General features: G+C 47.7%; 4 protein-coding genes across 5 annotated transcripts in view; all 4 read left to right on the top strand.

Moving 5' to 3' along the window:
• Positions 1–31850: 31850 nt before the first annotated feature.
• On the top strand, positions 31851–41683 carry LOC307075864 (para-nitrobenzyl esterase-like). Its single transcript, XM_079736583.1, is given in 11 exon segments — positions 31851–31875; positions 32447–32726; positions 33133–33547; positions 34081–34115; positions 34119–34188; positions 37753–37949; positions 38407–38597; positions 38731–38789; positions 39148–39315; positions 39657–39887; positions 40351–41683. Coding segments are annotated over 11 exon segments (1809 nt in total). The 5' UTR covers positions 31851–31855; the 3' UTR covers positions 40494–41683.
• A 693-nt stretch (positions 41684–42376) lies between these two features.
• LOC307075560 (para-nitrobenzyl esterase) lies at positions 42377–51243 on the top strand. Of its 2 annotated transcripts, XM_079736190.1 has the most exons (11): positions 42377–42475; positions 43101–43365; positions 43713–44127; positions 45706–45813; positions 46474–46670; positions 47694–47884; positions 48022–48080; positions 48439–48606; positions 48946–49176; positions 49261–49326; positions 49651–51243. In XM_079736190.1, the coding sequence occupies exons 2-11, from the start codon at positions 43108–43110 to the stop codon at positions 49791–49793; spliced, it is 1836 nt and encodes a 611-aa protein (XP_079592316.1). In that variant the 5' UTR covers positions 42377–42475; positions 43101–43107; the 3' UTR covers positions 49794–51243. The 2 variants fall into 2 exon arrangements, with proteins under 2 accessions (XP_079592316.1, XP_079592317.1); XM_079736191.1 differs by lacking the exon at positions 49261–49326.
• Positions 51244–57560: 6317 nt separating this feature from the next.
• Positions 57561–65353, top strand: LOC307076149 (USP6 N-terminal-like protein; the record flags this gene model as incomplete). The annotated part of the gene is given in 12 exon segments (XM_079737033.1): positions 57561–57647; positions 58058–58138; positions 58578–58685; positions 59883–59992; positions 60959–61007; positions 61654–61774; positions 61879–61973; positions 62165–62230; positions 62880–62979; positions 63491–63643; positions 64558–65166; positions 65169–65353. Coding segments are annotated over 12 exon segments (1647 nt in total). The 3' UTR covers positions 65237–65353.
• A 1771-nt stretch (positions 65354–67124) lies between these two features.
• The window catches only part of LOC307075652 (ankyrin repeat and BTB/POZ domain-containing protein 2-like), a gene marked incomplete at its 3' end in the record, with an annotated part of 16977 nt that continues 12599 nt past the window's right edge, over positions 67125–71502 (top strand). Inside the window, exon 1 of the mRNA XM_079736311.1 lies at positions 67125–68165. Coding sequence (XP_079592437.1) covers positions 67289–68165 — 877 coding nt within the window. The 5' untranslated portion in view covers positions 67125–67288. The remainder of the gene's footprint in view (positions 68166–71502) is intronic.

Here is a 71502-nt window from a genome sequence, read left to right as displayed (position 1 = left end):
CTGTCAGGAATAACTGAGGGATCAGAGGTTTGCTTCTGCAAAAAGACTCAAGACTCGGCTGTTCCTCAGGAGAAACGGGCGGAATGAGGAACAACTTGAAGGGAATGGCAGACGGGCGTTCCTGGTGCTCATTCTCAGACTATTTTGTCAAGGTGAAATATTTCGGGAGTCATGTTAACATAGGTTTCATTATCCATTGTATCTCCATTTCTCTCGCCCCTTTCTCTCTTGTACTGACGTCCTGTTTCTTTACCTTTGGCTTTAAGATGGATATTTCTTCATGAGTCGTAAGCAGAGAGAGAGAGAAGAGTTTTCCCGTCAGGCTAAACTTATCCCTCAAGAAACACCAGTGTGGGTGGGTCGGGTTAGCTCAGGAGGTAGAGCAGGTTGACTTCTTAACAAGAAGGTTGCTAGTTCGAACCTCAGCTCGAGGTGTCCCTGAGCAAGACGCCTCAACCTTACTGCTCCTGACGAGCTGGCTGTCGCCTTGCATGGTTGACACCGCCGTCGGTGTGTGAATGTGTGCATGAATGGGTGAATGTTAGGCAATATTGTCAAGCGCTTTGAGTGGCCACTGGTTAGAAAAGCTTCTGTATGAATGCAGGCCATTACCATTTACCATCACCACAGGCCCCACACAATATCCTCGCTGCAGCGCTGGATCCAGCGGGAGTGGCACCTATCACAGCCAGGCCTCGGAGCCAGCGCCACCACAGACACGTCTGTCCCCCATCCAGACACCACCCGACCCCCTTGGCAGCAGAAGAAGCAGCATTTGGCGGGCGATCTATTGAGCTCCTCCATCGAGGATTAAAATGGCTTCGCTCTTTGCCTCCGCCGTCGACCCGGGGGTGGGGGCGGGTCATCGCCAACGTCGATATTTTGCCTGCATTTTATTGTACGGGATTTCGTTAAGGAATTAAGTCTTTTGTAAACGGATATTTCGATTTCTTCTCGAGTGATGAGAACAATGTGGAGGTGTGATGAACAGAGGGAGATAGTCAGTAAAGTTGGGCACAACTGTGGCTATTGGAGAAGACAGGGAATGAGGTCATGCCAAGGCCAGCTGTCAGATAGCAGTAATCCACGTGAATAAAACGAGAGAGAGAGATTGGGGGGAAAAAGAATGAACAGGAAAAAACGTGTGTTCTCATTGCAAGCACAGCATTTTAGATAACTGGCCCATTAATCTTGCGTCGAAAACATTAATAGTGAGTACGGGGACGCGCGTGTTGTGTTGAAATGATTTATGTGTCCTTTCCTGCGGCCCGCCTGGCAAGAAACCGCTGTGACCGGCGTTGTTTTGATGAAAGGTCTGAACGCCTTAAAATATCTTGTTGTTTCCTCCCCCGCCACAAGTAAATAAGTTCAGGGAAATAATGGTTCCCTCACTCTTTTACTCTTCCCTCCTCGGCTGACGGCAACGAAATTATCCAGCAAAGATAACATTATTTGGGGGCCAGTACTTAATTCACAGCTCAAGTCAAACACTGCAATCAGCGGCAGAACCCTAAATTATTCATTGTTCTTTTGTGAGGAGGGACTTAAATGACCGGAAATGAATAGGGGAGCATAATGAGACACACACACACACACGTCACGCACGCACGCACGCACGCACGCACAAACGCTTGCATGCACAGTCCCCAGACTCGCACATAAACACACGCGCAGAAACATAAAGTATCACACACACAAACAAACACACACACAGACACACACACTAACACACAAACATACACACACACGCACGTACACACGCATACACAAACGTACACACACACAGACAGAAACGCACCAACACAACCAGACACACATAGACACAAACCCCCCCCAAGGCTTATTCCTGTACATGCCCCCCCACCCTCCTGTCTGCGGGGCGATGAAGACATGTGGGGTCCAGACACATAGAGCCCCCCATAACGAGGAGAAACGGTCTGACCCTCAGGCCGGAGGGATCAGCGCTCTTCACAGGGGAGCGCCTCTGTCCGCCTCTCAGAGCAGGTGGAAAGCCTGGAGAATCCCCCCCCCCCCAACGGGAGCCTTCAGACCCACAGCCTTCTGGATCCTCTTCATGAATCTCCCAGTAGCACCACCGCGGCAGATTCACACTCCCACAGCCCCGGCACTGGTCGGGAGGATATAAAGAGCTTGGTGCACTGGCTGTACCCCACAAACCCCCCCCTCGTCTCCTCCATCCTGGGGATCAAACACACTGAATGGTAAAGGACTGCATTCACACAGCGCTTTTCTAACCAGTGGCCACTCAAAGCGATGTACAATTTTGCCTCACATTCACCCATTCATGCACACATTCACACACCGACGGCGGTGTCAGCCACGCAGGGCGACAGCCGACTCGTCGGGAGCAGTCAGGGTGAGGCGTCCTGCTCAGGGACGCCTTGACATTCGTAGGGGCCGAGGATTGATCTAGCAACCTTCTGGTTACCAGCCAGCCCATTCTACCTCCTGAGCCACATGCCAGCCTATACTATCCTCCATCAACCCTCAATGTCACCGAGGACTGAAGGCCAGATGAGTGATTTCCCCCAATCCCGCCTCCTTTCATAACATTTCTATTCTAATCAAAGGACAAGGACAGGCGGCACCGGCATTAGAGGCAAATATATCGACAGGGCGGGAAAACACAAGGCGTACTGCACTGTCCTTCTGTTCAGGCCTAGGAAACATCTGAGCAGCCTGCTGCTGCTGAGAATCTCTACTGTTGCAAAGCGACAGCGGAACATCTTTATCCAGCGCTACAATAACGTTGGCCGCTTTCTTCCAGAGTTCAAGATCGTTTCAACTCGGGGACCCAGTGTGCTCTGAGAAAAACACACGGCGCTGACAGAAGAAGAAAGTGAGGCTCTCAGCCGCACAGAGGAGGAGGCAGAACACTTGCTTCCCATGGATAACGACGACGAAACAGCCGCCCACAGCTGCTGAAATGCGACCGTAGCGGACATATTTGTTCATTTGGGCTGGAATGTTAGCCTTATGACCTGGGGATTTAGCATCAATCCGTTGGCTGTGTGCTAGGATAATGCTTATTATACACTGTTCCCAGTTGCACCTCTAATGTTTTAAGATGTCTTCAATAGTCTTGTACAAAAGTACAGTATGCCAAAGCGCACAGTTGAAATCCAAGGTAAATGGTTGAAAGAAAAGCAGTGTATGGTAGATAAATCTATATTATTTGTCATATCAACGTCATAAAATGGACCATAATTCCCAGGCTAATAGCCCCCAACAAGTTGACATCGTAATGAGCTGACTGTGTGATGTGGGCTAGTGATGTTTGTCTGGTGAATGAGGCTAGATTTGTCGACAGACAACTTGTTGGACTACAAATATTATATATTCACACACGTTATTTACACACACACGTACACATACGCACACACGGAGGCGCCGACGAATGCACAACCATGCGTGCAAATGCACATGTGCACACGCACGCACTCGCACACACGCTTCCATCAACGAGCCTATTTACCCTGTCCATCACTTTATTTTTCTCCAGCTTATAAGACCTTGTTTTCTGCCTTCAGCACCATTCACCACCAAATGTTCAGTCGCCATGGTTATCCAGGTGAAGAGCCCTGCCTATTGTGGACTTAAGAGCATTTCACTTTCGCAAGTCATTCCTCCTATGGCTGATAGTCATGTCAACATCCAATGAAACCCAGGTAATGCAAAACAGCCAGAAACAAAATGCTGTTTACGACCCTACCCAACCCTGCGCCTGTTTTAGTGTAATTTCGCCGGAACAAAATAATAGAACAGTGTGTGATAAGGTTCTAGCCTAGATTGGGTTGCCCCGTCCATTCTGCCGACGATTTGAGTTCGCCCTGCACAAGGGTCTGGAGAAGAGCAATACGTTTCTTTCTGCTTCCGATACGTTTTTGCGGGAGCCAATCACCAAGCTGGCTTTTCCCCTTTGCGTGCTACTGGCAGTTTTAACAAAATGACGACAGGGAAACGACGGCAAGCAGCTAATAGCGTACAGAGTCAATTGAACTAGGCCCGTTGATCACGCCTCTTGTGCTGAAGAAAATGACAGCAGCTTCCCCAGACTTACGTGCAATCTACGACTGAGCTTGGTCTGGCAATAGCCATACTCGTTCTAGCCTGGACCCGGTACACAGCTAAAGGTTAAGCACTGGGTAAGCAGTGGGTTTGCGCTGAAACGGCCAGTGTCGGCTTCTATAAGTGCATTGACATTTCTCAGAGCTGCTGCCCTACGTCGCAACAGGAACCAGGAGGGATGGGAGAGGAGGACATGAACCGAGTGGAGGAGAAGGAGGAAACTCCTGCCTGAGCGAGTGGAGAAGAGTGAGACTGCGGCAGTGCGGCGGGCATATGTGTGGGCGCATGTTTTTGCGTACGCGCCGTGTGTGTGTGTGTGTGTGTGTGTGTGTGTGTGTTGAAGTTCCAAAGACGAGGACACTTTCATAAAGCACTCGAAAGATTGACACACAGTCTAGTGTATTGCTGTTAATGAGAAAAAGCGAAAACGTCCTTTAAGAACTACAAATTCTTCACCGGGTGTCTGAGGAGGAGCTGAGAATAAAGACCAACGTGTTCCTTTGGAGAGGATAATACCAGAGATTCAGACACATGATGGTGTGTATGATGAGTCTACCCCCTGGATATTGTAACGACATCAGACACTCTGCAGGTGGATTAAAACATTTGTGCAGCTGCAACAATAAAGGAGACAAACAAACAAATTATACAAACGTACCTGAACACCTTTCCTTCGATAGTCGCGTTCTTTTTAGAACGTAGAGTAGCTCAGTAGCAGAGGAATTTGAAATGAGGCAGCCTCTTGATTCACCTTGAGGAACAGAAAGGAAACAGAAGGTATTACAGGACTGTAGAACCGCAGTATGCACACATCCGTATCGCCCGCCAACTTGCATCAAAGATCAAAACCCCAACCTTGCAACTGCTTTCAAACAAAGTACGTGACAGAAAAATGACAGAAGTCAAATCAAATATCCTAAAAAGAATTCAAAACAAGAATGGCAGAGGCCCTGAAATATTAAAACCTGCAACAATGCCATCAACCTCTAAAGATCTGAGAAGGTACAAACTGTGGTGATCGGTTCAGAACTCTGAAGAGGTCTTGCATAAGCGTTTCCATTCTCGTTTTGGGCGAAGGTGAACCGCGGCACTCTGATGATAGCCAACCTGAATGTAGAAATCAACACAGCAGCTCTGCTCAAGCAACACACCCTGGTTAGAACCAGACCTGGAGAACAGAGGACGGCATGAGGCTCCTGAGGTAGTGCGGGTTAGCTGGTAACCAGAAGGATGCTAGTTCGATCCCCGGCTCCTCCTAGCTGAGTGTCGAGGTGTCCCTGAGCGAGACGCCTCACCCTGACTGCCCCCGACGTACTGGCTGTCGCCTTGCATGGTTGACTCCGCCGTCGGTGTGTGAATGTGTGCATGAACGGGTGAATGTTAGTCGATATTGTAAAGCGCTTTGAGTGGCCACCGGTTAGAAAAGCGCTGAGTAAATGCAGTCCATTTACCATTATAAAGGGATCAGATCATTGCCTTTACCTATTTAGCACAGGGAATACTTTTAGAGAAACCTCTGAAGGAGGCTAGGAGGGTTTGAATAACACAAGGGGGGAATGGAAGGGAGAGACGCCAGAAGGGGATACGGGGAGCCGGAGACACTCGTCCGTGGTGAGGCTGCCTTAGTCTTAATGGTGCTGCAGTCATAGGGCTGAGCAGGCAGCAGACTATGTGACAGAATGACAGACGCGTGCATACATGCATTTATGATCGCGCTCACTTGCACCACGTGCGCACACACACACACCTACAGAAACTTTACCGCCGGGTGATTTCATGTGAACTGGCGGACCACTGAAGCCTTGCCAGCAGGAAAGTCCCACACGTAAACAAAATGAATGAAATAAAGAAAGCCCACTCACACGTACACACATGCACACCGTTTCAATAATACAATGAACATTCATAACCTCCGTCGAGCAGCGACCGTGACGATGAAGAATGGAGGAGGAGGAGGAGGAGGAGGCGGAGGGCAGAGGGTCGGTCCACTCCACGTCCATCGGAATCTTTTATCCTTTTGGGAAAAGCTTGTTTTAACTCTGAATGTGTGCGTCAATGTGTGGAGGACCAAATTGAGAACAGCTGAAAGCAAGAATGTAAAGAGGGTCATAAGAGAGGGATTATTTACAGACCAACCGATTATGTGATGTGTGCATCAAGAGATAAGGAGAGAGGAATTGTTGGATTCCTGATGATCTGCAACAACAGCGCTCATCGATAGATATTGTACTGATCACAACAAGTTGCTGCAGTGATCCATAGGCTTAAGCACTGGAAATGGGGTTTGTTTAATCTATGAGGTTAAAGCTGCTGTTGGTTGGAATTATGAAGAAACGAAGAAAGCAGGAGAGACTTTGAAAATGAAAACCTCCTCCCTCTCTGCTCTCCTGCCTACATCTCCTTGCTATCGCAAGGTTTTGCCTTCATGCTACTGCTATGGAGCTGTGATGATGCTTTGTTTCCGCATGTGATTGCAAGACAAAGTGGATTACCTGAAGCACTGAGGGAATGCCTCAATGGCGCCCCCATAGGGCATCTACTGTACCGTCATCGTTTCAAACCCACTTCATGTTAGATAGAGGGTTGTGATTGGCCCGACCCGGGCTAGTTGGCTGGTATCTGTCTGAATGGGAGTGGGGGCCAGACGCCATAGGCCAGAGCAAATTATATACGAGTTTGCAGATTCGTCTGCTTCCCAAGCTAAACGTCACTATCTCCTTAGCCTTAAGTACAGCATCTGTAATATAAAACGACAGAGTCCCTTCTCAACGTGTGTGAGTGGTCCTGCAGCCCTTTCTCGCCCGATCTGACGTGATCTCCACCGTGGAGCGAAGAGAGACTTACTGTGAACCAACGATGTATCCAGTGAGGAGGAGAGGGGATCCAGCCCCTGGTGGTTTGCGTCTCGATGCTACTTCAAACCCGCCTCCATCTGTCCCATGCAGCCCGTGTTGCCCCAGCTCGACACAATGCCAGGCTGGACACTGGGACGAGAGCTTTGTTTCACCAAAGTTCATGTGAGGTCTCATCGTTATGGTATGTTATTTCAGGAAATTAGAGCGAAAATAGCCAAAGCTGTTAGCAAGAGCTGCTCTCTCTCTCTTTCTTTACAATAAATGAAATTAATAATTAATTAATAGCAATTACAATAATCAGTATAAGATATAAATTCATGAAAATGTTAATGTTGAAATGCGTGGTCTCTTGTTCGGAGCATTTCTGCTCTGCTCGTGATTATTGAGGAGAAAATAAGTCAAAATGGAAAGTGTTAATTACAGTGAAGGGAATGACATCTTATTTGGATGGGATGGTTGCCATGGCACTGGAATGACCCTGATAACAGCATGATGACAACCACACAAATCCCACGGAAGAGGACTCACAGAAATAGGGGGACTACACTAAGTACACTACACATATCATTTAGTGAACCACAAAACACGATTCCCAATACATCAACTTGTGAAAGTGAAGATGACCTTGAAAGTACTTTTTGTGTTCTCCGACCTGCCCGCGCTTGTGTCCTTATCTCTGTGTCCCGCTGTTTTCCACTTTGGTATTTGTGTCTGTGCTGACCGTCCTGCCAGCGAATGATGGATGACAGTGATACCCTTCTGCATCACAAACGTTCTGACACCAACGCCGACAAACGCCCGGTTTTGGTGCATCTCCCGAGTCTCTGTTGGAACTCGTGTTGACGATAGAGAAACAGTGAACCAACAGCAGCTGTTTAATATATATACGATCTCAAGTCTGAAGTAAAAGTCTGGTGTGAATCTACCCCTGACCAGAAGTTACACAATAAAGCTATGATTTAAAACATGTCGGAGCACACAGCAGTTTGGCGTGTTTCGTTTAATCATTCAATGGCACACACAAACGGTTCATTTGGTGGGTTACACAATTATAAATCAGGTCATGGTTGGTCGAGTAAATGCAATAATTATCCTACATCATGTGCACAGCTCATTAGCCAAGTCTTGAGTATATTGAATAGAAAATGCCAAGTGCCAGAGCAGTGCCTTCTGCTGTGTAATAGCAGTGCTCGTTAACGTAATTAAACACCTGCTGAAGCCAGCTATAGACAGAAAAGCAAGAACACAGTAAACATGAACACTTTTACGTTGTTAATCTTCATTCAGTCATGTTGAACGATCTATGATGTTTTCCCTGGGTTGACTCTGGGATTGCTTTTTTTGACTGGTGCTTTTGTCACAATAAGTAAAGAAACTTTTACATTTATATAAATAATCAGAATGATAACCTTCCCTGCATCCATAACTTTTGTAAACTTTTTTTACCAACTAGATTTCGATAGGAAATATCCCTGTATGATTGAGTGGTGAGGGTGATTTAAAGTTAACAATGATTTTCAACAAGGCCAAACACATTTAAACACACAGTAAGGAAGATATTAACCCCTATATTTTATGGCAAACTATGATAATTATCAGGCCTATATATCATATAAATACGTTAATAGTTGAGAGTAGCTAAATCACCTCTCCCATTAAGGTGAGATTTGACATGGTGCCAGAGAGTCTGTTCCAAACCTATTTATGGTGTGATGCCAGTGTAGGGAACAAGGCTTCAGGGTGCACTGACGTCAACCTAAAGTCTAGGCCAGCTGCAAATGTAAAAAAATGTATCTCAAACGAATGAATTACTGACCGGTCCTACCAAAAAAGGAGAACAAGTAAGCATTCCGTGTGTAGCATACCATATTGGGAACAAGAGAAAAAATAGCTTGGGCTGGGTATAAAAGAGCAGGGGTCTCAAACATCCAGCAGTGCCTTTCAAACCACTCGGCCTTGTTGTTGCTTGTTCACAGGTAACAATAAAATCGTCTGTCGTTCTTGCTCCGGACTCCTTGATTCCTCCTACTCTCTTTAATTTAGTTGAAGTGCTAGAATTCGGCCTTTCTACCACAACAGAACATGTGCAAACTTCTGATTCTAAGTCGATCCATTCGTCATTCTTTACTCCTTATTATGATCCTCCATGAATATCCCCGCCTCTCTCTCTCACACTTTGTAACAAGGCAAAGGTGATTAAAGAAAAGGATTGGGGTCATTCGTGGGTTGAGATGAGTCAGCAATGAGTCACCTCCCTGACAATCACCATCTTCACCACTGTCACCACCACCGCAGTACTCCTCATCCTCCTCATCACCAGTCATAATCAGCACCCTCCCACTGCTCATCAATAACAGTTGAGTCGGCTGGGAGGAGATAAGTCAAGAGCTTGGCCCAGCAGTGTGAGTCAGATGGAGCAGGAACAGCTAGGCTCCTCCTCTCCTAAATTTGTAATATCGGTATCAATCGCCAACCAGAAAGGTCATTCTTTCGTGCCATTTCAGGAAGAAATAACAAAGAACGATTTCATCCCTTTCCGTGTCGGTATGGACGACCACCGACCACAAAATGGTAAATGGACTGCATTTATACAGCGCTTTTATAACCAGTGGCCACTCAAAGTGCTGTACAATATAGCCTAACATTCACCCATTCATGCACACATTTACTCACCAACGGCGGAGTCAACCACGCAAGGCGCCAGCCAGCTCGTCAGGAGCAGTCGGGGTGAGGTGTCTTGGACACCTCGACACTCAGCTAGGAGGAACCGGGGATCGAATTAGCAACCTTCCGGTTCCCAGCCAACACCCTCTACCTCCTGAGCCACATTCCGCCCCAAGCCTCGTGGAGTTCATGACACCTCTATTGGGGCACCCCTAATCCTGGATCCGGTGGTCGTATTACAGCAGAACCTCTGGGTGTGTTCTAAAACCCCCTTGTTTTAAAAAGTGTATTCCTACAGTTGCCAGTCAGTCACTGAGTCTTCCATCTCACTATCTACCGGATTTTTGCCACTAAATACCAAATAGGGAACATATCCAAAAAAGAAGTTCTCATTAGTCGATTAGACGAGGTTGAACTTTGTTATGATGGCATAAGCTGTAAATGTGTGGCATCGTATCGGCGGGCTGATGCAAGAGAGGAGAGCCCTGAGGGAGAGGAGGCCTGGAGGACACGTTTTGCTTTGGGCCGCGCAGCAGGGAGACGTCTCAGTGAGTTCACAGCCGCCCAGCCCACACATGCTGATGCAACTCCTGTCCTCTCCAACAGGTGCTAGTCTTCAGGCCCGGGTGTGCGTGTGTGTAGCGGGTGTCTGAGTCGACTCCTGAAGGTCAAACGGGGGATTGAGGATTCAGCATGGACTCATGTACACGGATGGCACATCCTATTAGCTCTACGGGAGAGGAGTGACTCTTCTAAAGGGCTTGGCCCCCAGGGTGCAAGAATCGACAACATCTTCGCCATAGAACAGGGAGAGTGTGATAGAGAGAGAGAGAGAGGATGGTTGCGTCATACTGTGTAAGAACAGTCTCTCTTATCGACCATTAGGATGTCATCCTGTTGGGGAAGGGATCTTGTAATGGAAAAGGTTTTTTTTCACAAGGAGGCATACAGAGCGTCTCGATGGTAGGGATAAGTAAGCCCGCTGAATCACTTGAACTAAAACACATTGGCAGACGTGCGGCCGCCTCTCGATTCTCCCTGTGCTATGATTTGGGCTCAGGCACTACCCAGACGGATGCTGCCAGATTGTGAACATTTGAGAGTTTGTCGCTTTGCTTGGCGCATGAGGGAGAGACAAGAGCGTCTGGCACAAGATGAAAATAGCCACGTGAGCTGCCGTATATCTGGTGCCTCAAGGAATAGGAATTCTCATTTCGCCAGGTGTGTAAAACAATACATTGCCCAGAAAAGCCCCTCATAGTTTAGTTGAGTGCAACCTAGCTAGAATTGAGGACTTGAGGTGTTGGGATGTCGTCGAAGTCAACAAGTCAGTGAGTAGGAGGAGGAGGAGAAGGAGGATGGGGAGAAGAAGGAGGAGGAGGAGAATGAGGAGGAGGAGGAGGAGGAGAATAAGGAGGAGGAGGAGGAGAAGGAGAATGAGGAGGAGGAGGAGGAGGAGGAGAAGGAGAATGAGGAGGAGGAGGAGGAGAAGGAGAAGGAGGAGTAGGAAGAGAAGGAGGGGGAGTAGGTGGAGAAGGATGAGAGGGGGAGGGCCAGAGGAAGGTGTTTTGTGTTACAACAATTAGACCCCCCCCCCCCTCCTGTACACCTCTCCAGTTATTATGGAGGCCAAAGGGGAAATTAAATAGCCACAGGAGTGTGCACACACAAGCAGACACACGCTCACACACACACACACACAAACACACACACACACACACACACAAATACACACACCCACCCAAGGAGACATGGGTGATAAAGAGCAGGTATATCTTGAAGGGGTTATGGAGTGTCCACTATGACAGTAAAAAGTAACTTAGCCGTTCCAGCGAGCCAAAGCGGAACAGGGGAGCGGTTGACCTTTGAGTGTCTCTTCAGGATTACGTTTGACATTTCAGATCGTCATTATAGGGGAGTTCAACAGTTCACACATACACAGTGTGCGCCTGAGCTACATTTCCATAATTATTTCCTCACAGCTCGTGAGCCCTGTTCTGCTCTCTAGTACACAGGTATAAATAGTGGCTCAGCGACGGCCCGGCCAGAAGGGTCAAGATCGCTCGGTTACGCGTACCCTAAAAGCAGTGGCTACGCACGCCTGCTCGGCTTTTCCCGGGACCGTTTTGTATCAATCTCCGCATTAACATTCTGACAGCGTCTGTCAGCGGCCGACATCAGAACCGGCCTGCAATGCGACGCCAGAATCAGCGCGAGCAGCAGTCGTCAGAAATAGTCCTCCTCGCTCTGCTCCAATTAGCCCACTGTGGGCCCTCGCCGTAGAGCAACTGTGTCAGGGAGAATCAGCTCTGACGCCGTCGCTGGCCGACTTATGAGGCACTATTGAGTTATCTGATGTTTTAAGTGCACCGAATCTGGGTCAGTTTGTTGGAAAATGGTCAGTGATGAAAGAGTTTGTGTGTCTTGTTTGTTTTCCGATTAAAGAGGATGGAAAAACTCTGCTTATGAGCAACGGTAACCGTTGTACCATCGAAAAACACTTAATCGACAAATGTTTCCGCTTCTGTGCAAGGGGAAGTTCAAATGTTCTATGTCTGAGTGAGCTCCTCTCATCGCCGATGGAAAGCCTTCAGTTTGTCAGATGAAGGTTTGTGAGTGCATTTATTTTGGCCCGTATGAGATTCTGTGTGCTATCTCTCTATTCTCAATATTTAGTTTACATTAATTGACTGCTCATCCAAGATTACTAAAACTCTACTTCTAAAATCATGTCTTTATTTTTCTAATACAAATAAATATTTTTCAATCCATTTGATGTGTTTCCAGGGAACCAGAAAATGATGAGGCATCTGGAACAAGATTGATTCCCAGTCTGATCCTTAACGAGCATTATCCACTTCTCCGCGGAGCACTGAAGTCATCCATACGGGGGTCCAATCACATCGTCGGGGTTCTGTTGGAGATGGTTGTCGTGCTAAGTGATACAGATGACATGCCCTCTCTTTGGGAAATGAGAGGCCCTCAGACAAAGCCTGGCAGAGGAATATAATCACCCCTGAATAGAACCCTATACAGTCCTAATAGAAAGACGTACAATCATGCTCACTCATGCTGTCATTTCTTAAACATTTGCATGCAAGGACAGACCTGTAATCCACACACAATGCAATCTCAGAACAGTGCTGGCACTTAAGAGCAATTACATACATGCCAAAGGAACGTTTGTGTGTGCATATGTGTGGTGTGCGTGTGAGTTATGACATACGCCTACACTTCACACTGACAAGAGTTTGACTTTCCCTCTTGACTCTTAATGACAGGTACTAGCAAAAATTAATCTGGTCATCTAGTTTTGAGGTTTAAAACTCTGAGAGTTGAAGGAAGACTGTTTGACAAAAAGTGTGTGCATGAATGTGCATGTCTGTTGACGTATTTGGGTGCACGGTGCAGTACACACATGTATGTGTCTGGGTTTGTTTGAGTGCGTGTGTGTGTGTGTGTGTATGTTTGGGTATCAGTGTGTGTGAGTGCGTGTGTGTGTGTGTATGTGTTTGTGTGTGTGTGTGTGTGTGTGTGTCTGGGTGTGTGTGTGTGTGTATGTGTATCTGTGCGTGTGTGTGTGTGTTTGAATGTTCGGGTATCAGTGTGTGTGTGTGTGTGTGTATGTGTTTGTGTATCTGTGTGTGTGTGCGTGTGTGTGTGTGTGTGTGTGTGTTTGTGTGTGTGCAGCCAGCTGTGTTTCCTCAAAGGCCTGGTCGCTTATTGAAACGGCCCCGAGACACGGAGACACATCTGCTGACTGGAAGACGGTTTTAGACGGTCTCATCACGCTGAGACACAGATTATTATTCAGTTTATTCCTCGTGCCTTTGGCCACAAACAATCCCTCTATCGAAAATCCCTGCATGCAAAGTACAGAGGCCGTGATCAGGACTGCCACGTGAAATAGTTTCTGCAATATTTTCTGTCCGTTATAATGACAATTATAATGAATAACTAATTGAGCTACGAGGGTGTTGGCCGAATATGGACAGCCAGCCTGTTAATACTGCCTCCTCTGGGCTCAGTAAACTGCACCGTACACAACAAATATGATTGCCCGAGCACGAATCCACCCACACACGCACACACATTTATGTAGACTATTGCTCACATTTATTCAGTCCATTATGCAGGCACACATGCTGAACATTCTTCTCGGGCACATACACAAACGATAGACATTCTTTGTGTAGGACAAAAATAAAGTATGTTCTAAAATACATTTGCCGTCTTTAGTAACTTTAGAGTTGAATGATGGCAACGTTTATCTCAGTTTCGACAGCAAGGAAATCTCCAGGAATGAGATGGAAACAGCTTACACTGGTCATGGTGTCTCAGGGACTTTAATAGACACACTGTCCCTCTGAGGGCTTTCCCATCGATCCAGCATTCAGCTCATTTACAGATTAATCGTACCAATTCATTTTCATAGAAAAGCGAAATTGACCATTCAAACGCTTATCCAAAGGATCTCCGCGCTAATGACAACGAGTCGCTCATTCCTAAGATAATAACTGTGGTAAGATAATGACTTTCCTGTCCTGTTCCTGCCCATCGTCCAGTCTTCCACCTGCGATGCTTAACCTAACACGACTGTGAAACGCCACATACACTTTGCACAACGGCTAAATCCCCTCTTCCTGGGGATCATTTCAAGGGCTCCAATATGTTTGGATTCTTCTGCGGACAGCGTGCTCTCTGACCAGCAACCCGCGACTGGAGCGGGGGGAATGATGGGGCTTGGACCATGTTGAAGATGTTATTGAAGGAAAGCATTTGTTACATGAACGTGCAACGCACGCACGCACGCAGGCAGGCAGGTAGGCACAAACATACACACTCACTCACGCAAACACACATACACACACACACACACAAACAAAGACACACACACACACGCACACAGACACACACACACACACACACACACACACACACACACACACACACACACACACACTCACACACACACACACACACAAAGCTTCAGCCAGGAGCTCCAAGCTCCAGGAGAGCATACAGTGCTAACAGTACCTGGAACCTTTTAACTTAAAAACCTGAAGGCGCCGTCTTGAAAGGTTCACGATGCCAACTGTTGTTTATTCGGCAGTTCTCAGGAATATCCCACTGATGTTTTCCCCGAGATGGTTTGGGTGCATTAGTAGAAGCTGAAGTAGTAACACGACGGGCGTTCTGCAGAGGCTGTGAGTCAGCAGACGTCTGCGTCTGTATCCACAGGACCGGTTCACTTTATCGCTCCGTCTCTCGGCCCAGGAGGAGCTTGAGACGCTGTTACCGTGAAGGTTTACCCCGTCCAGTGAACAGCTGTTCTGCTCCTGATAATTCAACTTATTCTAAACAGCCACCGCTGCCCTCCACTGAGGGGATAAGGGATGTTTTATATCGGTGCACTCATTCTCACTCATGATGTGAGCCAAGAGAAAGGCAGCACAGAACACTTTTGTTTAAATGCAACATTAAATCGGAGCAACACAACTCCTCCTTCACAGCCATTACTTTTGTTGAAACTTTGTTTGAGCTTACTTTTTGTTTAAATATTAAGTGGCTTAAGCACATCTACCCAAAGTGCCATCAGCCAACAAACAGAATGATGAGAAAATTCCATTTACATTAATTATGCACCAGGACAAGTTTACATTGTGATGGCTTTAAGCATTTTATCTATTAGCAACTTATCCTCCTATCCTAGGACACACACACACACACACACACACACACACACACACACACACACACACACACACACACACACACACACACACACACACACACACCCACTCAAATTTGATCATGCATTTGGAGGTGTTGTTCACCCACAGCTCCCCTCCCGCTCCCCAGGGGGCGCATGTGTCCAGCGCAGATCTACGACGGTCGGGAAGGTTCCCCACAGAGAGGACATATTAACTCTGAATTAAGGTGACAAAACACACGCTTTCGCACACCTCCAATTAGGCTAAGTACCTTTGTATTCTGGGGAGACGCGAAAAACACAGATCGGAACAAGAGGCAAATTGTTCTGTTTGGCTTCCCTGTAACTTTAACGAGAGAGAGAGAGAGAGAGAGAGAGAGAGAGAGAGAGAGAGAGAGAGAGAGAGAGAGAGAGAGAGAGAGGGAGTTGGAGACAGAGACAGTGAGAGACACAGTGAGACAGAAACAGAGTGAAAGAGAGACAGAGAGAGCGGCACAAAGGGAGTAAACACAGTGAAAGATGGTTGCGACACACTGAAGAGAACACAAAGGCTCTAATACAGTATAACAGTATAGTTTTGACAGTGACAGTCAGGGGCAAAGCAACAGGAGAGGGAAAACCAGGGAAACCGGTGCGCCACTGTTTAAATGAAGGGAAGAAAGTAGTTTGTTTGGTGGCGTGTGTTTTCCCCCGTCGTTATTTAAACGCTCACACGTTCGACCGAGGTGCCGGGTGACGGATCGTCGCTTCAGAAACGATCTGCTCGGTAATCACACCAATTTGTTACCCAAATGATTTGTGTGTCTCGCCGAACCACCAGGGAGGTGTTGGGAGTCCAGCGCGGAGGGGGTTAATGATTTATGTTGGCGCAGCAGGAGGAACACAAGGTGCGGGAGGACGCCTCGCAGAACGTGATCCACACAGCAGCAACGTGTTCGGTTTGGGCGTGTGCCGGGCTGCCTTCATTTTGTAGTCATCGTCAGAGCGTTTGGTGTAAACGAGGTTCTAATATTCTGATTGAGAATCAGAATATTGATATGGCTGAACGAGAGAAACCCTAAGATGTGATATTGTTAGAATAAGCAAGGGAGAAGTTAGTGGTTAACAACAGTCTGCCAAATTTGTGTGTGTGTGTTTGTGTCTGTCTGTCTGTCTGTCTATGTGTGTGTGTTTGTGTGTCTGTCTGTCTGTGTGTGTGTGGTTGTGGGTGCGTGTGTGTGTGTGTGTGCACGCATTACGTGTGCTTGTATTTGTGCATGTTTCTGAGTGCTTTTTTGTACTAGGCCATAATGGAAAACGTTGTGTCCATTAACTTTTCTATTTAAGCCAGAGCAAAAATAAAAAGGGACACGGAAAGTGTTTTATTTGTGTCAGACACCCGTTCAAATCAATCTGTGGTGTTTGGTAAAAATTAATTAGAAAGCAGGGTTAGAAGGGAGGATTTATCATGGAGTCATCGCTCTGCTGCCCTTTTGAAGAGTAAGCAGATCCATTGAGAAGCAGTAAAATAATTATCCTTTATGTTCAACGTGACTGCGTAACGACCTCCACAGTTCAGTCTATTAATGCAGTATTTATCACTTTATAAAGATAAGGACTATTGACTCCTGACGACCACATGCTTACAGGAAGGTTGATGCTGCTGTCAACAGGTTAATTAGGGACAGTTAAATTAAAAAGTTACATTTAACGTCTGTCACGTATCAAGTTTAAGTACAAGGCACCTCCATTAAGAATCGTACTCCAAAGTAATGAAATACATTCAGACTCATCAGGGCAAGGAAATTCATGAATGTTATTCAAATCATATCTTGCAATGATGGATAGGCTTCATTTGGTGTGCACTCAGTGATTATTTACTTTATTCAAAGCAATTAAATGAAGAAAAATCCTTTTGTATGAAAATGTTTCAGGTGTGTTAACGGTTTGGGTCATGAGTTTGTAATCATCCAATTAAAATCCAAGCTCAAGTTCAAGTGAGTTAAACAGGCTGCACCTGGAGAACACGAAGCATACTGCACAGGTGTCGTCGCACAGCGAATATGCCTGGAGCCAGGTTTCCCCTGTGAGAGTGAGTGTGCGTTTGTGCGTGCTTGCGTGTGTGTGTGTGTGCTTGCGTGTGTGTGTGTGTGTGTGCTTGCATGCGCGTGTGTGTGTAACTCATAAAGATTGTTTATGTTCTACTCAGTAGCATCCATCTGTGACGTTTTAGGGTGCAGGTGCTCAACCGAGAGCCAGAAGGATGTCCCCAGCGCTGCGTTGGAAGCAGAGGAACGTAATGAATGTAACATATTATATTCACCCGATATATATATCCACTAACGTCCCAGAATACATCCCAGACCAGAGGAGGACAAGAGAGGCTCGGTACTGGGGTTGGCCGAGGAGAAAAGGGAAGACGCGTGTGCAACGCAGGAGAAGAAAGTGGCATGTGGCCCAGGAGGGAGAGAGGGTTGGCAGGTAGCCGGAAGGTCGCTAGTTAGACCCCGGCTTCTTCTAGCTGAGTGTCGAGGTGTCCCTGAGCAAGACGCCTCACCCTGGCTGCTCCTGACGAGCTGGCTGTCGCCCTGCATGGTTGACCCCGCCATCGGTGTGTGATTGTGTATGTGAATGGGTGAGTGCTAGGCAATATTGTAAAGCTCTTTGAGTGGCCACTGGTTAGAAAAGCGCTGAATAAATGCCGTCCATTTTCTGTTCCCCCACCCCTGATTTGTTTTTGTTCTTCATGGACATGAATCACGTCGTATGTCAGCGAGAAGCCGGCTGATGTGCCGCGGTCACGGCCATCATCAGACTAACACAGAACAAAGGGTCACCGGGATGACATGAAACAGCTGACCGGAACAGCGGAATATTCATTCACAAATAAACACGGCCATTGTCTGGCCGGTCTAGGGTGAATGAGATGTGGAACATGGATCAAAAGGGGTTCCCGGTTATTTGTTTTGTTTGAAGCCTTAGAAAGGGGTCAACGACTGACATGCACGCTTTCGGGAATCGTCGTCTCATTATGGTTCTGTGGAACATGATTTATGCACATTGAAATTCAACAATTAAATGGTTGTCGCTCACTCCTCGCTCTTTTGAATAGTAATAAAAATACATAACATGGTGTCCTTCAAACACGTTGTAAAAAGGGGGCCAGAAGCAACACACACACCTTTGACAACAAAGCTCTATGTAAAGGTCTGAAATTTGTGAATTATTTAGAAATGTGTGGGGTCTGGAATATTCTGTTTGGCGCCTCAAGGATGGAGGAGCAAAAGTGCTAGCAATTGCTCCCCGTTGTTGTGTTAGCCTTCAAGGTCTTGTTAGATCCATGACTTAGCGCTACGGCTAACGCATAGCCATTATCACTAAAGAATGCCCTAATGGAAATCCTGTATTCTTTAAGTCTGCCAGCGTGGGTAATTAACAATGCTGGCTCTGAATTCTATAACCGCTAACAGCGCAGTGTTGCTGAATATTTGATCCTGATTGGTCAATAACGTTTTACGGGTTTGCCTTTCACAGCCTTTTAACAGTTCAGAATCACTGGGTTAAGAATCCAACATTTACTAACTATCGACCAGGTGTTTCCTTGACAACGCAGAAACAACATGCATCACAGCACCATGGAATAATATTTTAAGTTCAGCTGGTGATGTGGTTGAAGGGGGGATGAAGTGAGGATGGGGTGATGAGGAAATCTCTTACTGCAAGTGTAAAGAAACAAGGCACAGAGAGAAAGAGAGGGAAAAGTGGGTAAATTAACAATGTTAATACCCTTTATCTTTCAAGTCGCTTTCCACGTCTTTTACGTTATGTTACATCAGGTTTCTTTCAATATACCCTCTTCTATTGATTATGGCATGCTCACACACAGACACACACACACACACACACACACACACACACACACACACACACACACACACACACAAACCACCACGGACAAACCAACACACACAGACTTCAGACACACGCACACACATAGCCCTGTTCCTAAAATCTCAGAGGGCGAAGATTTTGTCACAAAGGTATTCTTTTGGAAGTAGAAGATAAGAGATCTAACATTCTTGGGTTTCATAAAAACTCATTGAAATTACATTGAGCAGCTCATCGCTATGCGGCCGTTTAGAAAACCGTCTTCTGTCTCTACTTCAGTCCGACACGCGCAGATTCTCCCTCCGTTGAAATAAATACAAGTGTGACTCAACAGAAGGGAGCCTGAGAGCCCTGACAAGGAGAAGTGATATCTCTGTTGGGGCCTGACCGCAATGTGACTCCGCCCGCCCTACTTCAGCAATCCACCAGGGCACTGGAGGAAGTAGACCCAATCAGAGGAGAGCAGGAGAGGCTAATTGAGAGGAGAGGCACTTGGGGAGCCAATTAGAATGAACTCTAATTAGGGCACGATTAAGGCGCTCTCCAACAGCTGTAGAAATCCATTACCCTTTAAATTGTACAGTTCATCAACCACGTGTGGGTGGGCACTTTCTCGTCCCGTTGTACGTATGACTGAGAGAGAGAGAGAGAGAGAGAGTAAAAGTTGACCGATTGAGTGGGCTGCATGAATATTTGAGTGGAATAAATTATTTTTGAACAGCAGCTTATTATTCAAGTACATCCACACCGAAAAACAGCAGATAACCGTTCAAACCTTGAAATGCACGTGCGTGTATCAGAAAATGTCTGGAGATGTTTGGCCTCTGACAGGGCATGAGACAGATGCTCTGCCTACCTTTGTGCTTTGGTTCCACTGAGGACTAATGACTGACAGATGCCAGCTAATGGTCTCAAAGACGACATGGAGATATAATTTTTAACCTTTGTGATCCATGATTAATAATTCAAGTTTCAACTTAAAAGTTAAAGCCGTTTGGGCTATTGTATGTGCTTGATTCCTGTTCATCATAATCGCAGCAGAACTGTGCTAAGAAACATTGAGCAGGATAGAGAAAGTGAACTGACCGCATGCACTTAAATTATGCAGCAGGCCTGTTTGACAAGGCGCTGCATGAAAGGTGTTTAATTCGACAGCATGTGTTTGGCTCAGACACATGTGTAGGGTGAAGTGGCTGGAAGACAGACTTATATGCTGAGATGATGACGGCGCTGCGAACAAAGAAAGAGGAGAGACAGAGACTGCTGTGGTGTAGCCAGTCTGTAACACATATCTCTTCACGTACGTCAATCTAGTGTGTGTATTTTGTGCGTGTGTTCGTCCTTTACCCACTGAATTCACTATGTTTCTACCGATTATCTGGGAAGGGGATTGAACACCACCTGTTGGTGGGACCGGGCAGGCTGTTCCCCCGAGGGGATGAACTGAAGACTCAACGCAGCGGCACTGTGAGCCGGATGGCCATTCAAATGGATCTCAAACAGATGTGCGCAAAGTTTTACACAAAAGTTCATTTTGTGCAAAGTTAAAGGAAATTGCACAGACTAGAACCTCGAAGAGATCACACCAGAGTCATTGTGGGAAACAGATCGCCATGAACAGAATACACATTGAACATGAAAATATTGAACATGAAAGCATGCATGTGGGAGTGTGTGTGTGTGGATGATGGCCGAGTCTGATGGACTCTCGTCCGTCCGTGGGCTGTGTGGCGTGGGGATCCTGTGCTTGATAAGGGGGCATCACCCTCGCAGACGCTAGCCTCCCCTGTGGGAGGGCAGGGGAGGCCGGTGTCTGAATGGAACAGCCATCAGGGTCAGAGCAGGAATACCAGCTTTGAAGGAGGACTCCTGCTAACTATCTGACCTTTACACTGAACCTTGGAGACACACACACACACACACAAACAGATACACACACACACACACACACACACGTCAGTGTCGAAACGTTCAACTAAGATCTTGTCAATGTTTCCATAAAGGTTCTACATTAACATTTTGACAGTTACATGCTAAACTAATTAAAGGTGATATTTTGCAGCCAGGAACACAACAGATGACAGAGTCCATTAAGTTAAACCGCCGTGTTTAGGAACAAATGCGTTGGATTGTGCTGGTGTGTGAGTGAAGGCGTGTGAAAGACAGGGTTACTGGACTGTCTGTGTTCTGGTCTGTGGGTCTGTGCATCCTTCAGTCACAATGATGAACGCTCGCTAGCAAATGTTCGAAGCCACAACAGGAATTCCTTCTCATTAATTGAATGGTTACGTTTTTTCAATACTTTATCACAACGAAATGTGTTTGATTTATTTCACACAAAATTATTATGTTTAGGATTGATATGATACAAAACCGTAAATCATCCATCTATTTATTCAGCCCATTGATGTTTCATTGTTGTTTGGTGTGTCGTGGATAGACCGTGTTTACCGAAAACAAGCTGTTTAATTTTGTAAACACTAATCACTTATTTGATTCTGCGCTTTTACATCAACGTATTCACTTTTTCTACAACTGAAAAGTGATGATATACCTGGCTTGAGACATCTCTACCAATACGCGAGGGCTTGATATTGAATTCTTTTTATTTCGGGGAAATTGTTCTAAATAGTGCAATGGTGTTGTATTGCGTATGAGTTGCAAGATGTAAAACGATGTGCTTACAGATCTTCCACTTCCCTCCCCCCACTCCCTTCCACCTTCTCTCGCTGCGAGCCGGTGAGGCTGTGCTTAATCAAGGTGTCTAAACAGTGACAGTAGGGAGGGACACCTGTTAGAAGTCAATATATACACTCACAGCACACACACAGCAGTGTAAGGAGAGATCTGTTCATCTGAGTGGATCGTAAATGAAGCTATGTCTACACACGTGTTCAATTGGCAAGGGTGTGATGGAACGTGTGTGCTTGTGATGGTGTTTGTACCAAATGTGTGTGTCCGTGTGCGTGTGTTCGTGTTTGTGTGTGTGTCTGTCTGCGTGTCTGTGTGTGTGTGTGTGTGTGTGTGTGTGTCTGTGTATTTGTGTGTGCGTGTGTGTATGCCTGTGTTTGCATTCGTGCGCGTACGTGCGTGTGGGTGTGTCCGTGTGTGCGTGCGTGTGTTTGGGTGCGTACGTGCGCGTCTGCGTGCGTGTGTGTGCGCGCATGAGGTCATGGATATTCTTAGGCTGGTGCGGTCTGAATCCATCAATGTGGCAGGGCCCAGCCAGACCAATCTCCTCTTTGTCTCATCTCGTTCCATCAGTCGCCTCCCGCCCAGAACTTTACCAGCCAGACACCGCCCCCCCCCCACGAAGACACGATGCTGTCCACATGGTACGCCCCCATTATCCCACTACACAGCAAAGAGCAGGAGACACATTGAGTTGGTTTCCTCTCGTTGCTTGTTAAAGTAGACCTATAACTGCATCGACGTGATATCTCCATCTGTTTTTGATGTGGCGTCTCCACCTGTTTTGATGGGATATCTCCAGAGCATTGGGTTCCGTCGCGCTGCTTGCTGGCTGGCGCCGTCTGAGACAGAGTTCACACCTTCAGTGTGAAGCCAGGGGTCTGAGAGACTGAGCAGTCTCTGGGCAGTTACCTTCTGGCACGTCGTTTCTCCTGTCTGGAAGACTTTGGTCCTCTCTCCGAACACGCAGACAGAGTTACGGTTTATTCATTGATTTGTGTGAACGATTCGAGGAAAGAACCGTTTAAAGTGCCAAGTTGTTTTCCTCTAGGATCATTTCTGAGAAGTGAGTTGTGTTTATTCGTGTACGTTTTCTTTTTACAATTGCTTATCCAATTGCTTATCCTCCCTCAATACTAAGAATATCATTTCTGTATGGAGCCGGGGATGGAACTAGAAACCTTCCAGTCGCCAGCCAACCCGCTCTACCTCATGAGCCACATGCTGCCGTGGTCATGGTGGTGGAGAAGTCTGAGGTCGGAAAACCTTTACTCCAATACTGGACCACACAAGCGTTCCAGCGGCCCTCAGCCGCTGGCTCTCAGTAACCCGAGAGAGGGCTGGAGTGCTGAATGTCTTCATCGGACCGCTGTCTCCCCGTCCAGCGGTTAATGGACAGTAGCCTGTGTACTCAGCCATCCTCCCGCTACTGAGACAATACTGAGATAATATCTCTTGCTGAGATGTTGCTGTTCAAATTACCACCTTAAGCCAAGTTGGATCCTGTTATTTGCGAGAGAGAGGGAGAGAGAGAGAGAGAGAGAGAGAGAGAGAGAGAGAGAGAGAGAGAGAGATGGGGTCGGTCAAACACAGGATGAGAAAATCATATACCTGAAATAATCACTGCGTCTAGCGCCCTTATGGAGGAATGATCCAGAAGGCGCAGGCAGTCTGGCTCGGAGGGAAAGGCCGTGTGAGATGACTGTTTAAATATCCGTGGCAGGCAGATTTGTAATGGAGCCATAAGTGCTCTGTTCCTCAAAAACAGCCAGCTGTAGAGGCTTTTTTCAACCCCTCAGTAAAACTCTCAACTAAACGCCGGAGGGCTGCAGAGAACTTAAACTCAAGAAAGTATAGAAAGAAAGTAGTTTTTGCACAGAAAAAGCGTGATTTCTGTAACCGCGACTAAAAGTTTGAGTCGAGATGCGACGTTTCCGTTTGGGATCTTGTCGCCTGCATCCTAAAGATGCACGAAACCACACTCCACAGAAATGCAAACTGAGACTACAGAGCCAGCGGCCGTAGAGACAGTAAACGCTGCCTTCTGCACTAACCACTGTTCCAGCAGGAGTGTCAGAGCTACTCCCGAAAACATGACATCGCAGCGTTCAAAACGGCCAGACCACTGTGGGGGGTCATCCATCGACACCAGCACATGCCTGTGATCGATGAACTTAATGTTGGTCCAAGGGTGATTTACTCTCTGGAGCAGTCTTCTCCATTTGAAACATGTTAATACGGCCATACTTTTACATCTGTGTCATTGCTTCAACAATCCTGGAGCAATAGCACAGCTGCACCGGGCAGAAAAGCTTATTTGTGCTGCCATCTAGTGTATGCATCTTTACACTTCTGCCCCTACTTTTATTTCCCCGAAACAAACTATAAAAACAGGAAACCAAATCAGCATCGCCAAGGAATGGAGGGACTCAGTCAGCTTCGAGCAGTTAACATTTACATTTACATTTACATTTAGGGCATTTAGCAGACGCTTTTATCCAAAGCGACTTACAATAAGTGCATTTGTTACAATAAGTACATTTGTCATAAGAAGTGAAACAATATATCGCTGTCGGTACAGTAAAGACGTTCATAGAACCAAGTGCAAGTATTACAATCGCTAGGCTAACCCATTCCCCGTGTAAAGCAGCGATAGCAGCTACTGTAGATGCTACACAATTAAGTACCTTGAATAAGTGCAATGTACAAGTGCCAGGACGTACAACATTCAATGGTGGCTGTGCATTGGTTTCTATGCAGAGTCGAGGTGAACTCTGAACAGGTGAGTTTTGAGTCTTTTGCGGAAGCTGGTGAGCGACTCTGCGGTCCTGACATCGGTAGTTAACACAAACCGAGTTTATACTTTGTGTGTACTGTGTTTGTGTGTGTGTGAATGTTTGTGTGTGTGTTTGTGCATGTGTGTGTGTTAAATGTGTGCGTGTTGGCGTGTGCGTGTGTGTGTGTGGATGGGGGGGGGGGGGGGGGGGGGGGGGTGATAGAATAGACTGAGAGTGACAGAAAGGGGGACAGATAATTCTTTGTGTGTCAAGTTCTCATGAAATAATGAGCTGTTCCTGTTCCCTGGATGTCATGCCCGTTCCTGACGCTGTCAATCAAGCTGGGTGTGTGGTGGGGACTGCACTGTGGGGGTACATTTCAAAAAGATACCCAGAAATCATCTGATAATGAAGTTAGCGCTGCGGTGCAGCAACTCCAGGGGAGGGGAGAGAGGGGGAGAGGGTGACAGGGGGAGAAGGGGAGAGACTCTCCCTTCACTGAGGCCTTAACCCTTTAACATGTGTGGGCATGGCAGCTCTGCGGGGGTCTCTAGCGAACGCAGCATGTTGGGGCGTGAATCCACACAGAGCCATGAGGTGGTGTCATCTATTCTCCAGCTTTATCTCTCCATCTTTGTCTCTCTCTCTCTCTCTCTCTCTCTCTCTCTCTCTCTCTCTCTCCTTCCGCAGTTCTCACAGCCATTATCGTTAACTCTCCAACTTTACCCACTTTTCCTCTATTTTTTTTAAAAGAGAAGTAGGCCCCTACTGAAAGCATGTATCTGGTTGTTAATTAAGTTACTATAAGCTAAATCACAACATGGATGCCCCTCACTGCACACACTTTGTTCTCGAGCTCTCTTGTGTGTTAAACACGTTGTGCTCCAATAGAGGGCTTTGAAATTAACGTCAATGCTCTCTCATTTGCCAACGAGCCACAGGATACGTGTAGCAACAGCGCTGAAGGACAAAGGCTGCCAAGGCTGAAGCCTATATTTAGCAATGACATCGAACCCCTGACCTGAACACGATGGACACGAGATAGTGACCTCACACAGCTCATCATCAAAAACGTCACCACCACTCAAACAAGCCGGGACATTAAATCTTAACCACACACTCAGATGAGCACACAGACAGAGAGACAGACAGACAGACAGACAGACAGACAGACAGACAGACAGACAGACAGACAGACATGCAGACACACTCGGGCTGCCACACGCGGTCACAAAGGAGGAAACACATGAAAAAAGCTGTCCTGAACCGGTTTCAGTCTGCGTTCCTGCAGTGAACGGGTTCATGATTTACTCTCCTTATTCAACACTGGCCAGGGCTATTCTGAAGGCAAAATTAGTAAGAATGCTGTAGAATTCTTCCAGCTCAGCGGGCATAACCTTTAAGCCTGTTGGAAATGTTCTCTGGTGGTGCTAGAGTGCTGGAGAGCCCTGGTTCCAGAGAGGTGCTCACTTCTTGATCTGCTGATGGTTCTCCACGCCCAGCGAGTTCCACTCCTTGCCCAGCGAGCCCCACTGCTTAGCCGTCTGATTAACACTTCCACCCTGAAGTTCAGCAGGATTTGATCCGTGCATATTATTCCCTGGATGTTTGCGTCCAGCCCCCCCCCCCCCCTCACCCCCAGGGCCAAGAACTAAAATAGAGAGAGAAATTGAATCAAAGTAACTTCTGCTACAAAAGACACAAGGAATGTACAGAGCCTAGAATAGTTCAGAGTTGCTCATCTTTAAAGATACTAATGCTTCCTTTCATCCTTCTGTAAGATCACAGAGAAACACACATACACTGACACACACACACACACAGAAACACACACGCAAGCACGGCCGCACGCACACACACACAGACACTCAGACACACACACAGACACACACAGACACTCACACCCGCACAGACACAAAACCGCCCGCCCACGCACGCACGCACGCACGCACGCACACACACACCGTGGGAACCGCTAGCCTCGTGTTGTTTACCTTGTGCTCACTTGAGCGGTGAGTGTGTGTCTCTGTTGTTGCAGCGGCGCAGGTTGGTCTCCCTCTAATGGGACATCACAGCAGCCATCTCCCTAAAGGTTCCCCGCGTCACACAGCGCATGCTAATGGCTCACCCTGCCCTCGGCGGGCTGCTGTGAGATCCCTCTTCCGGAAGGAATAAGAAGGTTGCCGCGCTGCCTTTGGTGGTGGAAATGCAAATGGTCTCACATTATTTCCCCCCCCCCGGAATATCAATGCATATCACTATTCCGTTCTGGCAGGCCTTGTTGGGAATGCTAAATGAGGCGCAGACGTCGCTGACTTCTGTCCCGCCTTCCATTAGCAAGAGGGAGCGTAGCAGGGCTACGATAGTTTGGGTGTGGTAGAAACTTTCTGGGGAGGATTGATAGGGCTCTGATTTATGCGGTCATTAATAAAAAAAAATACATTAGCACTATGCATTCGGCTAATTTAAGGGAGACTATGTATGAGTTTAATGTAAATTATGATAGTTTGACTGGATATAGAATGCTATGGGTAACAATATACGATAAGGGTTCATGTATTAACCATTACTTAACATTAGTCAATGCCTTGATAAGTATTATTATAAAGCATTGGGATTAGGGTTAGTGGGAACCCTAACCATATTAAATAATGAATGATTAATGAATGCCATATTTAACATGAACACCATAATCTAAGTTAACATGAACACCATTAGTAAAGATGAACAACATTAGTCAAAGATTACTATACCATAAGTTAACAGTTTCTAACTGTTTGTAAGTAATGCATATCACAGTAATAACTAATGATAACTAATGGTTAATTGATGTTCCCCATGGTAAAGTGTGACCATGCTACGTCCTCTTCCAAGTCTTTCGTATACTGTAGTAAGTAAATTGATACGCAGACGATATCACAGTCAATAACCACCTGGCCCAATGGCCAACAAATAGTAAATGCTCTAGGGTTTGAAGTGCAGAAGACAGGTGTCGAATGGAGACGATCTTCCAATGCCGTATCTTAGGTGGGTTAACCAGACAGACGTACAACCCAAAGCCCAGCCCGTGGTGGGAGCCGCAGCCTGTGCTGGCCTAATTCAATACCCTCACTGATCACGGTCTGCAGCTCCGCTCTGAGCCTCTGCCTCCCGATCAAACAGACAGCCGTCCTCCTGCATGCAGGCGTGCACAGCGACGCGTGGCTGAGGACAGCGTCACACACGCTCAGGTGACTCCCCCTCGCCCGCTATTTCTGTCCCGTACCAGCTGTCAGTGGGTTAGGGACCATTCTGATCATTTCTGCGCCCAGGCGATGGCTTGATGCGACTCTCTCTCGCACACGCTCATGCATGAAGCATGCTCATGCCCGATAATAATGGTAAATTTGAGTTTACCACCTATTCCTTTTACCCTTTCAGTGTTTTTCGTTTTTCAAGTGAAAGCAAAATAAGGCAGTATGAAAACCAAAAGGCTGAGGACAGGAAGGCAAACCGCACAGAAAGATTGAGAAGGATTCTTCACGTGTTGATACTCTGTGGCTGATGCCTGAGATTACCTCGATGGAAAGGAAAATAATGTGTGATTGTGTGTGTGTGTCTCTGTGTGAGTGCGTGCATGTGTGTATGTGCCTGTGTGTGTGTGTGTGTGTCTGTGTGTGTGTGTGTTTGTGTGTGAGTGGGTGATGCGTGTGAGCCAAGTGTGTGTGATTGCGCGCTCCTGGATGCACGGGTGTGTGTGTGTGTGTGTGTTTCTCAATTTGGTCGTCCCTGTGAGTTGTGACATTTGACATTGATGCACTTTGTTGTTGTTGCCATTTAAAATAAAGCGTTGTGTGTCGTATCTGAAACATGCCGGATTTACGAGGGAGCAGAGACAAGAGGAGAAATAGGAACTGCGTGACACAGATATGCCAAGTTAAAGCGAAGAACACAGGATTCCTCGCAGGGAGCTACACTTAATCTGCCCCCGAGCCAAAGAACAGAAACTCACCAAACCCTGCAGAGGGGCTGCAGTGAGCGTTCTTTGATTTCCTGTTCCTGCCCGCGACGTGTGTCCTCGGGAAGAAAAATCAAAAAAATCGACGCGCGTACTAGCAGGCGCTCGACCTCTTAATATTTCATCAGCCCACTTTGCAAGGAGAGCATGTATTATTCACAAAGATGGGGTCACAATTAAACATGCTGCCAATCAGAGGCGGCCCCTGGAGAGGCGTACACCGCCACTAGAGTAGACTCCCGGTGCATTTCAGCGAGACAACCAGGGCAGCGCGTCCACGTGTATAACACACGCTCTCACGCTGATCCGTAGAGCAGGGACTATGATGGAGGACACATGTGCATGAGACCATGTTGAAATGCAGGTGTGTGCGCGGGTTTGTGTCTGAGTCTGTACGTGTGTGCGTGCGTGCGTGCGTGCGTGTGTGTGTGTATGAACTCGTCATGTATTCTGATGGCAATGCTATGGGGGTTCTTGTTGGCATTGTTCACGGTTAGCTAACAGATGGCTACACAAACAGAGTCATCTGCCCCATGCTTCCTCTTAAACGGTTTAACCCCCAGGGTTACCCAGGTTTAACCCCAACCCACTACTCAGTATCAGTATAGACAGTGCAACCAGTAACTTTGACTAACAATAGCTGAACTACAATACAAACACCTAACCCTAACCCAGTACTCCTAACCCCTATGCTTATGCTATATAATATTGCTTATTATTATGATGGTTAAATAATGTAGCTTAATTGTAAAGCGTTTTGTATGTGTATTGTGGATATGCTTACATTTGTATATAGTAAGGCCTGCAGGCCTAACACATGAACTATTTTGAAGTGAAGTGTTTGTTTTGCTGTGAAATTTAATATATATTTTTTCTTTACAGCCGATTCGATGAGGCTTGTTATGTGGAACATGTTTAACCTAGAGCCATGACAGCGCTGCTTCTCCAGGTGAATCAGAATCACTCATTCTTTACAAACTAATCGTTTGTGAAAAGGCTTTGATGCTGAGTCAGGGGCATGGATAAAAGAGGCTGCGCACACGCTAATCTAATCCAATGTATTTGAGCAATCTTTCACCAAGAAGCTAAAAACCATGGAGTGCAGTCAGTGCGCAGAGATACAAGAGCAAAGTACAGCGTACAAATCCCAGCTTCAATCTACGAATCCAAACCAATCTTCCTTGTTGATGTTAACTGCTGACCTGACATGAGGAGGGGGGGAGGGGATCATATCATTATATCCATAGATGCTGTTAACTACTTCTCCAAGAATCATAAAAAAAAATGTGATTTTGTGAAGATTACAGAGAGTGAAATATAGTCGATTATGCATATTGCTTGTGGTCAGTGGTTACGTTATAGTGCGACGGAACTGAGAACTCATGTTTAACGATTTGTTAACTTTGATTGCTTCGATGGTTGCTTTTGAAATGTGAACTATTGTGTTTGCGTTGAGCCGGGGTCTTGATATAATTCTCAGAGTAAACGGGGCAATGCACAACGGGAAATAAGATACAATGGCAGGATTTGATAAGCAACCATGCAGAACAAATGAACGCTTATCTTCCACATGCACAATACGACCTGAAGTTATTAATGAATACGTCATTGATCTGTTCATTGATTTGCTTAATGTTGTGGCAAACATTTCGGACACGCTCTTGCGCTGTTCAGAAATGTGTCTTTTAAGAAGTTAGGGACATAGACAAACCGAACCAAACCGAGGAGAACAAGTTTAGCCAACCGATAGAATTAAATAACTTAAAGCATTACTGGTTCACTCATGATTCTGTAGTGCGAGACAATATCTATAATTGGCAGTTTTCTTTAAGCGATCAAACACTCAGTCTACTCACCGTCTTGATATCCGACACTAGAAACAGCTGATACAGAAGATGAGTAAGAGAGCCCAGTTACTCACTGAAGCGAAACACATCCGAAGTGGTCGTTTTTGCGTCTCTCTCTCTCTCTCTCTCTCTCTCTCTCTCTCTCTCTCTCTCTCTCTCTCTCTCTCTCTCTCTCTCTCTCTCTCTCTCTCTCTCTCTCTCTCTCTCTCTCTCTCTCTCTGATTGTGGGCTCCATAGAGCCCCTAGTGGTTGATAATCCACAACACGCCTATAATAAAACGCAGTGATATCTATAACGTCACCTTGTGTGAAGATAAACAGGGGAAGCATTTCCCCTTCCAAAAAAAAATGCATTCACGGCTGGTTTGATCCAGCAAATAAAAGACAAGGCATATAGGCTAGTCGACAGACTCTTAATCCCATACTCACAGTTTAATCAGAATGAAAAGATTTAGGAAGATTAAGGTTGAACAAAATATTGTTCCTTATACTTAACTAAGGGATTATGGCCGTTCTGGCTTCACAGTAGTTTACCTTAATCCTCTTATGAGACTGCTTTGATCTGGGAAAATATCTGGATTGTTCTGGTGATAATCAAGCATGTGATCCTCTTCAAAGTCCTCTTTTCCATCTTCCATCTAGTGTTACTGTTTTTCCATTCCTCTTTATTTTCATCTTTTCCTGCTTAACTTACACATATTTCCTCACATTTTCCTCCTCATCCTAGCTTTTTCAAATTCCTAATTCATATTTTGTCATTTGTTGCTCTACTCTTCTTTGCCATCTATACACCTTCCTCCTCCTCATATTTGACACTTTCACGTTGAATTTCTCAACACCATATCTCTCCTTCCGCCTCCTCTTCCTCCCTCCTTCTCATCTTCCTCCTCATCTTTCATCCTTCACCTTCTTCCTCTCTAACCCCCCCCTACCCATGACTCTTTCTCACATTGAAAGTCAGTGCTTTGTTTTCAGCAGCAAATGTCAAACAAATGTTTGAAAAGATAAATCCTATGTTGCCTGTACTCTATTTCCCAAGGGTATGCATAGTCATTTAAACATCAAAGTTGTAGTGCTTGAATTGAATGATAATTATTGAACCACAGACCACAAAAAACATCTCATTGAATGGTATTATTGTTGACAACGATAATCAAATTATACAAAGTTAAGTAAAAAAAAATATAATAACTGAATAAACAAATTATCAGCTCTTACTTTGTAAACAACTCGACACGTTGTTGTTGTGTTTCCTGCACCATCGCGCCTCCACCACACGCTGCAGCCCTGATCCCTGATGTGCACTGGCTCTTTAAAGGTTGGAGTTTGGAACAAAGTGCCCTCCCTGTCCCTCCATGCGCGCAGCAGCAGATAAGTGCGTCACCTCGGATCTGTTGTTATCGCGACTTAAAGTCTATCGCATGTGCGGCAGTTTCTTCAAATGGGGAGTTTGAGTTCAACTCCTGTATGTCACTTTCTATCTCGCTAATGCCAAACGAAACAAGACGTGCAGGAGGCTGTCGTGGAGACAATGCAACAGCATTGGAACGGAAGGCGCATAGTTGTTGCGTCATTCTGTTTACATGCGTATAAGTTCCTAAAAAATATCGCATTATTTAACAATGGTATGCTGCTCTAAGGGTCAGCCTTTACAAGACGAAATTAAATGGCAAAACAGCTACCCTAATGCTGTCTGTGTGTGCGTGTGCGTGCGTGCTTCTCAGTTGGGTTGTCCGTAACCCAAACCCACGTGGTGCGTGTACGTGTGCTCGTGTGTATATACGTGTATGTGTGTGTGTGTGTGTGCGTGTGTTTGTGTGTGTGAGGGTGCTGATGTGTGTATTTCTGAGACTGGTCGTCCCTGTGAGTTGTCGCACACGTCGCCTTTGTATACATCATTATTCCCCAAAGTAACGGTCGCTCTCCGTCCCCAATGGCCCGCACAGAGCGGAGATGAACGAGGACACCTTTGAGGTCCCTGAGGGGGCAGAGAACCGCTACCTGGTGCAGGAGGAGGAGGAGGTGCAGTACGTCCGGCGGAGGAACTATGTCAGCCCCCTGCTGGTGCTCTCTAATGGCTGGATCAAGCTCATCGGCCTTGCCATGGTCTCCGCGCTCGGCCTGTCCACGTTCCTGATCTGGCCACTGTGGCCAGGTCTGTCCCAGGCGCTGCCCCGCAACCTGGCCCGGGTCACCACCGATGTCGGGGCTTTCGAGGGGAGACGGGTGAGTCTGTTTTAATGTTGTTGATGGGTGAGTCAAAGGGGATGTGTAATACAAATGTAGCACTCGCAAATTTTGTTTTATTCTATTTTTTAAATCGATTTAAGTAGATGCAACCTTTATTTATACGGACAGATCTCTCAAGTACAAGGACTCTTTTGAATGAGGCCCTCTGTACAGAAAATAAAGAACTATGACTATGAATAAAGATATATAAACAGAATCAAAATGAATTCACTAGATCATAAAACACCAGAGTAGTGATTAAAATAATGTGTATCAAAATATTAGGAAAAAACCCTGATATAATGACGCATCGACTGAAACGTGATATATCGTGACGCCATTTTGGAGGGTGAACCATCCAAGCTACGACAGGAAGTGAAACTGTCACGCTCTTCCTCTCCAGGAGGACGGGGCCTACTCCTTCAGGGGCATGGGCTACGCCTCCCCCCCGACGGGCCGGCTGCGCTGGGCCCCCCCGGCCAGGCCGACCCCGGGGAACGGCTTTGGGGACGCCAGCCGCATCCGCGGGGTCTGCCCCCAGCGGGACCCCCGAACCGGCCGGAGGGTGGGCAGCGAGAGCTGCCTGTTCCTCAACGTGTGGACCCCCTCGCTGGAGCCGGACGCCGCTCTGCCCGTGGTGGTCTGGATCCACGGGGGGTACCTGACCTCGCTCAGCGGGGGGGAGCCCGGGTACGCGCCCTCGGCCCGGCTGGCAGCTGAGACGGGGGTGGTCTACGTCAGCTTCAACTACCGGCTGGGTGCCCTGGGGTTCCTGGCCCTGGAGGTGCTGAGGGAGGGCAGCCCCACCAACACCTCAGGTTGGTGCTTACTGCAGGGCTTGGAGACAGGAGGGCAGCTAGGAGACAGGGGATAGGAGACAGGGAGGGCAGCTCAACCAACACTTCAGGTAGGGGCTTACTGCAGGGCTAGGAGACAGGAGGGCAGCTAGGAGACAGGGGATAGGAGACAGGGAGGGCAGCTCAACCAACACCTCAGGTTGGTGCTTACTGCAGGGCTAGGAGGGCTAGGGGATAGGGGGCTAGGAGACAGGGGCTAGGAGACAGGGAGGGCAGCCCAACCAACACCTCAGGTGCTTACTGCAGGGCTAGGAGGGCTAGGGGATAGGGGGCTAGGGAACAGGGGCTAGGAGACAGGGAGGGCAGCCCAACGAACACCTCAGGTGCTTACTGCAGGGCTAGGAAGTTATTTGATTTATTTTTTTCTCTCGGGATGCAAAGAGGTATGTGACTAATGAAATGCTTCCAAATCGTGATTCACTCACTCACCTGGAATCAGTGTTGTATTTATTTTATTTTATGTTCCAGCTTTGGCACACTTTTTCTCTCCCCAGGGAACTATGGCTTCATGGACCAGATCGCAGCCCTCTAGTGGGTTCAGAGGAACATCCACATCTTCGGAGGCGACCCAGGGAAGGTGACCATATTGGGACACAGCTCTGGTATGAACATCAACAACAAATACTTCTCCTAACTTACCCTTGAAAATGCGTCTGTATCATTGTAGTACAAGTTGATTTAACACTGGATCAACTGCAGCACTACAGGAACCTGCTGTAAACTGCCAGGGCAGGTGGTTTTGTGGAATGTCAAAACAGCCAAAAGGTTATGTTCGGTTTAGGTTATAGTTGATACACCACATTTATTTACAGTATCATGAAAACACTGGACGTGATGGTAACTGTCCGTTGTGCCAATGGATGGTATTCACATGTGAGGTTTGCCTTGATGTTGAGAGTGGCGTGGGAGCTTTTTCTCACTCATGGGAAGGATTGAAATTTCGGGACCCATCATCAGTACCTTTTAATCAGGGGGTGTTTCGGCCTATTAACACTATTCACCCTCATCAAAGGTGGCCAGCTACAGGGTGATCAAGCCTGAGCTTGTGTCCCATGCCCAATCAATAGTATTGCCTGGTTGTTTAAATGGCGCATCCCACGGGACCATGCAAGGCAGGGGGGTCCTCTTCCCTGAGTCAGGCCTAGAGCTGACCGCCTAGGTTCTGACCTGGATTCTAAAGTGGAGGGGTGGGGGGGGATTAGTGAGCGGGTCTTGTTGCTGTTCTATGAGCCAGGCAAGGGTCCCTCCACTTCAACCGGATAGATTTTTGCATTCCATCCTCGTTGTTGCGCATCTGCTGCCAGTTCTGTGTAGCGCAGTTTCTTGCGCTCATAGGCATCTTCGGTTGAATTCTCCCATGGTACTGTGAGCTTTATAATGTTGACAGACTTCGGTGAGGGGGACCAGAGTACCATGTTTGGAGTACAATGCAGCCACCAGCTAAGGGTGATGGCTGCAATCGCAGGTGGAAAGATTAGTTGCTGGCCAATATCAAATAGCATCTTCCAATCCCGGGCCTTGGCTAGCTATCCAGCTTCTGGTTTGGGAGGGGCATGGTTGGGCTTTTTCTGTACCTCTTGGATGAATGTTGGTGCTGTGATGGAATTTGATGCTCTCAGGGGAAAGGAGTTGGTGGAATTCCTCTTGCTCTCAAGAGCTGCTGCCAGATTCTTGAGGATCTGGTTGTGCCTCAAGGTGTAGCGTCCTTGTGTCAGGCTGGTCTTACAACCGGTCAAGATGTGTTTGAGAGTCGCTGCAGTTGGGCAGAGGGCACAGGTCTGGTCCTCGCCATACCACTGGTGGAGGTTTTTTGGAGATGGGACCACATCATAGGTAGCTCTGATGATGAAGCTGATGTTGCTTGCCTCCATTTCCCAGAGCTCCCTCTAACTGAGCTTTCTCCTCTCCAGTCCTTCCCACCTCATCCATTGTCCCTGCTTGACAAGAGAGATGGACTTCGCTCTTCTTTTACCCTCCTCCTGATGGCGCACCTCCTCTACCACCATTTTCCTCTCTGAAGTTGAGGCCTTACGCCAAGTTGGCTTGCTTGCTGTAAGGCCAAAGCCTCCTCTTCCCAGCTGGACATGCCCCCCGATGTCGTTGTGCATCAGGGCTGATGTAGCGTGCTGCGCTGCATCGGATGATGTCCATTTCCGTCCAGCTAGCAGGGGTGGCACAGCATTGCTGATGGTCTGTTCTCTGGAGTCCTTCAAAGTCATATGGAGTCTCACTTTAGAGCACTTGTACTCTTCAGTGAGGCTCGTGAAAGGCAGTTCAAGGACCCCGTTGCCGTAGAGGCTGATGTTAGTCAGACAGCGTGGGACCCCGAGCCATTTCTTCAAGTATGAAGTTTTGTTTTGCTCCATCTTCTCCACAGTTGTTATTGGGACCTCGTAGACAGTGAGTGGCCACATTACCCGAGGCAGAAGTCCAAATTGCAGGCACCAGAGCTTGAGCTTCCCTGGCAGTAGGGTCTTGTTGATGTTTTCCAGACTTGCATGATGATGTTTTCCAGGCTTGCATTGTACCATCTGCCCAGGTTTTGAAAGGGTTGCTCAGACACTTTTGGTATTGGGTCGTCACCAATGCAGAACTTCATGTTTTTTTTTACTATTAAGATGCTTTGTGACTTGCTCAGCTTGACTTTCATCCTGGCACACTTGATGTTCTCCTGTACTTTTCCAAGTATCCGCCTGGTGCATGCCAAAGTAGTGGTCATGTCATCCATGTATGCTCCGATAGGTGGAAGGCGGATCCCGTTCTTAGTTCGCTCACCCCCCACCACCCACCTTGACGCCCTGATGATGACCCCCATGGCCATTGTGGAGGCCAGGGGTGAGATTGTACAGCCTGCCATGATGCCTACTTCTAGGCGCTGCCATGATGTTGTAAAGACAGCTGTTATGAAGCACAGCTGCAGGTCTTTGAAGCAGGCTTTCACTAGAGTAGTGATGGATGATGGAACGTGGAAGATGTTGAAGGATTCCCAGAGGAGGTTATGGGGAACTGATCCAAAGGCATTGGCCAGGTCAAGGAAGGTGACATGGAGGTCTCTTTTGTACCCCATCGCAGCTTGGATCTGGTGCCAGATCATACTGGTATGCTCCAAGAAACCAGCGAACCCAGGAATACTGGCCTTCAGCACGGATGTATCGATGTATTTGTTCTTCACAAGGTAGGTGAACAGCCTCTGTGCGATCACGCTGAAAAAGATTTTCCCCTCAACGTTGAGAAGGCAGATTGGTCGGAATTTACTGATGTCTGCTGCGTCCTTCTCCTTGGGAATTAGCACACCTCCAGCCCTTGGCCACACCTTAGGTATCATTCCCTTTGGCCTCACAATCCTCATGAACCTCCAAAGATAGCGAAGAACATCTGGTGTGTTCTTGTAAAGCTTATATGGTACTCCATTCGGCCCAGGGGCTGATCTTGCACGCCATACTGTATCCTCTGCTTCTTTCCATTTTGGAGGGCCAGGCTCCAGGTGGAATTCAGGAGGTTGACTAGGTGGGATGTCATGTGGGATAACTAGCTGTTCGTGCCTTTTCGTGTCAGAGTGGACCTTTTCCAGATGTTCATTCAGTTCCTGCTTTGGAGTTTTCAGGATTCCGCTCTTTTCCTTAACGAAGAGGTCTTTGACACACTTGAAGGTCCTGAAGTTCTCTGATCTTTGCAAAGTTGCCAACCGGCATTTGATGTCCCCCTGGAGTAGCAGGAAACTAAAAAAAAAGTAAAGTCAACAAAAGTGCTGGATTCACTAACATCACATACGTCTAGTAGGTGTTTCTGAATATGTCCATCCCTTTCTAGTGTTTAAACTGAGATATAATAACACATCAATTGCATAGTTTGCATATACATTTTCCGGAGTATACTTTGTCAGAGCTTGTCTTGGGTATAATGGTAGATATAGCATGTGGATTATTTCACTGTGTACATTCGGTGTTAGTAAACAGATTTTTTTTTTTTCAGATTTCTATTCTATGTATGAACTGTATTTATTCCCGAATGTAATCCATAAAAATAGCAAACTGTTATTATTTTGTAATTGTAGAATTTTTCTATTTGTTTTGTAATGTACTGGTGCGATGGAGACTTATGATGATGGTAATTGATGGTTGATAATTGTGTAATAAAGCGTGTGTGTTTTGGACCCCCTGTGTCAGGGGGCACCTCGGTGTGGACTCTGCTGAAGTCGCCCCTGGCTAAGGGTCTGTTCAGCGCTGCGGTGGTCATGAGCGGCTCCACGCTTCAAAACGCGTCGCTGGCGAAGGCCGAGGCAGACAACCTGGTGTTCCTGCAGAAGACGGACTGCACCGACCTGGCCTGCCTCCGACGTCTGTCCGTCACACAGATCCTACAGGTAGGACTCACAGACACACACAACCACAGCAATACTGTTATTGTATTCATTTGTAAAAAAGAAGAAGAAAAGCACAATAATCTTTTTCTTTCACAATTAACTTTCCTGGTATCTTATTCCACTTAAGCCACCTTTCTGTTCAATGTAATTGTTACATACTTGCTAACATTTAACATTGCTTTACACTGCCACACAACAATTTTAATAAACTTCAGAGCCCCACAATTATAAGTAACTTATCTTAAGAAGTTGGATAAAATATATCAGCATAATAAAAGTGTTATAATTTTTTTTTTATTTTTTTTTGTCAATATTCATAAATTGACACATCCTAGTGGACGTCGCCTGTTGAACCAGATTTGAAATTTCCTTTCAAAATGAACCATGGCGTCTACGTTGTACACCGTACGTTTCCACCTTCTGCCGTTCATTGTGTTCACTGCTGTACCTCCGGCAGGCCAGCCCCTACGAGGAGTACCCGTCCTGGGCAGGAGACGGCATGATGGACCTGCCCACCAAAGGGAAGTTCTACGGCCCCCTGGTGGTCGTGGACGGACATGTCCTCCCTGACGCACCGGCGGAGGGAGGAGGATTTTACAACGACGTGCCGATCGTGGTGGGCACGACGGAGCAGGAGGCGGACTTTAGGTGACCGCTCCCTCCTGGTGTGTGTAAGTGTGTGTGTGTGTGTGTGTGTGTGTGTGTGTGTGTGTGTGTGTGTGTGTCTGTGTATTTGTGCCATCTGCTTTAGTGTGAATATGTTTCTTTCTCTCCCCCTTAGCCCCTCTTCTACAAACATCTCTCTCTGGACTTGGGGTGACTACCAGTGGTTTGTTACCGGTGAGAGACTTGATGAGTTGCCTTCCTGTATGCAATGTAATAGGTATGATTATCAATACTAGATAAGAAATTAGGGATTTGTGAGCGAATAACAAACATAAAATATCTATAATACACTTTGTAAAGTGAATTTTTACTGCTTTTCAATCTATGAAATATTGGAGAAAAGCAAAGTGTATTGTTTATAAAGAGATCCTGTACTTCTAGAAAAGGTAATTATAGAAAAATCCTGTACTTCTAATAAAAGATGTGTCCAGATTTAGTCATATTTTTTATAATCCACAAGATTCAAGTTGTAGCTATTTCCAGTTCTGACCACGGTTTCTCTGCCGTCTCGGTCCTGCTCTGAATCTCTCAGACAAACTGAAACCCTTCGGTGAGGACCTTCCCAAAGACGCTCTGGACCTTTACCCCAGCTCAGCGCCCTGTCCCACCCTGGACCGCTGTCCCGAGTGGGCCTACACCACCATGGTGTCGGACATGAGGGTGACCTGCCCCAGCAACGAGGAGGCCTCCAGGGCAGCAGGTGAGCCTGGGACACCCACTATTATACTTATTATACTCATGAAGAGTCATGGAGTAAAACCTACATCAGTCTTATCGGCCATGCACATTTGCATATCCACATTTCCACAATTCCCTTTTATAATTCACTGTGAATTAAAGTTGAAATGCAATACTTCAGTTCCTATTGCTGTGTCTCGTGTTATTTATTTGCACTTTTTATATTTATTCCAAACATGGAATAGATAAGGTTTTAAGGCCTTTTCATAAGTAGGAAAGCCTAGTTGTTATCAGCAACCCTTGAGGCGGTCGTCGTAGCAGAGGGCTTTGTGAACCGACTCTCCTTGTGTTGCGTTGTCACAGCGGCCCTGAGCAGTCCCGTGTATCGCTACGTGGTGACGCACACGCCGTCCAGCGCGGTGAACACCTCGGGCCAGGACCTGGTGCCCTACCCCAGCCGCTTCTCCTTCCACACGCTGGACGCCCTGGCCTTCTTCGACGGCCTGGGGGCCATCCTGGAGGAGCCCCTCTCCCCCAATGACACAGACTTCCAGCTCCTCTTCAGACACCACCTCGTCCACTTTGCCAAAATGGGTAGGATTGCTGCGTTATAATAATGAAAATGATGCATGGGATTCAAAGGTTCCCACGGACACTGTATGTACGGATCAGAACCGAGGAATGTATGCTGTATGGCGGCTGTGCATTGGACCAACGTGGCTTAGCTCAGAAGGTAGAGCGTGCTGATTTGTAACTGCAAGGTTGTTAGTTCGATCCCCGGCTCCTCCTAGCTGAGTGCCGAGGTGTCCCTGATCAAGACACCTCACCCCGACTGCCTTTGATGCATTGCATGGTGGACTCCGCCGTCGGGTTCTGAATGTGTGTATAAACCTTTGTAAGTTGCTTTGGATAAAAGCGTCTGCTAAATGTCAATGTCAAGTGTAAATGAATGGTATACTGCATACTTTAATTGTATTGTTTCGTGTTTTCCATTTTTAAAAAGTACCAGCCGACGACTAAACATGGTTTGCTTTCTTCCTTCTCCACCGACTTCCAGGGAAGATGGTGGACGAGTGGCCAGAGTTCCCATCAGCCACTGCTCTCCTGTCCAACCGGCTGAAGGTGGTCCAGAGCTACTCTGATGTCCGCTGCCGCCTGTGGCAGGACAATGGCTTCGATGCCTACGCCTGGGTCAACTGACCAGATGAACACCCAGGGCTGTGGGTCAACCCTTTGGAAACGCCAAATTTGATCCACCGCTGAGCTTACCTAAGGCCTTGCCACTTTGTCTAATGACTCTGAACTACTATTCTTTAACCAAACTAACAGCTGCTAACACCTTGTTTGCACTGAGTGGGTCAAAAGGAGTGTCCTCACTTCCTGTTGACGTCAAACGAAGAGCAGATTCGGTGGTGTACTCTATACTACTAACAATATGGTATTGAAACTTTCTAGTTCAATCCCCAGCTACCGCTAGCTGAGTGTTGTGGTGTCAATTGGCTGTCTGCTAAATGCACTAAATGTAAATGCATGGAGGACATAAAACTCAAACAGAAGCCATTAAACGTGTACCAGAACTACGACCCAGCAGCAAGGATGAATGTATAGAATGCCGTTCATTATCGGGAAAATAAGGCCAGACAGGCCCTGAAGGGGCCTAAGGGGCCTGTCATTTTGGCATTTTTGCCAAAATGAAATACTAACTTTACACGGTGTGTCTTTTTACAATTTATTTGTTGCTTACCAGCATTCATAGTGTTGACCAGCAGAGAAATAGTCCGCTAAAGACGTTGACGTCACTTAGCAACCGAGTACGCTGGGGTTGATAAGTTACCGGACTACTTGCGGAGTGATACGAAAGAAACGCAAAAAAATCCACTTTCCTTGACGGTGGTCATTATACGCTTAGCAACGGTCAATTATCGAAAGATAATTCACCGCCGGAAGTCGGAAAGGCCCCTGCAAGTGAACGGAGCGTTCCACAGCATTGAGAAGCAGTGTAATAAGTAAGGGATAATGAATAGAACGCCGTTCATTATCGGTAAAATAAGCCCCGACAGGCCCTGAAGGGGATTATTTTCGATAATGACCGGAGACGTTCTATTCATTATCCCGCTTATTACACGGCTACTTGCCAAAACGAAATACTAACTTCACAAGGTGTGTCTTTTTACAAGTTATTTGTTGCTTACCAGCATTCTTAGTGTTGATCAGCAGAGAAATAATCCGCTAAAAACGTTGACGTCGCTTAGCAACCAAGTACGCTGGGGTTGACAAGTTACCGGACTACCTACGGAGTGATATGCAAGACGGCAAAAAAAGCACTTTCCTTGACAGCGGTCATTATATGCTTAGCAATGGTGAATTATCAAAATATAATAATTCATAATAATCCACCACCGGAAGTTGTGAAGGCCCATGCAAGTGAACGGAGCGTTCCACAGCATTGAGAAGAGCCGTGTAATAACTAGAATTCAGAGTGAATTAAAAGTTTAAATGAAATCCAATCTCTGTGTTTCATGTTATTTATTTGTATTTGTAACAATTATTTACACCATGAGCTAGATAAGATTCAGGCCTTTTCAAGAGTAGGCCAGTCTAGTTGTTCACCTTAGGCTACATGTGTGCGTTTCCTCTCTGTAGTTCTTGTCCACCAGATGTCCCCAGATCAGAATCAAAACGTCCAATGGAATGCGTTAATGAAATTTTCTGTGTTTTAGGTTATTTCCATGTATTCTGAGCGATTATTTGCAATATAAAATAAAAAGGAGGATATATTCATGAATAGCCTGCTCAGTCGGAGGCAGGGACCAAAACAGCTAATGGAATTGTATTATTGTTGACAAAGACAATCAAATTATACAAAGTTAATTTAACAAATGATAATAAAAAAATCATAAACAAAGGGTCATCTCTGACTTTGCAAACAACTGCCCAATACAACCATTTAATAGCAACACGTTATTGGTGTGTTTTCTGCACCATCGCACCGCCTCCAACACACGCTGCAGCCCTGAGCGTTTATGTGCACTGGCTCTTTAAAGGTTTGAGTTAGGAACAAAGTGCCCTCCCAGTCCTTCCCTGCGCGAACGCGTAACGCAGCAGGAGATAAGTGCGTCACTTTGAGTCTCGTTGTTATCACGACTTAAAGTCAATCGCATGTGCGGCAGTTTCTTGAAATGGTGAGTTTGAGTTCAACTTCTGACACAAAGTGAGAATATGTCACTTTCTATCTTGCTGATGCCAAACGAAACAAGACGTGCAGGAAGCTGTCGTGGAGACAATGCAACAGCATTGGAACGGAAGGCGCTCAGTGGTTCCGTTATTCTGTTTACATGCGTATTAGTTCCTAAAAAATATCGCGTTATTTAACAATTACATGCCTTTACAAGACGAAATGAAACGGCAAAACATGTACCCTAATGCTGTGTGTGTGTGTGTGTGTGTGTGTGTGTGTGTGTGTGTGTGTGTGTGTGTGTGCGCGTGCGTTGACGATGTGGGGGGGAGAGAATTAGAATTTTTTTTCATTCCCCTCTGCCTTGGGCCCCCAAAAGCCTGTCCACCTTACACCCGGAGTTCGTCGGCCCTGCGTGTACATGTGCTCGTGTATATATGTGTGTGTATGTGTCTCTGTCTGTGTTTGTGTGTGTGTCTCTGTCTGTGAGGGTGCGGGTGTGTGCGTGCGCGTTCTATTGTGTGTGTATTTCTCAGACTGGTCGTCCCTGTGAGTTGTCGCGCACGTCGCCTTTGTATACATCATTATTCCCCAAAGTAACGGTCGCTCTCCGTCCCCAATGGCCCGCACAGAGCGGAGATGAACGAGGACACCTTTGAGATCCCTGAGGGGGCAGAGTACCGCTACCTGGTGCAGGAGGAGGAGGAGGTGCAGTACGTCCGGCGGAGGAACTATGTCAGCCCCCTGCTGGTGCTCTCGAAGGGATGCATCACGCTCATCGGCCTGGCCGTGCTCTCCATGCTCGGCCTGGCTGCGTACCTTGCCTATGTGTCCCAGACGCTGCCCCGCGGCCTGGCCCGGGTCACCACCGATGTCGGGGTTTTCGAGGGGAGACACGTGAGTCTGTTTTCATGTTGTTGATTGGTGAGTCAAAGGGGATGTGTAATACTAATGTAGCACTCGCTAACTCGTCCTTGTGTACAGACAATGAAAAACGATGACTATAAATAACTATATATAAACAAATAAATGATAAATAAACAACAAATAAAAGAGAATACAAATTAATTTACTACATCATAAAACACTGGAGTATTCATTAAAACAATGTGATTCAAAATATTATGAAAAAACCCTGATATAATAACGCATCGACTGAAACATGATATATCGTGACGCCATTTTGGAGGGTGGACCATCCAAGCTACGACAGGAAGTGAAACTGTCACGCTCTTCCTCTCCAGGAGGACGGGGCCTACTCCTTCAGGGGCATGGGCTACGCCTCCCCCCCGACGGGCCGGCTGCGCTGGGCCCCCCCGGCCAGGCCGACCCCGGGGAACGGCTTTGGGGACGCCAGCCGCAGCCGCGGCGTCTGCCCCCAGCGGGACCCCCGGACCGGCCGGAGGGTGGGCAGCGAGAGCTGCCTGTTCCTCAACGTGTGGACCCCCTCGCTGGAGCCGGACGCCGCTCTGCCCGTGGTGGTCTGGATCCACGGGGGGTACCTGACCTCGCTCAGCGGGGGGGAGCCCGGGTACGCGCCCTCGGCCCGGCTGGCAGCTGAGACGGGGGTGGTCTACGTCAGCTTCAACTACCGGCTGGGTGCCCTGGGGTTCCTGGCCCTGGAGGTGCTGAGGGAGGGCAGCCCCACCAACACCTCAGGTTGGTGCTTACTGCAGGGCTAGGAGACAGGAGGGCAGCTAGGAGACAGGGGATAGGAGACAGGGAGGGCAGCCCCACCAACACCTCAGGTTGGTGCTTACTGCAGGGCTAGGAGACAGGAGGGCAGCTAGGAGACAGGGGATAGGAGACAGGGAGGGCAGCTCAACCAACACTTCAGGTAGGGGCTTACTGCAGGGCTAGGAGACAGGAGGGCAGCTATTAGACAGGGGATAGGAGACAGGGAGGGCAGCTCAACCAACACTTCAGGTAGGGGCTTACTGCAGGGCTAGGAGGGCTAGGGGATAGGGGGCTAGGAGACAGGGAGGGCATCCCAACCAACACCTCAAGTGCTTAATGTAGGGCTAGAAACTTTTTTGTTTTATTTGATTACATTTTTGCTCTCGGGATACAAAGAGATATGTGACTAATGAAATGCTTCCAAATCAACCCTAGCCTTAAAGGAGACATATAATGGTGTTTTCCCAACAAGTAAACATAGTATATGAGTGAGCTGTTTCTGGTGTCTGTAGCTTTAATGCAAATGAGCTGCTGCCCATTGACCAATGAGCTGTCAGACTGAACCACAGCATGGAGGAGAAGGGATTGTTGCTGTTTGCAGACTCCTGGAGCTCTATATCTATATAATATAATATAACATAATAACAATATTATTATATAATACATAGGTATTTATGTAATATTATAGATAATATCACAGCCAAAAGCTTATGTTCGCCTCAGATGATATTATGAATCATAAAGACTGCGTCTGGCGTCTCAGTCTGGTACTTACATAACAAGTAAAGACTCGTAGTGGGGGATATCTCGGCCATGGTTGAGAAGGGGGGATCGGGGGAAAGGAACTTTGGCCTTGACTCTCTGAAGTCCATATTGAACCGCGACATGGAGGAGAAAGGGATTGTACTCCGGGCTGCTGCCGAGCTCCCCCTGCCGGAGCTGTTCAGCTCCCGAAGTACACCCGCCAGACCTGAGCTCAGCTCCGGGAGTACAATCCCTTTCTCCTCCATGTCTCGTCCTCCGGACTGCCGCTGAAGCTTCGGCGACAGTCCGCCGGCAGCTCCGGCGGGTGTACTCCGGGATCTGAACACGGCAGTCCGGCACCTCCGGCGGAAAAAGGGATTGTACTCCCGGAACTGAGCTGCCGGGCTGCCGCCGAGCTCAACCCCGCCGGAGCTGCTCGTCCGCTGGTCCACAAAATCTTAGCTATGCTCTGATTGGAGGGGAGTGGGGAAGTGGGAGGTAATATTCAAGTGTGCCCCCTTCCTACGTAGGAGGGGGCGCCGAAACTGACTCACTCGTTTGGAAACTGTAAGCGGGGTACTCACAGAAATGCATACCTCACTCAAGAAATCATGGACAGACTTTTTTCAAAGTTTGCATGCGTGTGGGAGCACCAGGGACCCAAAGCAACACCCCAAATCCCAGGAAAAGTGTTGTTTTCATAATATGTCCACTTCAACCATGTGATTCACTCACCCACGTGGAACCAGTGTTGTACTTACTACGTCATGCAGTGGTGGTTATGTTCCAGCTTTGGCACACTTTTCCTCTCCCCAGGGAACTATGGCTTCATGGACCAGATCGCAGCCCTCCAGTGGGTTCAGAGGAACATCCACGCCTTCGGAGGCGACGCAGGGAAGGTGACCATATTGGGACACAGCTCTGGTATGAACATCAACAGTAAATACTTCTCCTAACTTACCCTGGGAAATGTTTCTATCATTGTAGTACAAATTGATCCAACACTTGATCAACTGCAGCACTACAGGAACCTGCTGTAAACTGCCAGGGCAGTTGGTTTTGTGGAATGTCAAAATGACCATAAAAGGTTTTCGTTGGTTTAGGTTAAAGTTGATACACTACATTTATTTGTATTGAAGTAAAGTAAGCAAAAGTACTGGATTCAGTAACATCACAATCATCTAGAAGGTGTTTCTGAATATGTCCATCCCGTTCTAGTGTTTCTGCTGAGATATAATAACATATCAATTGTATTGTTTGCATAGACATTTTCCAGAGTATACTTTGTCAGAGCTTGTCTTGGGTATAATAGTAGATGTAGCATGTGGAATATTTCACTGTGTTATATACGTTTGGTGTTAGCAAACAGAAATAATATATTTGCAGATTTCTACTCTATTCTGTGTATGAACTGCATTTGTTCCCGATTGTAATCCATAAAAGTACAAACTGTTATGATTTTGTAATTGTAGTACTTTTCTATTTGTTTTGTAATGTACTGGTGCGATGGAGACTTATGATGATGGTAATTGATTGTTGATAATTGTGTAATAAAGCGTGTGTGTTTTGGACCCCCTGTGTCAGGGGGCACCTCGGTGTGGACTCTGCTGAAGTCGCCCCTGGCTAAGGGTCTGTTCAGCGCCGCGGTGGTCATGAGCGGCTCCACGCTTCAAAACGCGTCGCTGGCGAAGGCCGAGGCAGACAACCTGGTGTTCCTGCAGAAGACGGACTGCACCGACCTGGCCTGCCTCCGACGTCTGTCCGTCACACAGATCCTACAGGCAGGACTCACAGACACACACAACCACAGTCAGTGTTGGGAAAGTTCACTTTCTACATGAACTAGTTCGAAGTTCAGTTCACAAATTTTAGAAGGAACTAGTTCAGTTCATAGTTCATAATACAAAATTGCGAGCTATTATTTTTCTGAATTATTGCCACAGCCCATATAGAACCACAGACAGCAATTATCATCTTCATATCCGATTTTGAATCCTTATCCAACCAAGGTTACATAAGCATTGAGGGGACAGCCTTTCCCCATTGTTGCTTTAACGCTTTGAAGCTGTCCATTCAGTCCACACTAGTGGCAGTTGCAGCTTTCACCCCTACATTATATTCTCGAAAAACATGAGGAAAAACTTGCTGCTTGAATGGTCTTTTTTAATGAGGAATTATTATAAGAAAAACAGGAGAGTAGAAAGTAGTGAATTATTTCAGTATTATTGAACTGTAATTTATTTGAGTAATTCCAAATTTTGGTTGTGATGATGTCTGAAATAACCCATTGCATCCATTGACAACTACATTTTACAAGTGTGTTACGAGTGGCGGTGCGTGCACTTATTTAACATGCCCGGTATGAAAGGTTTCATTAGATATTCTATGAAACTTAAAACTGGACCATTTATTCGTTAGAGTTGGATTTGAACTCAATGCAGCACCGCTATTGGAGTGGATTGGACGAACATTGGAACAAAATTAATAGTTTGGAGTGCCGCGGCAGAACGAATCAAGGAATGGGCGCAGTTAACTTCATATCGGCACAAAGGCAATACACTGCGCTTTACAAAGGAGAAAGGCGAGAATATAGCCTAGACCCACTGCTTTCCACACAAATTCTCTAAGGGGAGCAATACAAATAAACCAACAGTTTTCGCCCATAGAAGGCAATTTAACTAACATTTTTGTTCATTGAACTATTGTTCAATAAACGCGTTCAGGCACAATACCGGCGTTTACGTTGTACACCGTACGGTTCCACCTTCTGCCGTTCATTGTGTTCACTGCTGTACCTCCGGCAGGCCAGCCCCTACGAGGAGTACCCGTCCTGGGCAGGAGACGGCATGATGGACCTGCCCACCAAAGGGAAGTTCTACGGCCCCCTGGTGGTCGTGGACGGACATGTCCTCCCTGACGCACCGGCGGAGGGAGGAGGATTTTACAACGACGTGCCGATCGTGGTGGGCACGACGGAGCAGGAGGCGGACTTTAGGTGACCGCTCCCTCCTGGTGTGTGTGTGTGTGTGTGTGTGTGTGTGTGTGTGTGTGTGTGTGTGTGTGTGTGTGTGTGTGTCTGTGTATTTGTGCCATCTGCTTTAGTGTGAATATGTTTCTTTCTCTCCCCCTTAGCCCCTCTTCTACAAACATCTCTCTCTGGTCTTGGGGTGACTACCAGTGGTTTGTTACCGGTGAGAGACTTGATGAGTTGCCTTACTGTATGCAATGTAATAGGTATGATTATCAATGCTAGATAAGAAATTAGGGATTTGTGAGCGAATAACAAACATATAATATCTATAATACACTTTGTAAAGTGAATGTTTTCTGCTTTTCAATCTATGAAACATTGGAGAAAAGCAAAGTGTATTGTTTATAAAGAGATTCTGTACTTCTAGAAGAGGTAATTCTAGAAAAATCCTGTACTTCTAGAAAACGATGTGTCCAGATTTAGTCATATTTTTTATAATCCCCAAGATTCAAGTTGTAGCTATTTCCAGTTCTGACCACGGTTTCTCTGCCGTCTCGGTCCTGCTCTGAATCTCTCAGACAAACTGAAACCCTTCGGTGAGGACCTTCCCAAAGACGCTCTGGACCTTTACCCCAGCTCAGCGCCCTGTCCCACCCTGGACCGCTGTCCCGAGCGGGCCTACACCACCATGGTGTCGGACATGAGGGTGACCTGCCCCAGCAACGAGGAGGCCTCCAGGGCAGCAGGTGAGCCTGGGACACCCACTATTATACTTATTATACTCATGGAGAGTCATGGAGTAAAACCTACATCAGTCTTATCGGCCATGCACATTTGCATATCCACATTTCCACAATTCCCTTTTATAATTCACTGTGAATTAAAGTTGAAATGCAATACTTCAGTTCCTATTGCTGTGTCTCGTGTTATTTATTTGCACTTTTTATATTTATTCCAAATATGGATTAGATAAGGTTTAGGCCTTTTCATAAGTAGGAAAGCCTAGTTGTTATCAGCAACCCTTGAGGCGGTCGTCGTAGCAGAGGGCTTTGTGAACCGACTCTCCTTGTGTTGTGTTGTCACAGCGGCCCTGAGCAGTCCCGTGTATCGCTACGTGGTGACGCACACGCCGTCCAGCGCGGTGAACACCTCGGGCCAGGACCTGGTGCCCTACCCCAGCCGCTTCTCCTTCCACATGCTGGACGCCCTGGCCTTCTTCGACGGCCTGGGGGCCATCCTGGAGGAGCCCCTCTCCCCCAATGACACAGACTTCCAGCTCCTCTTCAGACACCACCTCGTCCACTTTGCCAAAACGGGTAGGATTGCTGCGTTATAATAATGAAAATGATGCATGGGATTCAATGCACCTTTAAAGGTCTCCACGGACGCTGTATGTACAGATCAGAACCGAGGAATGTATGCTGTATGGCGGCTGTGCATTGGACCAACGTGGCTGAGCTCAGAAGGTAGAGTGGGGTGATTTGTAACTGCAAGGTTGTTAGTTCGATCCCTGGCTCCTCCTAGCTGAGTGCCGAGGTGTCCCTGATCAAGACACCTCACCCTGACTGCCTTGGATGCATTGCATGGTGGACTCCGCCGTCGGGTTCTGAATGTGTGTATAAACCTTTGTAAGTTGCTTTGGATAAAAGCGTCTGCTAAATGTCAATGTCAAGTGTAAATGAATGGTATACTGCATACTTTAATTGTATTGTTTCGTGTTTTCCATTTTTAAAAAGTACCAGCCGACGACTAAACATGGTTTGCTTTCTTCCTTCTCCACCGACTTCCAGGGAAGATGGTGGACGAGTGGCCAGAGTTCCCATCAGCCACTGCTCTCCTGTCCAACCGGCTGAAGGTGGTCCAGAGCTACTCTGATGTCCGCTGCCGCCTGTGGCAGGACAATGGCTTCGATGCCTACGCCTGGGTCAACTGACCAGATGAACACCCAGGGCTGTGGGTCAACCCTGTGGAAACGCCAAATTTTATCCACCGCTGAGCTCACCTAAGGCCTTGCCACTTTGTCTACTGACTAAAAACCACTAATCTTTAACCAAACTAACAGTAACCTTGTTTACACTGAGCTGCTGGGACTGTCCCCACTTCCTGTTGACGTCAGACGAAGAGCAGATTCGGTGGTGTACTCTATACTAATAACAATATGGTATGGTCGGCTTAGCTCAGGAGGAAGAGAGGGTCGTCTTGAAACCAGAAGGTTTCTAGTTCGATCCCCAGCTACCGCTAGCTGGGGATCGAACGTGGTGTTCCTGGGCCGTCGGCTAAATGCACTAAATGTAAATGCATGGAGGCCATAGAAACTCAACCAGAAGCCATTAGAAGTGTGCCAGAGCTACGACCCAGCAGCATCAGACAGTGTCCCTGCCTGCCATTACGCTGCCTTCCGCCGTCTTTAACCTCCTCCTTGAGGCTCACATGGCACACCTTGCACAGTCGTCATATTGCCAAGACGCACGTTTGTTTCAACAAATGTTCTTGTCCCGTTGTCGTCCAAATGTCTTCTTCTGTTTTGGATGCGACGAGGAGCAGGAAAGGGAGGTTTTATCAGGTTTATTGTGTGTGTGTGTGTGTGTGTGTGTGTGTGTTTGTAGTTTTCATGGGGAGATGGGGATGCAGAGACACTGAAGGTGTTGGTAAAGCATGTCTAGCCCTACAGTACATGAATCCATACTGATCCCAGTCATCTGGTGAACATTGAAGATTTAGCCAGAACTTGACCTCCACTGAAGCAAGACTGAAATGAGACCATCGCAAAGATAACAACTTCTATCAAACTATTCCAGTCAGGTCTGGCTGTATAGGAAATTTAACAAAGAAACCAGCCAGAAGAGAAAAAAAACGCCAGGTATATAAGATAAATAACATTAACTTTTTCTTTTTTATATTGAAATATATCAGTTTGTCTCTGGCTATATTTGATTGGACAGACCTACATCGGCCAATCAGATACAGTTGGAGACATTGGATTACAGATGGACAGAGAAGACCATGAATGCCAGTGTACACAGATGTATTAGATTACCCACTAAATCCATACAATCATGCAGCTATACTCCCAAACCTACTGTTACCGTATTAATTACAGTACTACTCTTTTTTTAGGAAGTTTGAGTAGGGAAATTGCAAGACTGGCAACATAAAACTAAGCATGTTACCTTGAAATATTGTTTGTAAATTACTCTTTTTTTTTTGGTGTGTGTGTGTGTGTGGGGGGGGTGTAATGGCTACATTTTATCAAGCATTGTTTTTATATATACTATGTAAGCGTATACAGGTCACAGGTCACATCGATCTTATCTGCCCTGCACATTTGCAAATCCACGTTTCCACAATTATCTTTTTATAATTCCCAGTGAATTAAAAGTTTAAATTAAGTAAATTGTCTGTGTTTCATGTTATTTATTTGTATTTTTATTAATTATTTACACCATGGAATAGATAAGATTCAGTCCTTTTCATAAGTAGGCCAGCCTAGTTGTTCACCTATAAATGTGTGCGTATCCTCTCTATAGTTCTGTACTTGTCCACCAGATGTCACCAGGATCCAGATGTCATCAGAATCCAAACGTCCAATGAAATGCGTTAATGACATTTTCTGTGTTTATGTTATTTCCATGTTTTCTGAACGATTATTTTTCAATATAAAATATAAAGGAGGCTATATTCATGAATAGGTTTCAATGGATATATAAATATGTGTGCGTATGTAAATATATATGTAGGTCTATTTTTGCAGACACCCCCCAAGTGTCGCCAAATCCCCGTTTTCCTGATTGCGCTGAGACTTATGGGGCAACGGGGACAGATCGGCTGCTCGGTGCCACGCCGCCGCGCCTGCTCAGTCGGAGGCCGGGACCCCGGACCAGCAGCCAATCGCGTGACCCTGGACCAGCAGCCAATCCCGTGGCCCAGAGCCTGAGTTGCGTGTTCGCTCACCACAACGGGATGATGCTCGGAGGAGAGCGGCTATTGTTGTCAACTCGGCGGAAAGGTGACAGCGCGGCTGGATCCCGAATTACACGAGCGACAAAAGGATGCCTGCAGCAGATTGTCAGCGTTGTGTCTGCACTGACAGCGCAGAGAGATAACCCACCAACGCGGTAATGCATATTTTCTATTATTCTATATTCTACTCGCTGTTTTTCCTCATACAGCTTATGTACTCTCCTTGTTTATCATAAGTGATGTGAGTCAATGTCCGCGGTCTCCATTACCCTATGGATTTGCCTATGGATGTTTTTCCAGATATGGGTCATTATCGCTGGTAATTATATCGACTTCGGGTTCGATGTAATCGTCCCTCGCTCCACGAATAATGATGAATAAGACCAAAATCGCATCCCTGTTCAACGTGAGCATCATCTGTCCTCATTATAAGCCTCATTCAACGGAATGCGTCCTGGATTCTCAGTAATAAAGTATAGTCTGATCAAGTACGCTATTGATTTGCGCGTTATTGGTAATAGCGTTCATCGGTTCGGTGGAGTCTGGGTATCCAGAAGCAAACAGCTGATCTGCAGCTGCATTCCAAAACAAAGTGACGTGTGTGTGTGTGTGTGTGTGTGTGTGTGTGTGTGTGTGTGTGTGTGTGTGTGGGTGCTTGCGTGTGTATGCTTGTCTGCGTGCGTGCGTGCGTGCATCCATGTGTGCGTGTGTGTGTGTTTTTGTGACCTCATCACCAGTGCATTTGAATGAACATTTTATGTCCGGAGAGTGTTAAATATAAACCTATAGTGGTCGTTGGCCTAACGTATTAAAACAAGGCTTTTTGAACACACTGTACTCAACCTCTGAACACAATTGTCCGAGTGAGTAGGAATGAGGCTCATTGAAACAACTGTCCATGTTTCTGTAGCCTCCCTCAACCCTTAAATAGTGACTGCTGGATGGCTGGCTGCAGCGTCCCTCTAATCGTTCAGGGGAACTGGGACCGGGCCAGTCTACCACAAACTCTGTGGTCCAGTGTGCTGCTGCTGCTGACCACATGCAGGCCCCGGCCATATGGCTCTGATGATGGGTTTAAAGTATCATTACTATGTTGGAAGCAGCTTTGGCATTTTTCACTCCCAAACTCTCCGTTCTGTTTGACAAAGTTCAAGACTGTGAGTTCAGCCAATCACCAGCAGGGTAAATGTTTAGCGACTCTACCTCATGTAGGACCTAGTGCAGGACTGATCTTCAGGGAGATCCAGGGATCTCTCCATGAAGCCACACAGCCATAGCATGGGAACATTTACATTGAGGGCATTTAGCAGGCACTTTTATCCAAAGCGACTTACAGTAAGTACATTTGTCAGAAGAAGGAGAAACAACAATATATCGCTGTCGGTACACTGTTAATAGTCGCTGTTAATAGTGCAAACAAGTGCCAAGCACTAACAATTGCTAGGTTAACCCATTCCCCGTAGACAACGGAGATAGCTAGGATGAGATATCTTTAAGTGCAAGGTCGTACAACATACAATAAGTGTGTGCATTAAGTGCCAGGACGTCCAAACCTACAATAATTGCGTAGGAGGGGTGTGAAGGGGAGTACAGGACGGATCTTTGAGCTCATGTTTAATTTGCTCTTGTTCTGGTGTCTGCCACCTGGCCTGAATCAGGCCAATCCCAAGCGTTGGTCTGATACGGGGCGGGTCTGACACGCTGACTGTACAGAGGTGCATTAGGCCTGTCAACCTTCCAGCTTACTTCATCATGGGCCATACTGGAACACCAGAACCAACTGCCCTTTGTTCTCAACTCATTCCCAGATTGGGAATAACATGACTCTGGTTGCGTAATCCCGCTTTAGCGATCGCCCTAATCCAAATGGCGGATGTGCCCTCTAGTGCCATCCGCATTGTGACTCTGGGAATTTGTAAAGATCCCCCAGAGAATGTGGATTATCCAGTATTAATATCCTCCCTGCTTTGTTTCGGAGTCGACATCCAACCACACGCACACGCCCTGCGTCACACCAAGGCCAGCGTTGTGCGTCGGTGTGCGTCGTTGTGCGTCGCTGAGCGGGCGTAAACACAAAAACAGAAAGACAGCGAGCGTTTCGGATTTCATTCAGAGCTTCTTTCTCCTGTCATGATTTCTGTGCTGATGAACACAGCAGCTCTGTGTGTGTGTGTGTGTGTGTGGGGGAGAGGTCTGTGTGTGTTTGTGTGTGTCTGGGGGAGAGGTCTGTGTGGGAGTGTGTGTGTGTGGGTGAGGGAGGGCAGTAAAAGGGCGCATGCGGGCAGAGCTGACGGTTCCCAGGGCGATTATATTACTGATGGAGAGCTGGCAGGCTGTCCACAGAGCCCGCGACTCTCTCTGATGGACTCTCCAGGCCGCTGGGCTCTCCAGGCCGCTCGGCTGATTGCTCCTGGGCAAGGCGGCCCAAACCTGGAACCTCTGTGGTTTCATGATCAATACGAGGCACACTCAGAGCTAATTGGTTGGAAGGCATGTGTTCAGGTACGCCAGATTCAGGCTATAATCGATTGTCCGCAGTAATCAGGGGGATGTATACAATATTGAATATGCATTACACTTCAACCTCATAACATATAGTCCAATCAAGGGTAACTATTCAGGGTGTGCTGTCAGACACACATTTCCAATGTGCATATCGTCTCTCTGCAATAGAGTTAGATATCAGCTGCATCATCTGCACCGACAGACCGTGAGTCAGCAGGCATGGTGCTGCAGACAAGAGGCAGATGTCAGAGAGATGTGTACTGGGGGTGGGTGTGTAGGAAGCGTAGGCAGAAAAATCGCAGTTCCTAGTTATGAAAGCCTACCAAGGGATGCCCTGCATCGCTGATGTCCTTGCAGTTGTGTCCACTACTGTTCACAAAAATAACCTATCCTCATCTATTATGGTGATAATCAATCAGCTTTTTACCTGATCAAACCCTGGTCCAATGACCCGGCCCACGTCCATTCCATGTCGATGTCGATGTGATGATGAGTCGTTATGTAACCCAAGTCATTGGTCCAAGTTTGACACCGCGCTGGCAGAGCGGTGGAGTGGTTTGGAGGCTACAAGCCGCCCACATGCATCAGAGGATTGTCTTCTCTTCTCTTCCCTTCTCGTTTGTCCATAAGTAGTGTTACTGTGTTTTGTGGCTACCTGCTGTTAAACCATGATGTTCTCCCTCTCCCTCTTCCCAGATATTGACATGAAGAAAGACATTGAGAAGCTGATCGCAGAGGAACGAGCCGATATCATCCTGAAGTATGCCCAGGTGAGCGTGCCTGCTTGGATCGGAAACGCGGCACCACGTTTTGTCTGATGCTGACCTTCGGAGGGTTTTAAACATGTTCCATGTTCTAACAAAAAGCCATTATTATTTCGTACATTGCCTTGTAGTTAGAGTTGCATCATCTCCGTCTGCCCACATAGCAGCGCCACATCATGGATAGGTTAAGGGTTAAAGCAGGCCGCAGGCACAGCAACAAGGACGCAAACAGTGGCTGAATGAGTGTGTGTGGGTTTCACTGAATGATTGTGTGGGGGTTTTCATGTATTTAGATGTTCCTGGTTGAATACAGAGCACTGTTGTTTAAGGGCCCTTAAGTTGTTTTGCATGCTGCGTATATGTCGATGTAATACATAATAAAACATAATAATGATGACTGTTCAGTCATTTATCAGATGCTTTGTCCAAAAAGTATTACTGTCAATCCTGATGCATGTGTTAAGGCTGCAGAAAGGAGTTAGGCATCTTGCACTAAGTTCTGTATTTGTCAAGGTCCCGTATGAAATGTTGATTTAATTTAAAAAAAAGGGTGTTTATTGCTGCAAAGCAAGCATTCATTTCCCACCCTCAACGTGCCAGATACAGACAGTTTCCGCTGCTGGTGGCAAAAAAGGCTTCATAGCGGTGGTGTGTAAACCGTGGAGTGATGACACAGACGTTGAGTCCATATTATTTACAGAGGCTTTCATGGCTGGGGCCCAGAACATTCTGGATGGGAGTCAAACTCCTAAGCCACTACACTATCCTGCCGCTGCGTAAAGAACAGCCAGGCAGAAGGGAACGGGAGGGGTTAAACAGAGGGACACATGGGAGGTCAAACGTAGCTCCGCGTCTCGGCATAGACAGGGTGGGAGAGTGACTGGGTCAGTGAAAGTGCATGTGATTGAGAGTGCAAGTGTGTGTGTGTGTGTGTGTGTGACTGTGTCTGTGAGTGTGTGTGTGTGTGACTGAGTGTGAGTGTGCGTGCCCGCTGGGGCACTGCAGGACAGGCCTCATCAAGCCCCAGCTACAGCTGTGACGCGGTCCGTAGTGATTTATCTGACAGTGTCCTCGGGAACACACCGAATCTTCTCCCAGCATGACAGTGGCTGCCTCCCCCCCCTACCCGTCCCTCCCCAGGTTAGACCCAGACCTCAGCAGAAGGGGAACAGGGCACTGGGCCTCCTGCTCAGAGGGGGACACGGTGTTCTGACTTGGAGGCCCGGGAGATTCCCGCGTTCTGGAGAGAATCTTGTCCTAGAATGATGTCACCCCTTTTACTGCCCCCATTTCAGGTCTATTATCCCTGCTTTCTCTCTCTCTCTCTCTCTCTCTCTCTCTCTCTCTGTCTATCTCTCTCTCTGTTTCTCTCTTTTTTTCTCTGTCACTCTCCCCCTCACTCTGTCTTCTTTCTCTCTCTCTCTCTTTCTCCGTCACTCCCCCTATCTCTCTGTCCCTCACTCTCTCTCTCTGTTTCTCTCTCTATCTTTCTCTGTCTAACTATTGCTCTCTCTCTCTCTCTCTCTCTCTTTCTCCCTTGTCCTTCTGCTCACTTTCTCTCTCTTGCTCTCACTCTTCTCCCTATTCCTTTAACCCTCTCCATCTCTCTCTCCGTCTCTGTCCCTCTCTCTCTCTCTCTCTCTCTCTCTCTCTCTCTCTCTCTCTGTCCTCTCTCTCTCTCTCTCTCTCTCTCTCTCTCTCTCTCTCTCTCTCTCTCTCTCTCTCTCTCTCTCTCTCTCTGTCCCTCTCCCTCTGTATCCCTCTCTCTCCCCTTGCTAGACAGCCTCTGTTTGGAAACTATTTTTAGACGTTTGACTTTCATAGAGCTGGCACAGTGGCTCTGGGGAGGGGGGGGGGTCTCAGATAGAATCAGTCTAGGATCAGATCCATATCGTTTCCTTTGTTCACGTTTCTCAGGCCCATCGGTGTGTTTCCATGTGGCTGTCTGGTGAGAGCTGGCCCTCAGCCTGCTGTGTCAACACAGTCACATCGTCTGTGTTTTTATGGAACCGTGAACACATTCTCTGCTAGGCCATGCACGTTATGAATATCAGTCACAGACATTGTGCCACTATATGATAGGCTTGTACTAAAAACGCGTTTTTCTTAATTTCAGAATCCATAAAATGCTTCATTTTGACATTTCACCTTGCAGTTTTTACTACAAAAAAGAATGTGACAATTTAGTTAAATTAATAATTGTATGTGTCTGTATGTGCATGTGTGTGTGTGTGTGTGTGCTTTTATGTCTGTGTGTGTGTGTGTGTGTGTGTGTGTGTGTGTGTGCGTGTGCTATGCATGTCTGTGTGTGTGTGTTCAGGGCAGGCAGGGCGGTGTTGACATTGCCCCCTGGGAGGATGCTGACTACAGTGTGTACCGAGTCACCGACCGTTTCGGCTTCATGCAGTAAGACGTGTTTCACCGGGCACAGCGGTCTGGCTGTCAGCCATTCACACATTTGGAACAGTTCAATGGCCTGCCGTGGAGTAACCCTGTTGTTTCTGTGTGTTTCTACAAGTGAGAATGACTTACCGGCCCCCACTGCATATGAGGAAAAGGTGAGTAAGACAGGCACACTAGCACAGTACGTTTTGTGTGTGTGTGCATATATGTGTGTGTAGGTGTGTGTGCGTTCCGATCTAACCCTTCCCCCATTCACATTCCCTGTAGCAACATTCCCAATGAATCTTTGTTGTATACAGAGAGTGGGTTAACCTAGCAATTGAACATGATATGGTTGGGGAAGGTTTCTTTTAACATCCTTACTGTACCGACAGTGACAAAGTGTTGTTTCTCTTTCTACTGACAAATGTACTAAATGTTATGTAATTATAAATGAAGCTCCACAGAGAAGGAACGGCTCAACAGATACATGTATTATCTGGAGCATTTGACTCATCCTTTCTGCTTATCTAGTTTTAGTACGACACACAGGCGTTCACCCTATCTCCGTCTATTTCCTTGGCAGCGGAAGCAGCAAGAAATTGAGAGGGTGGAGAAATGGCTGAAGATGGTGAAGAAGTGGGAGAAATACAGAAACAGTGAAAGGGTGAGTCTAATGAATGTCCCAGCTCTCCTGCCCCACAAAATCCATTAATCAAATGTATCCTCAAACAAAATGAAGGCATTTGTACTAAAATGCATCACACTGCTTAACCTCCATTCCTTCTTCTATCTCCTCCTCTCTCCTCTCCTCTCCCCTCCTCTCCTCTCCTCCTCTCCTCTCCCCTCCTCTCCTCCTCCCCTCTCCTCTCCTCTCCCCTCCTCTCCTCTCCTCCTCTCCTCTCCCCTCCTCTCCTCCTCTCCCCTCCTCTCCTCTCCCCTCCTCTCCTCCTCCCCTTTCCTCCCCTCTCCTCTCCTCCTCCCCTTTCCCCTCCTCTCCTCTCCTCCTCCCCTTTCCTCCCCTCCCCTCTCCTCTCCTCCTCCCCTTTCCCCTCCTCTCTTCTAATCCTCTCCCCTCCCCTCCTCTCCTCTCCTCTCCTGGTTAGATGGTTAAGAGAGTGTATAAGGGCATTCCTCTTCAGCTCAGAGGACAGGCCTGGGCTCTCATCCTGGATGTTGAAAAGATGAAGAAGGAAAACGAAGGCAAATACAAGGTATTAAAAACCAACAGAGAAGCCCAGCGACCGATTGTTACAAACACAAATATCAGAGCGCGGAAACCCCCTCGCTCTCCCTAGTACACATACCCACGTTTTGTTTGGTACGTGGGAGACCTGAGATGAAATCCCCTTGGTTCTACACAGCTATTGTTTCAGTTTTTGTTTGCTATTATTAATAGTATGCACATGACACATGACCGCCAGCCAATCGGAATGTAGATGTCTCTCGCCGGCCTGGGTCCCAGTAAACATACGCGAGAACTTTAGTTCCTAGTTCCTACCACACATTTGTTCCTTCATCATTGTGTGTGAGAGAATAATTGCGGCTATTGCAGGGCATCGTATTTGTCCGCGATTGCATAGCCAACGTGGTCTTATTATAGTCCGATCATTAACTAAAAAAACACATAGAAAGAATAAAGCATCCAGCATATGATTTCAACAATGTGTGAGGACATACGCAATCTGCATTACGCAATCCGCATTACGCAACAGGGATGGTCGCACAGTGGAATGCTGATGGAAACCAGCAGACGAGTGGTGGGTGGCGATGTGCACGCATTTCACAAAAATCGATCTCTAATTTGTCAGTTTGCCGTGTGTCTGCCTGGCACAAATGCTCCCGTTGAGCGGATCTTTTCCATAATAAACAATACTATACACACACACACACACACACACACACACACACACACACACACACACACACACACACACACGATAGCGATCAACTAAGCTATAATCTAGCATATAAGCAATTGCTCCATTAATTAGTAATAAGCAATTGCTCCATTATCAGTGTTTCATGTATTTATGCTTATTATTCTTTTTCTATTGACCAAACTTATGACTATCTTGTGATTTTGTGGCTCGGCATCAGCAGCAGCACTTGCCTCAACTATGAGCGTGCAGGCAGAAAGCGCGGCACCTTTAAATGGAAAAGCAAAATCGCAAGAGCGATATGAGCTGTAAATATTTTGGACAGCGTTGCGTTTTGAGCTATTCAGCGATTTTGCATCTTTTACAGCTTTTGGTGCGAACGTACAGTACCTCCTGAGCCACATGCCACCCCAAGTGTATTGCTATCATTAAACAGCTATGATTTTGACTTAATTAGTTTAAAACAGAATCCCCCTCTACATTTGTTCACACATCCAACCTCCCATTGTTCCCCGTGTTGCCGTGCACTAGAGAATGAAGGAACAAGCCACGCTGTACTCCTCTGAGATCAAGCAGATCGACCTGGACATCAACAGGACCTTCCGCAACCATATCATGTTCATGGAACGCTTCGGGGTCAAGTGAGTGTTGGCCCCATCCCTCCCGGGACCCCTGCCCCAGCCTACTGCTACTCTGAGAGGGAAGGAGGCGTCTGCTGCCCCTGATGTGGTTCCCCAATCCCCTTACACTCTTGACTCTCTTCTCAACACAAGTTTATTGACCCTGAAACCAACAGCCTATAAAAGTGGATCAAAGTGTTTATGTGAATGCTTAGGATAAAAAAAAAGCCTTTGAAACGGATCAGAGAGGCTCAAGAACATATGTTACGGCCGGGGTATAGTGCAGCAGGTCGAATGAGTGGAGGTGAAATGTGTATATGTAGTTCTGCTATATTTGCATCCAGGCTCATTGCAAAAGTAAACCGTTTATATAACGTAATTACTGTGGATTATGCGCGCGGAAACTGTTTACGCTAACTGTGTCGTCAGCACCGCAGGGAGTTTAGATCTTTTTTAAACATATGGAGGGAAATAGGGAGAGGGAGAGAGAGAGAGAGGGGTAGAGAGAGGGGGATGGAGAGAAAGAGCAAGATGGAGAGAGAGAGAGAAACAGATGGACGGTGAGTGAGAGAGAGAGAGAGAGAGAGAGAGAGAGAGAGAGGAGAATAGAGTGGAAGAGAGTGAGTCCCAGTGTTTTTACTGTGCTGGGTTTGTTTGGAACCTGAGCCAGCGATGGCATGATGTCACTGACTGCCTAATGGGCCACAGGCTTGTAGGGAAGAGCGAGGCGATGGAAACTCAAACTGTAGCAGCAGTGAACTCAAAGAAACACTTCAATGCGCCAGCTTAAAACGTAGCACTTCTGCTGTGACATTATTTTTTCTTTCTCGGGCGGTTTATCTAAACATTAAAGTCCCACACGGAAACGTCAGCGTGTTTGTAAGAAGCGCGTTTGGTGCTGAATCTAACTCTGTCATCCCAATTTAGTGTACTCATTCTTTCCATCCCTCTCTCTCTCCCTCTCCTTCTCCCTTCCGGTCCCCACAGACAGCAGGCCCTTTTCAACGTTCTGTCTGCCTACTCGGTCTACAACACGGTGAGTCTGTCACCCCCTTTCGCGCCATTAGCCCTTGCTTAGTTAGAAACATGCACTCCCCCCCTCAAAAATCAAAAGAGATGAAACCAACACAACACACAACACAGGCGTTCGAAATGGTGAGCTCACCGTTAGCCTGATTGATTCTGCATGGACACAAGCCGGGACCGTCAATAAGTGCTCAACGATGACTGCATGCGTTCCCTGTCCCCCATCTCCCGTCCCCTATTTCCCCCCATCCCCTGCCCCTTCCTTTGACCCCTGCCCCTTCTTTTGACCCCTGCCCCTTCCCATTTCCCTCCCATCCCTCCCCCTGCTCCCCATTGTTAGCCGTAGCTTAGAGAGCAAGCAAACTACATTTACATTTACATTGAGGGCATTTATCAGACGCTTTTATCCAAAACGACTTACAGTAAGTACATTTTCCAGAAGAAAGACAAACAACACAATATCTCTGTCGGTACAGTAAGGATGTTCTTAGAACCAAGTGCCAAGCCCTAACAATCGCTAGGTTAAGCCATTCCCTGTGTACAACAAAGATAGCATTCTGTATGCCCGAGTCAACCACTCCAAAGGGTGGAGTTTAGAGGCAGAGAATAAGAGCTTTCGTCCGTCTGTCCGTCTGTGCCCTCCCGTCCCGCTGCAGGAGGTGAGCTACTGCCAGGGCATGAGTCAGGTGGCCGCCCTGCTGCTCATGTACATGAACGAGGAGGAGGCCTTCTGGGCCCTGTGTCAGCTGCTGACCGACCAGAGGCACGGCATGCACGGTGAGGGGTCGAGGGTATCAGCGAGGGAGGGGCCCTGCGAGATGGGGAAGTGTGAGGTGGGGTGGACAGCATCAAGCTTTTATTCTCTCTTTTGTCCACTGAAGGGTTTTTCGTGCCGGGTTTCCCCAAGCTGCAGCGTTTCCAAGCCCATCACGATCAGATCATCTCCAAACTCATCCCCAAGCTGAAGAAGCATCTGGTGAGATTACTGCAGAGTCGGTTATGCAAGGCATACACACGTGACGGTTCATGCATGCACCCACACACACGTACACAGACGAAACTCAGGCATGGCTATAACCATCTACAAAAGAAAAGCAGGATAACAACTTGACTGAGTTGACAATATATAATATATTTCCATCTGTGATTCTGTCTTTCCCTTCCCAGGACCGAGAGCAGATGTCTGCTGGGATCTACAGCACCAAATGGTTCCTGCAGTGTTTCATTGACCGGGTGAGAAACCAACAAACACAGCCCATGCTGACATCCCTCCACCTCTTTCTCCTCTTATCGCCTTGCCTTTGCCTCTCGTCCTCTGCTCCTCTCTCTAATATTTATTTCGTTGTTTCGGGAATGCACGTTAATAATAAAGCCCCCTGGCAGAAAGTTGACCTTATTCTGCATGCCTACAATTATGATTCCTGCACAGAAAATAAACGGGTCTGAATAAAGCTGAGGTCTGGTGGTTATTGACTGAGGGGGATATTAAAGAGGTAACATTAAGACTGGTTAGGGATGAACTACTATTAGCCTCCCCCTCGGCCCCGAAAGCCACAACCGTACGACGGCCCAGCGGTCTGGAGCAGACCGGCTGCTGTCAGCACTTTCTGGCCCTGGTGGGCCCGGCAGGGTCCTGGGTAGATGGGCTTGCACGGATCCTGTGGTCTGGGAGAGAACCCAACAAACCCCCTGACTTCGGAGAGGGACGCAGCCGGGCTCCGGTGTCACACATTCTGCATGTGAAACCGCTGGCCTGGAGGAAGTAGCAGAGGGCAGCAGCCAGGGAGGAGAGAAGTGGGGTGGTGATGGTGGTGGTGGTGGTGGTGGTGGTGGTGGTGGTGGTGGTGGTGGTGGTGTGTTGACTTCCTTGTGTTCCGTTCAGACTCCTTTTACGCTGACCTTACGCCTGTGGGACATCTTCATCCTGGAGGGAGAGAGGCTGCTGACCGCCATGGCCTACACCACCCTGAAGATACACCGAAGTACGCCAACAGGCCACTGAACACATACGGGGGAACGGGCGGGCGGGCTCATACAATTCTGATAGGATCAGATCGGTGCTAAGTGGTTTGACATGGCACCGGGCTGAGCCAATCAGAAACAGCAATGTCCAAAATACGTTGTTTCGCCAGAATCGGTGCTGTTATTTTTTATTTTTCTCTCGTGTGTTTTTGTGCACGTGTGTGTGTGTATGTGTATGTGTGTCTGTGACTGGATGTGTGTGTGTTTGTGTGCGTGTGTGTGTTTGCGTGCGTGTGTGTGTGTGACCGTGTGTGTGTGTGTGTGGGTGTTTGTGTGCGTACGTGCGCGCGTGTGTGTGCGTGTGTGTGTGTGACCGTGTGTGTGTGTGTGTTTGTGTGCGTGTGTGTGTGTGCTTGCGTGCGTGTGGGTGTGCGTGCGTGCATGTCTGTGTACGTGTGTGTGTGTGTGTGTGTATGTGTGTGTGTGTGTGTGTGTGTGCGTGCGTGCGTGCGTGTGTGATTAATGAACCAGAGTACCTGCAGAAGATGTCCCTGGAGGAGCTCCGGGAGTTCCTCCAGGAGAGGATCTCCCAGACGTTCCTGAGCAGCGACGACGTGGTCGTGGAGCACCTGCAGACCGCCATGACGGAGCTCCGCCGGATGAAGCTCGACCTCCCGCCCCCAGGTGCAGGAAAACAAGCCCTCCCCAACCTTCTCTTTACAGTCCAGGACACCAACCGCCTCTGGTGGAAAAGGGTTACTGCACTCGGTGTTTGTGCGTTGGTTGAGGGTTGCTCATGATGATGTCACTTCCCTTATGTTCTGCGTTCTCTGTACTTTATCTATGGTGAATTACAACATCACTGGGCCACTTTATAATTGATAATGTTGATACTGTTTGTTCTGTTTGTCCTTACTTTAGCATTTCTTTAAGCATCTCCTTAGCTTTATTTGAGCACGACTTTGCATTGCATTCAGTCCCTCCAGAAAAACGCGGTTATGCAATCGCATAATTCAACGCATAATCAGCCAAAGTCTGCATATTCATGCGGGGGCCGCATTTTTTCAAATATGCCGCACTTTCACCTCATAAATTGCTGATTTCCGCGCCAAATATGTGGGGCTTGCATGATTTCATAATCCCTGCATTTTCGTTGCAAAAAAGTCACATATATCTTAGCAGAAAGTTGAAAAATGTTGCGTTTACTTCACACAAGAGCAGCCATTTCCCCCTGTTGCCATGGGAACGTTATGAAGTGACGTAATTACGCGACGGAACGTCATCGAAAAGCTGCATTTTTCGCAAGTTCCCGCATTTTCATCGCATAAAATTGCATAAATATGCCGCATATTTCATCGCATTTTTTAAGAAAGCGTGCCGCATAATCAAGGATTTTTGGCCGCAACAATCACAAAAAAACGCCGCATTTTTCTGGAGGGACTGTGCATTGCGTTGTATTATATCTTGTTGCTCCTCCTTGACGGCTGCTGTGCTATAACACTAGAATCAGTAACAGTAAAGCGTTACCTCCCTACCTATGGCAGGAGGCCATGCCTGGCACTAGCTGCTATCTCTGTGCTCCTCTGGTCCCCCTCCAGGTAAGGCGGAGGAGTTGCCCCTGGAGCCCCTGGGGCAGGAGATGCCCCTGGTGCTGAGCCCGCTGCAGCCCGGCGGGGGGAAGCCGTCCGCGGGGGGCTCTCTGAGCCTCCACATCATCCCCCACCAGCCTGACGCCATCTCCCCCGACCAAAGCCCCTCCAAGGACCCCCGGGAGCTGGAGGCCTTCGACGCAGAGGAAGCCGCCCCCCTGCCGTCCCCGGAGCCCGTCCTCGTCCACAGCCAGGCTCCGCCCTCCCCTGACGGAGGGCCCCTGAGGGCCGGGCCGCCCCCGTACCGGCCCTCAGGGGCCCAGGGAGCCGAGGCGGGGGAGCCGGTGGAACACGCGCCGCTCCCTGGAGAACCTTCTCAAAGCCGGGCCGAGGGCGGCGACCCAGCGGGCCCCGAGGCGGAGGCAGGGGCTCCGAAGGGCGTGGCGGACCCCCCAGCAGCCAGGGAGACCCTCTCGGCGGGCCCCCCGGACCCGGCCCCCGGAGGGATGACCAGGACGCTGTCGGCGCCCGTGTTCCGGTCGGCGTCGCAGACGTCACCGTCCAGCCTCCCTCGGTCCGAGAGCCTCCCTCGGACGGGCAGCGCCGAGGTCGGCGCCGGGCCCCGACGCTGCCTGAGCCTATTGGCAAGGCACCGCGGCCTGGAGGGGGAGGAGCCGGGCCGACATGAGGCGGAGCCGGGCTCGGCCAATAGGACTCCATGCTCACAAGGCAGTCTCGATGCTGTAATCAGATGGCGTGCGTTATGGTGGCCCTGAAGGGGAAAAATGAAAGATGACATGAGGGGAATGACACAGAGAACAGAAAAACACGAGAGTATCTACGTGGGACATCAGCGGACATTGATGACATCGTGTAAGATAGTTTTTATAGGAGGAAATGGAAGACATTTTATATGAAAACCACAGACGTTCATGTTCTAGTACTGCAGGTCACATGGAATTGATGACACTAGCCTGATACGAGTCTGACGTTACAGAATCTGTATGTTTTTTAAACACGTACGTTTTTTTGTAGTTTTGCAATATTTTGTTAAATATAATAATGTTACTGTAGGCTACTTTGTTTGCTCAGTCGTTCTTTGTAAAACGTCTGCTAGAAGAGTCTTCTTTTATTTTTTTGTACTTGATGCCTTATCTAGATCAGCTTCAGGTTTAGTATCGGCTGTCCTACCGTGTTTTGTAACAGAGGGATTCTGGTGATTTGGAAGACGGCTGTAAGGTAGTTCCAGTAATGTGGACGTTAGCGTAGCATCTGACGGGGTCATCCCTATGTTCCCCAGGTCCTATGTTCCCCGGGTGCGAAGGGTGAGGGTCAGGTTTAGGGTTATGGTTAGGGTTAGGGTTAGGGTGAGGGTTAACCCTAAACCTAACCCTAACCATAACCGATAGGAGGAGAGCCATTCTTACCAATCACAGGCCAATCAGAGGCGAAAAAGGCGGTACTTGCCCCTACCATCCTACGAAAAAAAGATTTGCTCTCCGGATCCTATGTTCCCCGGTCAAATACAAAGCGGGGAACATAGGACCCGGGGAACATAGGTATGCTCCCTATCTGACCCTTTGCAGGTTGGCTCAGTGAGCTGGCTCATTGTCGGAGTGATTGTACACATTGAAACCTATCGCAAACCTAAGCTAATAAGCTAAGTTTAACTGCCAAGTTTTCTTGTTTAATAATTTATTGTTAGAAAGAAACATAGAAATGTAAGGATAAGGACTAGTGTATAACCTTTCAATAACGTTGTTCAATTGGAACATGAGTTAGCATGCTTCGCTTGAGTTGAACGCTGAATGTCGTTGCTCTTAAGATAACGTTTGGCTTCTATGTGACATCTTTCAATATTATTTATTGGAAAAGTACATGAGGGCTAACTGAATTGCCTTTAGGAGTTGACCACCAGCGTAAGAGGTGCAGGACATTTGTACTGGGTCATACTGAAACTCTGAAGGTAGAAATAGTGAATGGGCGCCATCTAGTGGTGCGTTTAGGTTCAGCATGTCCTAGTGGTGCATTGTACCCAGAAACTAGAGAAGTCTTCATTTTTAAGTAACGTTGAGAGGTTTTGTGTTCAACACTTCCTCCTGCGTCCCTTCAAACATTTTATATAGAGTGGCAAGTCTTTTGAAAACTGTTGTAGCCTATAATAGGAATGGATAGTAGCCTACATGATCCCTGGATTTGTACAACTAAGATAATACATATTTTATCTTCTCTATGGTGTGTGTCCTTCTTTTTTCACAACAATTGTGCATCGGTAAAACGTCTCAGATTCCCTCTTTTAAACATACATCCATGTTTAAACGTCATAAAAAGCATGCCAGCCTGGGGTTGAGATGGAGTTATGTAACGTCCAGTGTGCTGTTCGCTAGACGTCCACACGGGGGCGCTGCAGGGCGTTGATGAGGCGAAGCGATGCGCTGGTTCCACTAAAGACCTCGCTCTGATTGGTTCCGTTAATGAAGCGCTGTGATTGGTCAGGGAAACATGATATAGTGGACGTCCGTGGGGCAGTCTCCTCCGGCCGATGTTGGCGCAACTGGTGTGAGGAGTTTGAAAAGTTGAACCCAATGCGCATCTATGACAACCAAAGCAGTCAGAGAGCGCTTTAGGAGGACCTGCTTGGTTTATGGGACATCTCTGCTCTCCTCCTCGCTGCTCCTGAAGTTATAAACGCCTTAAAGTTAACTTTATAAGTAGTTTATCCTTGTTCTAAGTTCCTGGGATGTCCTGCAGCCTCTTGATGAAGACCCTGGCTGACCTGAATCTGGACGCGGGGTATGTTGCCTCGGACTCGGGTAACTCCTTCAGCCTCTCATCCTCATCCTCCAGGCAGTCCCGCTCCCAGGTGAGCTCGCCTCCCCGCGGCGCGTGGTGGCAGCGCGCGGGGTCCCTGAGCAGCAGAAACGGCAGCTGGGACACGGTGGTCACGGCGGAGGACGCGGGGGACCTCCTGACCACGTGTCCCTACCTGCCGGAGCTCGAGGACTACCCGTGGACCGACCAGGAGCTCGAGGGAGTCCTGCGTAAAGTGGCGGGCGCCGAGACGTACTTCACCTGGGAGGCGGTGCAACGGCTCTCAGCGTACCTGCGCCGGGCGGTGGTTCGCATCGCGCGCGAGGCGCAGAGACTGAGCGAGCTGCACAAGAGGTGCACGCGGTTCGAGATCCAGAGCGCCATCAGGATGGTGCTGAGCTTCGGGCTTGCCGACAGGTGCGTGTCCGCCGCGGTCGAGGCCGTCTCCCTGCACTGCATGAGTTCGGGTGACGCGGCGCAGCAGCAGCGCAGGAAGTCCGCGCGCTGTGGATTGGGGCTGTCCGTGGGACGGTTCTTCCGGTGGATGGTGGAGACCGGCGTCTCCGTGCGTGTGCACGAGTACGCGGCGATCTGCCTGACGGCGTGCGTGGAGAGCCTGGCGGAGGAGGTGGGCGCGCGGGCTCTGGCGGCGGCCAGACAGGTGGGGCGCGCACGGAGCGCGGAGAGCGCGCAGCACGCGGTGGGATGCGGTGCGGAAGCGCTGGACGCGGCGGTGAACAACGACGCGGAGCTGTGGGGGGTCCTGCAGAGCTACGAGCACCTCATCTGTGGCAAGAATGCCAACGGTAAATTGAGCCTTTATGTCTAGGAGTTATGTTTCTATTTCTGGCCCCATGAGTTAATGTTTTATTCTAATAACATATTAATAACATTACTATTCTTAATGCAGAATAATTTCTTAGGGGACGCCATGGGGTTGTTAAATAACGGTAAACGAGGTAACGGTGAACGGGTTGGTGAGCATTTGTATTTTACATTTAGGGCATTAAGCAGACGCTTTTATCCAAAGCGACTTACAATAAGTACATTTGTCAGAGGAAAGAGAAACAACAATATATCTCTGTCGGTACAGTAAGGATGTTCATAGAACCAAGTGCACTAACAACCGCTAGGTTAACCCATTCCCCGTATACAACAATGATAGGATCACATGCTACACAAGGCTAAGTACAAATTCATATGTGCCAGGACGTACAACAGTCCACCATTGTGCGTTTGTGTGTGAGTTTGTGTGTTTTAGGGTGAAAACAGTATGCGCGAGCGGTATGGTAGGGAATAGGGAAGCTGCCCGTCCGCAATGAACTCAATCTCAAATGAAACAGAGTATAAACCAAACAACAGCAGCGTCTTGAGTGATTGAGTAGGCCCGTTCCACTCCATTAATGGGCAGGAAGGGATTACGGAGAGTTAATGATGTTAATGCTGCTGCTGCTGCATCTCATGGAGATGCAGAGTCTGGTAATGAGAGCTATAGGGAGTCCAGGGGTAGGCTGACCATGGACGGCTTTAGAGGAAAGCCCCTCAGACAGGAAGAGAGAATTTGGGGTAATAATAGCAGTCGTGGAAGGAGAAGATTCTGGGATATGAGTCTGGGTCAGATAGTGTGAGTGTGAGTGTGTGTGTGTGCGTGCGTGCGAGTGTGTGTGTGTGCGCGCGTGCGAGTGTGTGTGTGTGTGTGTGTGTGTGTGTGTGTGTGCGTGTGTGTGTGTGTGTGTGTGTGTTGGGATAGATGTGTGGGTGTGTATGTGCATGGTTGCACGTGCGTGCGTGTATGTATGTATGTGTGTGTGTGTGTGTGTGTGTGTGTGTATGTGTGTGTGTGTGTGTGTGCGTGCCTGCGTGGGGGCGTATTCAGCGTATCTGCTGTTTAACCGCAGGCTAAAGTGTTAATATGCAGAACATCCGGAGCAGGGGAAGCACTGCACTGGTTGGTGCGGACCAGGAGCAACATGCCCAGAATGAGTCTGTTAGTAAGCGTGTCCATAAACACATCGTAAAGAGCTTGGAGGGGCATTCGTGGTTAGGAGAATCCACCACAAACTTAAGCAAACTTGGACGGGCCTTCACACGGTTCCTGTGGGTAAGCACTAAGCACTCCCTCCTGACATCACAGACAGCACCTTGTTAAAGACACCTTGGCGGCAGGGTCCGGGTGCGGTATGGCTTCCCTTGACACTGCACTAGGGATTCAGGGTTCTTCGTCTGCGGAGGTGACGTGTGAGCGGCTGTTCAGCAGTACTAATGAGGGAGGGGTGGAACAGGGTGGGTCAGTCTTTCTCTACCTACCTTTAGGAGGACAAACAACAACATATCGCTGTACAGTAAGGATGTTCATAGTGCCAAGTGCCGAGCACGAAAAATCGCTAGGTTAACCCATTCACCGTAATCAACAAAGATAGCTAGGATAAGATGCTTCACAATGCTAAGTACTACTTTTAACTGCCAGGACGTACAACAGACAATAAGTGGGTACATTACTGTGTAGTACATTAGTGGCATGCACTCCACACACTCTGAGTAGAGCCACGGCTCCCTCTCTGTAGTGGGCTGATGTTACACAGAGAAACAGCAGAATAATCCTACCTCAGAAAACACATGGCGCTGAAACCAGAACTCTGAGTTTGGGTTTCCTACTCCGAGGCCTCGTTCGCAGCTTGAGTCTTCAGCGGCAGCTTGTAATGCCATTACCCTTCCGGACGACTGAAACATATCCCTCTGAAGGCATATCGCCGCCACACGAAATGATTGCTTTTGTCAGTTTGAAAACATGTAATTTTACTTTTTAATTTTTTTTGACGTTTCATAAAAGTTCATACATATCTGTCTGAACTGTTTAGGAACAAGAGGGGAATTCGACTTTGCGGGGCGACTTTGTGATGCTAGTTTAACTATGCTAAGCTCACATGGAGCCAGGCTCTGCCCTGTGGAAGGTCTGGGGGTTAGGGGGCTCGGGGATGGGGTTGGGGTGGTACGGGTTGGGACACCCCGGCTCCAGTACACTCAGAGCCAGGGTGAGTGAGCGGGACGCTGATGGGGTCTCCACAGTTGACACCAGTCGGCCCTGATTAGGGCGTAGTCAGTGACCGGTCGGAGGCCGACTCCGGCCAGGCCTCTAATTACAGCACCGCTGCCGGGGCTTTTGTGAGACGTGTCGGCCGCGTTTACCGTCAGCGGGCGGCGGGGTGTAATTCACCAAACAATAGGGATCAGCAGAGCCAGACCGAGATGGCTTCAGTTCTTGCCACTGACATCAAGAGTAAGGTTGCAAAGTGGCGGAAATCACTGCACATCCGCCGAGTTTTGATCAAGTTTCATTTTCCTTCATTTGTTCGTGCGACTAAACTTATACAGGAATTGATTCCCTAGCCCGTCCATTCATGAACGTCTGGGGACCCAGAATTGGACTCTTCAAATAGTTCATTTTTTCAATGGGAAACACGGCAGTTAGCTGAGGGATTGGTTGAGTTTGTTGGGGCGGGGGGGGGGGATGCCGTCTGTTTTATAGCTTGGTCGATGAACCAGATGGAGATGGTATGAGTATCCCTGCCGGATTAGCACCGGTCCTGGAGTCGGCGTGTACCTAAACCCCAACGGACGAGCGGACACTTTCTGCAGCTGTCGGCGCCCTCTCCTGTGGGAGGGTGAAGGGTTAAGGGGCTCCCAGGATCCACCCACACCAACCCCTCCCTGGAGGGGGTCGCTCTGGATCAGAAACAGGATCAGTGTGTGGAGGACTCACACTTTAAATGAGAAGTAGATTTACTTTACTTTGCTTCTATAACAACGTTTTTTTCCACACAGTCATACCCAAACACAGATCCACGTCCAATAGAGCTGCCTGCTCCGAAGAGATTGATCATCATTAGACCAGACTGAGGCCCAACCAGCCAGGTCTCTCTGAACTCTGATGCTGGCTAGGAGAAGTCCGGTCGGTGTGTGTGCGCACACACATTACAACACACACACACACACACACAAACAAAGCCCATCCCCCTCTTCAACACCGGCCTCCTCTGTAGCAGCCCAGGAGCCAACAGTCACAGCATTATGCGGCCGCAGAGCAGAACAGGGCCTTCTGTCTCTGGGTGCTGCTGGCTCACTGAGCCCGCTCTGTCTCCAGCG

This window comes from Pollachius pollachius, assembly GCF_949987615.1.
Source record: "Pollachius pollachius genome assembly, chromosome: 5".
Lineage (NCBI taxonomy): Eukaryota > Metazoa > Chordata > Actinopteri > Gadiformes > Gadidae > Pollachius > Pollachius pollachius.
Note: the sequence above shows the minus strand (reverse complement) of the source record. Positions and strands in the feature narration are given on the sequence as shown.

Excerpts from the sequence above, each read along its gene's own strand:
- LOC307075560 (XM_079736190.1), top strand. The coding sequence starts at position 43,108 with ATGAACGAGGACACCTTTGAGATCCCTGAGGGGGCAGAGTACCGCTAC. Across the intron at positions 44,128-45,705 it reads CAGCCCCACCAACACCTCAG|GGAACTATGGCTTCATGGAC; the intron begins GTTGGTGCTTAC and ends TCCTCTCCCCAG. Across the intron at positions 49,177-49,260 it reads CGTCCACTTTGCCAAAACGG|ATCAGAACCGAGGAATGTAT; the intron begins GTAGGATTGCTG and ends CTGTATGTACAG.